Source organism: Emys orbicularis, chromosome 7 (assembly GCF_028017835.1).
Source record: "Emys orbicularis isolate rEmyOrb1 chromosome 7, rEmyOrb1.hap1, whole genome shotgun sequence".
In the NCBI taxonomy this organism is placed as follows: Eukaryota; Metazoa; Chordata; order Testudines; family Emydidae; genus Emys; species Emys orbicularis.
In genome coordinates, this window is record NC_088689.1 from 60,835,524 (window position 1) to 60,894,060 (window position 58,537).

At 43.0% G+C, this 58,537-nt stretch overlaps 1 protein-coding gene across 1 annotated transcript; it reads right to left on the bottom strand.

Annotated features, from left to right (window-relative positions):
* Positions 1 to 13,046: 13,046 nt before the first annotated feature.
* Positions 13,047 to 51,094, bottom strand: LOC135881544 (L-threonine ammonia-lyase-like). The gene is made up of 11 exons (XM_065408210.1): positions 51,033 to 51,094; positions 47,803 to 48,145; positions 40,548 to 40,664; positions 39,362 to 39,603; positions 24,215 to 24,380; positions 21,983 to 22,079; positions 20,777 to 20,852; positions 18,998 to 19,123; positions 15,691 to 15,858; positions 14,560 to 14,617; positions 13,047 to 13,109 (listed from the first exon to the last, which is right to left on the bottom strand). The coding sequence occupies exons 1-11, from the start codon at positions 51,092 to 51,094 to the stop codon at positions 13,047 to 13,049; spliced, it is 1,518 nt and encodes a 505-aa protein (XP_065264282.1).
* Between the last annotated feature and the right edge of the window lie 7,443 nt (positions 51,095 to 58,537).

Genomic DNA, 58,537 nt, shown 5'->3' on the forward strand with positions numbered 1-58,537 from the left:
ATTCAGTTCCATGTAACCACAAACTGAACTGCAGTACTGCTGACCATGCTGCAACCAGGAGTCACGCAGGTGTGCAGAGCCCCAGGGGCTAAAATAGGATGCCAGCAACAAGATTTTGTCTGTCCTTGCAGGCATGAATGAACCAGATTAAAACGTAGTAATTTCAACCACAACCATATTTAAACACGTGTGCTGGAAGTATTTTGTAATTCAGGTTCTAGGAATCGTTCCCCACCAGACTCAGCATAGCACTTTCTCCCCCTTAGGGATTGTACGTCCAGGCCTCATTTCAAACTTCAGCCCCTTTTTGCTGCTGCCGCCTTAAAAAAGTTTAATTACAGGGTTTTGGGGTGGGAGGGTAGTTACGGTTGGTAGCTTATTAAAATGGGTTTTATTTATGGTTGGTAGGTTATTAAAATAGCTTAAAGACATTTATTCAAATGTCACGTCACACACACCCAAAAAACAACAAAACAACCATCTGGGCAGAGACAAGCCTTGTCAAATGTGAATGTGACAAGGCTTGTAATGGAAACTGGCTGTGCAAATATTAATTGAGCCTGAACGATCCTAGCTGGCAGATGATATATAAATGGGCAAATGAGGTTGACTCACTTGCCACACAAATCAGTAGCAGAGCCAAGAGTCCAACCCAGGAGTCGTACGGTTTCTTGTGCTAACCACTGGACCTCATCCTTTGCTCTGTGTACCTGGTGGTAGAATTTAGCAGACATGTTCATTTACAGCATAGCTAATTTACTAAATGCATTTTGGAATAGGCGGCCATACAATTACTGTTACTCTCTCTGTAACATTCATCTCCCTTTAACAGAAATAGAAACATATGTCTGCTCACCAGTGGCACTTCTGCTCTCAATTAAAGCTAGCCCCAAATGAGGCAAGCATGGGGTGGTTGTGGGTTTTTTGTTAAATGTCTGTCTGACACATTGCTTTCTTCTCACAACTCATTTTAAAAAGAGGTTCTTTAAAAAGGAATAGCCTAGACAGCAAGAAAGCCATTCAAGGAGGCACAATGCCATTAGTATGGGAAAGTGAACTATTTATGTAACCCAGAGGTGGGCTTCTTTGGTGGTTAACTATTGGAAGGAGCGATTAAGTCCCTTTTCAAGAAATAAGAAGTCTTTGCCGGCAGGCAGAACGCCCTTTCAGACAAATTTGAGATCCAAAGCACTGCTAGGAAGGCTAGGCAGCCTGGGTCTTTGTACACAGCTCCCCTTGCTCTCTCCCAACCCAGGACTAGCCTTCTATAAACATGGGCCGCGTACTTGCCTTGGTGCCCAATGGCACTCTCACTCATGTCAACAAGTTACCCTTGTTCAGATCACAAGCAAGCATATTGTTTCCTCCTGCATATCATCAATGTAAAAAACCCAAGTGATGGGGCCTGGAAAGGAGCCAATGAAATTATCTCTTGAAGTGCAAACGTGGAATCATGTTTACTGCTGGGGAACTGCATGTTATTTTAATTCATTGATCCAGATTTGCTACTTTCACTGACAAGATCTGAAATGACTATAATTTTTGATCCAGGTTACACTTAAATCAAGACTGGCTACTGATGTGTATAACACTTATGTCATCACCTCATCCCCTCTGCAGGACAGGAGTTAAAACCTTACCCCATGTGCCTGGAGACACTTCCTCCCCATAACATAGACCTCTGAAAACCAGAAATCCGAGGGGAAGATTCCACCACTTCCTGTCCCACAAGGTGGGAACTAGGTGCATGTGCAGGAGGAATGTTTGGGGAGGAGGGGCCAGCCACCATTTTGGTTTGCCTGGCAAAGAGTACTTGGAGGCCTGGTTGTGGCAAGAAGGCCATTAATAAGCTGCAGTTTCAAGGAAAAGTTGCCAACACAAACTTTCAAATCCAGCAATCAGGTTTGATTTTAAAGGCTATCTTGCCAACAAGAAGGGCCAGAAACCTTTGGTTTGGCTGCTTGGGGTGAAAGCTGAGAGTAGCACTTACTTCTAAATGGTTTAACCGGGGCCTAGAGTCTTCTTCCATAGAATATAAGCAATGTCCATCTAAGTGAATGAGAGTCAGTCCTATCCAGCGCCAAGAGAAGACTACTCCTGAAAGATAGGTTTGGTCAGGAGTGGAGCTACTGGAGTTTAAAAGATTCCAAGTTTAATAGTGAATGGCTCTAAAGTTAACCACCTGGCTTTTCTAAGAACATGTACAGACCCTAGTTATCATGTGACAAAATTCACTCAGGTGAGGACAGCCAGCCTAGGCCCTCTGCTGCATTTATCTTCAGAGGATTGCTGAGTGGTGCAATGGGTCTGCTACTTGTAAAGCATATCCTGCATCTCCAGTGTGCTGTGAATGGGGTCTTTGTGCTAAGTCAACATGGAGGGTGGCACTGCAGGTGAGGCCATTTACCCAGATCCAGTGGCCCAATCACTCTGTGCAAATGGTAGAAGAGTCCCCTATGTCCATTCCATAGGCCCGAGAAGCAGCCCTGTCCCAGCTCTGTGTTTGGGGATGAGGTTAGATGTCCCATCCCCACCATAGTTCACTCACAAGGCTTCTGCAAATGGGCTTTAGGTGGATGAAGCGAATTTCATGTCACCCATTGAGGACACCTGAGTAAAACCAGCCTTGAATCCTGATCCAGGTGGGGTTTGAAACTAACAAACTGTTCTAGTACTAACAACACATCAGAGGGTGAATAATCTTTCACTACTAAGATGACATGTTGTGATTTTAACTTAAAAAAAAAAAGGAAATATTACTCTGATGGAATGTTTGCTTGTTTTTACAATTTGTGGAACTAACAAATTTTAATATGTTTTAACCAAAGTTCTCGTATGGTACTTAAAACAATGCATACTAAATATACTCCTTTAAATGAGAATTTAATATGTTAGACATTGCCTTGACAATCCCATTGTATTTCAGAATACAAAAAACAACTGGTTGCACAGACAGTTTATTATCCTCTCCTGTTGCGTACATTGATTTAAGTATTCAGAATGACTTTTACCTATGTACATATTTCATCTTAGCTTTAAAAGCCAACTGACTTGCAGTGAAAAAGCACTGTAGTAGCATGGAAATCAACTCTGGTAATCATTTCATTAACAGATAAGGAAAACTACCAGGATAGAAGAACTATGAGAAACATGTTAATTATTCATAGCCACTACAACAAGATAAAACCACACCAATGTTATGTGTGACTTACATTCAATAACTTGTAGACACTTGCAGACAACACTTAGACAATTTTATTTTACTTGCAGCCTTCTTCTGGAAGGCTGAGCGTCTGCAGTGCCTATTGACTTCCACTGGAGTTATGGGTGCTCAGCACCCCTGAAAATCAGGCCCATGGTGTCTCAGGTTGGCCATCCAAGCATTCAGACACACAGAATCAGTGGATGCTACTGAAAATTTTGGTTGTAGGGTCAAATTCTCTGCTCAGTTATACATGCAACTTCCACTGAAATCAAGAGGACTTTTGCCAGACTCGTTGAGGTGAAGTTAGGCTCTTATTTGTGTTTTACATCCCATGAGCCAAATTCTAGATGTGCACAAACTCTTCAGCTTCCAAGGGAAGTCATATGGGGGCATCTCCAAGGACAGAAACTGGCCTAATGGCTGTCTCTTTAAATGGTTTGAAGTCTTGTGACCAGGGAATATGGAGCTGTAGTTGATAGTTTGTGATTTACAGGATGATGTATTCAAGTGTGTAAGCACTCTGTTGCCATGTATGTATTTCTACAGCCAGCAAAAAGACAGGAACACTCTGGGGTATGTCAGTAATTTTTAGTTTTCATGTGCAAATAAATATGGTTCTAGAAAAATAACAAAACACTGAACTTTCATGTCAAACTCCAGGGGTGAGATCCTCACACCTAGTCCCACTCTTTTAGACTGGATAAAAGAGCCAAAGAAACATAAAGGAGCCCTAAAAGTCCTATATTCCCCAGCACAGACACTGCAAAAACAGCTCTACGTCTGCTCTCCAAGGACCACCTCACCAGCCCTAGAATAGAGCGCTTACAGCGGGGCAGGGCTGGAGGGCATGTCTGGGACGGGGGCACAGCATTATAGAGATTCTGGGCAGTACAGTAGTCCATAGGACAACCCTGATTAGGCTGCTGTAACTTACACAGGTCCCAAAGCTGTCAATTATGCTGTCAGTTTCCAGCTCACAGACTAGCCCACAATCATGAGGGGGCAGAGGTAGCGGTAAGTCACCAGAGCCTTCTCCCCCTAGGCTGAGAGTTCCGTGCTGCGCCTCTTAGAGACACAGCACAGAATTTTACACCCATAACAGTGTGTGAGGTAAGTGTATAGGCAAGCACAATGCTCTTCAAACAACTAGAGGGGGATAAAAATTTCAGGTCAGGTGATCCATATTTTAATTGTAATATAGAAATGTATACGGTCATTACAGGGCTTCTATTACTCCCTTCTTCTTCAGCCCCTACAAACAAAATTGGACTTATAGTGTATAAGTCCTGGGCATCTAAATAGGGGGCAATGCCCAGTGACTTCAGGGGGCTTTGGATTAGGCCCTAATACGGCACATAAACACAAAATGTCCATTTAACCTATTTAAGCCCTAACTGGAGCAGCTGGAGGCAAATATGCTCCCATTGGAATATTGGGGTAATTCTGTTTAATTTTAACCAATGGAATGATTTTGGTTGAAGCCATTATAGGTCAGCTTGACTTGAAACTCATCCAACTATAGAGGCAACTGGAATACGTAGGCTCAGTAATAGACTCCAGCTTTCTCTAACTAAAGTCTCTCCTCATCTCATGGTGCTAATTTATTAATAGCTCTCTGGTGATGGTTATGTAACAATTGGTAATCAGGGACATTCAGTTCAATGTGTTCCTTCTTAATTGCATTAGTGATTTGCTTAAGACTTATGCTTCCTCTTCTCCTGGAGCAGCCTTTGCTTATATATAAGAGAGCTAGTTAATAACTCTTAATGTTATACTTAATCTGTCACGTGAGCTGGATAGATTCTGTTTTGAGCAGATTAAGATGATCATTTGACTTCTAAACACAAAATTCAAGTGCAGAGGTTATGGAGGGGGAATATACTCTCCTTAGTAAGGTGAAATAAACATTTTATTTATTGTTTGTTGTGGTAAATTCCCATAGGATAGAAGAAACCCTTTGTTCCTGTTTGATGCACGGTCTAATCACATTAAAGCAGCCTTTTATAATCACAACATTTTTAGGAGCCTCATCCATATAAACATGATCATCTTCCCATAGGAAAAATGCAAACTTGTGTTTTCCCTTTCAACAAAGTCTCTTTAATGTGTGTCATTAGCCTTCCCCCTTCCTCCCCCTGCCCATGAAAGTGAAGGTATTTTATGCAGACATAAATTCACCTGTACAACTGCCAAGGCAGACTCAGTAGATGAAGTGCTGCCTCTGGCTTGGAAAACATAAAATGAGCATAGTAGTAACATGTGAAAAGCCAGCAGAAGGAGGGTGCATTACTTACTAAAGCAGTGGGCATCAAAATCTGAAGAGTGATGAGAGAGCTGCATTATGAACTAAAGAAAAATGTCCTCTTGCTATTTACTTATTGAACACCACAGGATTCTACACACCAGTCAAAATCCAAACAGCCACTTGATAATGAATTCCAACACAAGCAGAGGCTATCAAGCTTTCCTGAGCTAATCTAATGCTTCAAATTTTACTTGATTTCAAAAGGACCGTCACTTTATTGTGAGCAAATAAATAAATCAATTGATTCTGTAGCTATTTGCTAACTGTTCAGTTTGGAAAGATTTATGCATATTCTGTTATTAGTGTCTCAAGTTTAGCTTTCCATAATGTGTTGGTTAAAGAACCTCAGCATTTTCCATTGTGCTTTGCTCATCACCGTTCCGTCCACATCATTGTTGGGTAGCGTTCCAGGAGAGCATTTCTGAGTTGCGCCGTGTGGATTTTGTCTCTAGTCTCTATAATGCAGGTGACCTGGGAAAAGAATTAGGAACATTCTTGAAAAGATGACAACATTCTCAGACCACAATGGTATTTCCAACTAAGCCATAAAATGCATTCATAAAGGCTAGATGATCAATCTAAGGGCCGGTCTTCACTACGGGGGGGGGTCGATTTAAGATACGCAAATTCAGCTACGCGAATAGCGTAGCTGAATTCGACGTATCAGAGCTGACTTACCCCGCTGTGAGGACGGCAGCAAAATCGACCTCCGCGGCTCCCCGTCGACGGCGCTTACTCCCACCTCCGCTGGTGGAGTAAGAGCATCGATTCGGGGATCGATTATCGCGTCCCAACGAGACGCGATAATTCGATCCCCGAGAGATCGATTTCTACCCGCCGATTCAGGCGGGTAGTGTAGACCTAGCCTAAGTTAAAAGCTTCTGGACCCTGCACTCCCTATCTTATAGCAATGCTATGCTTTCTCCAGTCCTCAGAAACAGAATGCTGAAGTCCTCCCTTGGTCCCACCTGTCTCCCCAACCCATCTCCCCTTTACCTCAAAAATTTTTGACTACAGGCTACTCCACTGGAATTGACTTCCTCTCTTCTTACTCTCTCCTGGATGCCCTATAATATCATTCCTGCCCTTTCCAGTAAACTGCCATGAAATCACCCATTACCACCTTCTGGATGAATCTCTTCTCTGTTCTCATTCCCATGATTTGCCTATCAGCTTGGCTTCTTCCTCGCTCCTCTTCGATGCTTACCTCTCTAAGTTTCCATGATTCTGTGCTATCATGGCTCCAATGGCTCCTTCACTATCTCCACTGGACACCCCTTCTCCTCTCTCCTGCTTTTGTCAGCATCCTTTAGGGATCTATCCTCAACCCAATATTCTCTCTACACTACCATGGGTGACTTCACCTGCTCACATGGTTTACCACCATGTCTCCAGTCCTCCACTCAGTCCTACATCTCTTAGTATCTCTGCTGGACATTCTGCTACTAATTCAAATTAACATGGCTAAACCAAACTCCACATTTTCCCTCCCACTCTCTCCCCCCCTTCCACCAGTATATTGACAATTCTCCTATTTTCCCGGTCACCCAAGCTCACAACCTCAGTGTCATTTTCAACTCCCCTCTCACTCATCTTTTCCAGCCACTCACATCCATGCTGTCCCCAGATCCTGTCAATCCTGTACAAGCATCCTAAAATCTATTCTTTCCGCTCTAGTTTAATACTGATTTTAATTCCAACTCCTTCTAAACTTTGTGGAAGGCGAGGCTTGGATGGGAAACTGAAATCAAAACCACCGAATATAGTTCATTCTTTTGTGGCACATGCTGTCATGAAGAGCACCAAGTACCTTTTACAATGTACTGTATAGAACTAGCTTGCATAGCTTGTAAGATGCTGCACAACACTGCACAATTTAACCTAATGGAGAAGTCCTCTCACTGGACTCACATAGCAGTTTAGGGGAAAAATACACTCTGCTACTCCAGAAGAGATGTGGATAACATATGTTACATTTTGGATGTGGCCATTTTTAGAGGAACTCCAGGGGTTTATTGATTACTCTCAGTCACCACTGACTATGCAAAAAGTATGGCTGATGAGTAGGACTCTCCATTATGCTGTTTATATTACAGCTATAAGGAATAGATACTTTCAAGGAAGCAGACTAAAAACATTATTTTTCAGCCTATCATCTCAAAAATGCTCAGTGAAATTCCGAAAATCAGACCCTTCAGCATTTCATACTTCCCCAGCATAAAGTTTAAAATAAAAATAAACACTGAAAAAGCCATTTGAATGGTGAGACACCCCAAAACCCAGCTACAGTCTGTGCCAAGTAGCCCTGAGCTCATTTTTATTGATTATGGTTTCCCACTAGCCAACATGCTCTAGGCAGGGCCGGCTCCAGGCACCAGCCGAGCAAGCTGGTGCTTGGGGCGGCAGATTGAACGAGGCGTGTATAAAAGAAAACCCTTCCAAGCCAAAGCACTGCCCTGCACACACAATTCTCCCCTTGGGAAGAAGATAACAGACAGGTACAAGAGTAGACCTTGGCAGGGATGGCTTAACAATATCCAATGCATGTGGTGAATTCCACTAACTAGGGGCACAAATGTCCCCACCAGCCCATTCTCCTTCAATTGACATTGGATTTATGTACTTATAAAATGTGGCTGTAATTAACAGGCTGTGCATGATCCCACTTACCCAAGTAAACAATGTTATCGTTAAACTTTTATGATACAGAAGACACTACTGAGAGTGAAATCTATTCCATGCACATCTGTAATACTCCTCTAGTCTAGGTGCATATTTCTCCCAAATAGATATGTCATGAGTCTCATACACCATGTACTGGAGCAAAAAGGCAGTGAGTAAACAACATCAAAGTGATACAAAGCTGAAGGAAAATGTAATTTTTACTACCGGACTACTCAAGGCTTTGCTACAGATCCATAGCTTGTCAGCATATGGATGATCAGAATCCTGCTTGGCTCCAGGAAGAAAAAAAAAAAGCTTGGGCTCCTCTGGTTCCTAGTGAACACTTGTCCTTCTCACAAAAACCACAACACAAACTGACAGGACTGGCAAACTCATCAGAGCACCAGGAGTAGAAGGTCTATACTGATGGCAGTTTAGCACAGAGGGTTCTAGCAGCACTTCTTCATAGTGTCCTGAGTGCTGTTTAGTTTTCTGTCCATCCAACTTTCACGGGAATTAATTCAGCCAAACATGGAGACTAATAATAATGATAGACTATAGATGCTACTTTGCCAATCAATCTCTCTCTGCTTTTCTGGCAGCAAAATCTTAAGTCAACTGTTGCTCCCCATCATGCAGCAGGTGCTGGGAGGGATGGGGAGGAGTTGATCAGTGGGGCCTGTGGACCCCCTGGAGTGCCCTCACGGACCCCCAGAGGTTCATGGACCCCAGTTTGAGAAACGCTGCTCTAAAAAATCCCTCCATCTCCAGTTACTTGTAGGCCTGTTGTATGTTCTAAAGGGGAAAAATAATTAAGCCATCTTCAGACTGAGGCGCACAGTTGTGGGTAATAAATCATGCTTCATTTCATGGCTTTTCATAGATTCCATGGCCAGAAGGGACCATTGTGATCATCCAAAATAATTTCTAGAGCCATGGCCGGCTCTGGCTTTTTGGCCGCCCCAAGCAAAAAAAACAAAAAAACAAACAAACAAAAAACGGGGCGGCCAGAAAACGTGGGTGCAGGGGACCGGCTAGTGGGGGGGGGGGGAAGGAGCGGGCGGGAGAGAGAGAGAGAAAGGGGGCGGCCAGGGCTACAGCAGGACGCTGCCACGCGGCCCCTCCCACCGCGCTGCGCCGCACCGCACCGTTCCGCCTGCCGGGAGGGCTCCACTCCAGTCGGCGGGGAGGGAAGGACGAGGACTGCCCTGCTGGGCTTGCTGCAGGGCGCTCCCGTCGTGCACGCCGCTGCCCCCTACAGGGCGGCCGGAGCGGAACCAAAAAAAAAAAAAAAAAGCGGCTGTGCCGCCCTAGGATTGGGTTTGTATTGGAGAAGGCAGGTTAGAGAAATGCACTTAGAGTGGAATGTGGGGAGGTTCATGATGGTCCTTAGTTCCTGCGGGAGTTTGTTCCATAGACTTGGACCAGCTCCTCAGAAAGTCTGTTTCCCACACAGATGAGCTTTACCCTTATGGCAGATTTCATTGTGGCCAAGAAGCCAAGTTGTTGACCACACTCCATCTCAGAGCTTTAGGCTGTTTTTTAATATGCTGAGCCCTGGTCATCGAACATCTTGATGGTAAAGAACAAGATCTTGAGCTTGACTCAATCATATTCTCTCTTTAAGACCCCCCCCCAATCCTCTCACCCTTCATGTTTATCCCCACCACTGTAAATCACTCCCTCTGAACACTGACCCCTTCTTTGCCCTGATTGATCCATGAAGCAAGCTACTGAGGGAGAGCCACAGCCCCTCTAAAGTTCTTCACCTGCTGACTGACTTTCAGTTATGCCAAAGAAGAGAGTCTGCTCCCTGGTTGCTAGGAGATTGGAGAGGAGGTGGAGGAAGCAGCAACCAAGAAACTGCTCGATGTTGGATACTGGGGGAATAGTTGGGAGGAGAGAAACTCAGACCAGATTGCAATGCTTACCCAAACTGAATAGTAGCTTGTGCCACAAATAGTCCATTGACTTCCACAGGACTACTCTTGGTGGACAGCAGTATTCAGCATAAGGGGATCAGAATCTAGCCCTCAGTGAGTTAGACTGATTTAGAAAAGGGAGCAGCTGTGAAAAGCTACCACCAGCTGATTAGGGAAGCAGTACTTCGCCCTCTGACTAGGAGATATCTTCCAAAGCTCAGAGACACCCTCCCCCCCGTCTATAAGCCCACAGTGATGCAGGTCCATTTCTCCCCTGGGTCTGACCCAGACTTTAGCTTGCTATTGCTGATTGTCCATCTTTCTTCAATGTCAACACAAACAGGAAGGGATTGCTAGATTTTTTTAAATGATTTGGTAAGAGTATATTTTTATATACTTAGAACCTGTAAGATGTTCCCAAACTGCATCTAGTGTGAAGCAGGTCATGCCAGTACGTTAGCACCCAAAGAGATCAAACGCATTCCTTTGGAAACTGGGTGGATATTTGCCTCATTTAATCATTTCAACAGCTCACCCCACCATATCAAAAATGGAGCAATCAAAACAGCTGGAGGAAGCATGTTAATGGGTTTCACTCCTTGATGTTACTACTTCAATTTTGCTGCCTAGCACAATCGGGAGGCTTTAAGATTTTGCATTTTTCTTACTGTAGTTCTATGTTGGCACTGACCACTCTCTTCTGCCCCAGATCTCCTTTCCCAAGGTGCCACTGAATTTTATAGACCCACAGAGACACACTTTACTGTCCAATGTGGAACCTAGGCTAGGAACAGTGGGGAAAACATTCCCTTCTCCCTCTCTGAGTCCCAAAGTGGTCACCTGGACCCAGCTCCTCAAAGGCATTTAGGCACCTAACTCCCACTGAAAAATCAAACTTCCTCTCTGAAATACCCCAGAAGAGAGAGGGACTAGGATTCTCAGCCCTCAGAAGAGATCTGTGGCCTTCGTGCGTAGAAGGGAAGGAATGGCAGAGAGGGGAGAGTCTTGGGAAGGGGATAGTCTTTCAGGTCTAGAACCCATATTTGCAACCAAACTCACAAAAAATGGCTCACTACCATCCTCTATAAACAAATTCTGCAGGGTGTAAACACGAGGTGCACATAAAAACAAATCCTTCGGGGAATTGCCCGTTCCTAGTTGTTTCTAACCTGCCAAGGACTATTAACAGGTGAAAAATCTTGTCTTTCAAAACTACCAACTTCAACATGACCTGGCTCCTGGTGACACTGCTATTGCTGCCAGACCAGTGATCTGTAATCTACTGCAAGACAAAAATCTCACACTAGTAAAGACCATCTAAATCAGAGGTGCAAAACAGAAGAGCTCCAGAAGATACTCTTGCACATTCTAAAAAACACAAGCAGCCAATCCCATTGCATAGGTCACGTCGTTAAGTAATTGCTGAACCTCATGAAGCCACATCAGCAGCAGCAGCGAAAGAGTAAGGAGATTTGTTTTCCCCCTTTTCAATCCTGCTTATTTTCTTCAGCAAAAAAGTTCCTGCAAAGATTTTTCCAAAAGCAGAATGTGCAGTTGAACACACAGCTTTTTTTTTTTTTAAGCCATCACCACACAACAACTGGCTAACAACAAAGATCTTTCCACAGATATGCCCCAAATCAGTCAACCCTAGTACATCAAGGAAGGGCCGGCTCTAGGCACCAGCAAAACAAGCTGGTGCTTGGGGCGGCACATTTTTAGGGGCGGCATGGCCGGCGCCAGAATGCCGCCCCTAAAAATGTGCCCCGGCCGCCCTAGCTCACCTCCGCTGCTGCTGCTGCTCACGCGCCATGGTGCGCGAAACAGCTGATTCGCGCGCCGCTACTCGCCCTCCCTCCCAGGCTCTCAAGCCTGGGAGGGAGGGGGAGGGAGGCTTGAGAGCCTGGGAGGGAGGGGGAGAAGCGGTGCCCGCGCCGCGGCCACTCGGAGTCTCCCCCTCCCTCCCAGGCTCTCAAACCTCCCTCCCCCTCCCTCCCAGGCTGATTCGCGCGCTGCTTCTCCCCCTCCCTCCCTCCTAGGCTTGAGAGCCTGGGGGGAGGAGGCAGGGATGGGGATTTGGGGAAGGGGCGGAGTTGAGGCGGGGCTGGGGGTGGGGTAATTAAAAATCGGGGGGGGGGGGCGGCCAAAATTGTTTTTGCTTGGGGCGGCAAAAATCCTAGAGCCGGCCCTGCATCAAGGCATCCCACCAGTGAGTAAAGTCACTCCATCATCATGATAAACAGTGAGTAAAAGCCAAGTTTCTCTTACTTGGAAATGAAACAGTAAATCCTGGGCAAGATTAAGCACTGGAATGATTTAACTCTCTGAATGAGCCACTACATTCATCGTTAACTCCATAGTTCAGGCAGAGAATTCCACATCTGTATTTACAATAGTGAGTATGTATTTCAGTGCTTGTCTATGCAGGGACACTCTGGAAAGGTGATTTAACAAAAGGTGTGTATTTAAAGTGGATTAGTTAAACTGCATTAAACCCCTGTGTGGACACTCATTCAGACCTAAAGTGGCCTAATTCAATTTAGCTTAATTCACTTCCAATTTCACAGTACTCACATTGAAAAAAGTTAAATCCTTGTGGAATTTGGGATTTAAGCATACGTTTAGAGTGCTTTGCTGAAGCAGGAGCAACACAGGAAGAAAAGAAATACAAAGTATGTGCAATGTGGGTGAATTAAAGTTGCTATGAAAACCTAACTTTTACTTTTTGACTTCTGAGAATTCAGGAAAAAATCCAGAACTACTAAATTTGAGGATTAACTTTAATGCACTGGATAAAAAAAAACCTCAAAACATTTTGGGATATTTTGGTCTGGATCCCAACTTTGCAGCTCAGGTTTATCTCTAATTGTATCACAAAGGTATTCCAGCCCCTTCCAGTACTGTTAAAAATCATCATCAGGATCATTCAGTTTGTGAAACACTTCAACCTTTAGATTAGATAGCCATCCAAATCCTGTTGCAGTACAACTGAGAGTCTACTGGAACGGAAAGCCTATGAAAATAGATCATGTTTAAAAGCAGACATGAGCAATGGCACACTTTTTTTGGTCAGAGAGTATATTTGGTTTCAATATTCTGATGCACTAGCCCCATAGAAAAGATTGCAATAGACACGAAAACTATTGTAGCATTCTCTGCCAAGAAACTAGGAAAGATGATCTAGTACAACTTATTTGGCAACATAAATAAGTGGTAAGCACTATTTCATGAAAAGCTAATTGAGAAACCTCGAGTTCCAAGGGCAGCAAAATCCAGCTTTCAGTTTAAAAAATATAAAAGATAAAACTAGGAGGGGCTTTAAAGATGACTCCATATTGTCCAATTGAAGAGTAAAAAATTTCAAAAGTACCTAAGGCTCCTAGAGCTCAGATCATCAAATGTATCCCATTGATTTCAGCTACATCATTCAATTGTGCGCGACAGTGAATAATGATTGAGGCAAGGAATGAGTAAGAATGACGCAACAGCCCGGTGGTGAGAGGACTCATCTAGGATGTGGAATACCTACGGTCAAGTCCCTGCTCCAATAACTCTATTTATACAAAGTGGAATAGCTTCAACAGGAGAGATTGAGACTATCCCATAGCCCCATGGCTAGGGCGCTTTCCTGCTATGTAGGAGACTCCTTTTCAAAACCCTTCTCCCCATCAAGCAAAGGGGAAATACTGAACCCCCGTCTCCCACATCCCCTATAACCACTAGGCTAAAAAATAATAATAAGGCCAGTGGCACCATCACCACCACATTCTCTGGCCATTTTGTGCCCTTTAAAAATACCCAGAACAAAACCTTCAGGTCAAATTAAAAGTTTGACTGGAAACAGATTTTTTTCAATGGGCCCACATTTTTCACCATTTTTGGTTTGTCTAGAACAGACTCTTTCATTGATTTATTTTTCAGAACTTCCAGCAAGCCAAAAACAGAAAAATTAGTGCAGAACTGAGGTCCCACCTCTGATCAAAGATTCCATAACACTTGGCCTAAGAATAGCAGTGTTAGCCATAGAGGGGGTCTTGGCCCAAGTTTGGGTAGTTACACTCAATCTACAGATTCCTCCTGAAAGTTCAGCTGGATGCTCTTGCTCATCACTTCCAGTCCAGAAATGTTATATCCAACGTAGCGCTGCAGTACCAATAGCTGCAGTATTTCACCCAGAACTGTCTGCATTTCAATGATAGGAGAAGCTACTCATGGACTATTTATATGCCTAAGAACACAGTGATTAAGTTGTCCTATAACACAGAGTACTGCTGATTATCTAACATCCTGCTTCCAAAGTCTGTATTTTCCGCTGGGTGGCATTACAATGCCTTATCAACCCACATGATTATGTGAAGATATATGAAGGCAGAAGAGTCCTAACTTCTCTATAATTACCATTACAACCAAGTTTGTGAGAGGCCAGCATTGCTGAAGTGACAAACGGCATTTCCCCCCCTTACCTTAATAGTGAAGAGATCAGATATCACAAACATGTGTTCTTGTTTGATGTCCAACACCCTAGAACAAACCAAGCATAAATTAAAGAGCAGGGCAAATCCTTGTCATTGTCAAATGCTTTCTGTAAGTGTTTGAGCAATAAACAAATTCATGCAGGTGTCATTGGAGGAAAGAAGGGTGATATACTTCAAACCGTATTCATATGCTGAAATAAATATGGGGTCATAGCAGAGGCTGTTCACATCCCTAAAATGCTTTTAGTCCCATAGCTACTGGCCCTTCATGACATCTGCTGCACCACTGTCATCCTATTACCATTCCATTTAAATCAATGGATTGTTAGCACATATCTGGGAAATTTATAGCAGCAATCAAATGGATATGCGTAGTTGAACCAAAGTGCAACAGCTAGATGGGAGCAGCCAGGAACAGAGATAATACACTAAAATTAGACAGCATTGAAAGACCTTGTAGAAGTTTAACCCTGAAGAGTTTTTTCAATTGCATTCTCCATTGCATCTCCCAAATACTCCCCCTTGGAGTCACTTGGTTTGCAAGTTTTGTTAGCACTTCACCAATAGATATGCCTCTGCTTTTAACAACTATGTATTTTATTTATAGGGTTAAGGGCCAAACTTAGCTTTTGTATGTGTGCACAGGACTTGCATTTACATCAGAAGGCAGGATTTGCCCTGTACTCTATACTGTTTCATGCTTCTGAGAAGCATTTAATATAGAGATTAAAATGACTAGGAGAGAGACTAGCACAATATGCCTTAGAAAGCAATTCAAATTTGTTTTAATAAAAGTAGAGGCCTCACAATGACTAGAAGCAATGAAATTCTACATTTCAACATTGATGAGCCACCCAGAGCAGGAGAGTTGTAGACATATTATGGAGGGCACATACCAATGTTCCGCCTGTGACAGGGAAAGGTTTTCGACAGAGGCTACAACAGCGCTATATACATAGATTCCCTGGGTTACTTTAGTCATTTGTGTAAACCACTGGATTACTCCCTTTGCCTTCAGCTGTCACTTATAAGCATGCAATAGTCTTTAAAAACACTGAGTCCATTGTGCTATTTTCTCAACAGTGTAATACTGGCTATAAATACAGGATTCTGAATTACCTCACTTCCTCCCGAGTCAGTATCTCCAGTAGCTTTGAAATATTTCCTGGACAGTCCGAGAGAAGGAGGGAAAATTTGCAGACTCTGTTGTCAAGGGTCAGGGCACGATCTATGCACTGTCTCATCAAAGGTAGCTCCAAGTTACCACTGCATATAGTGATTGCCACTCTGAAAGACAAGAGCAAACAGGACTTCTTGTTTATGCAAAGAAATTCCTATAGAATTGTCATACTAGAGAGTAATGCAGATATGGCTGCATTTCTTTGGTGTGAGAGACGCCATGTACACGCCTTCCAAAGTAATGCGGGATGCTTCCAGATGAAAGGCATCATGTGAGTGTACATTCATTATATCCCTGCCCTGGAGGGGAGCTCGCTCAGTCTGGAGTTTTTCCACCAGTGACGTTCCACAGGTGCTCCTTTTCCTGCTCCTGTTTAAAGAATGGAGCCCACGCTCCATAGAGTACATGGGAGTAAAAATGTCTGTGCTGTGTCCACATTAGCACTTCCACTGTTACAAGCAGTTGAGCTGCACTGGTGTAAGACCAAGACAGCGAGAGGTGCTGAATATGCTCAGTGGGGATATATTTATTTCCATTTAATTTATATACAATTACACAGAGAAAGACCAAGTGACAAGAATATTATGAGCGTTGCAATGTCAAGCACTCAAAAGTTAGGAAGTGCCAGAATTAAGGTGCTTGTGCAATCTTAATTCAGCCCATTTATGTGTATGGATTATGCTACCATCTTTAATTACATGGCCACAGAAAGAACAATTTTTTCTACAAGACCCCTGCCTCATTCAGTGCACAGGATGGACAATGCTCACTCAATAAGTAGCGATTCAATATTTTGTTTTCTCCTCATTCAATGTGCAGTCCCCAAGCCCTATTTACTGCACACTATTCAAACCCTTCTCTCAAGACAGAATTACTAATTTCCTCATGGGAGTTTCTATGGTGCTCATCGCTATGGTATCACCCATCAAGCAGCAGCTCATAGTTAAATACCAATACCCACATTCATCTTGAAATCCTCTCACTGCTCTTCAAAGGTCATGGAGCTGTAGTGTACCCTGAGCCTGAGCATCTATCAGTCCAGAGCTGGGAGGGCATTCCAGAGCCCCCGGGACCCTTATGAGAACAAACGGTCGGCCACACCCCCTCTATTATATCAGTGCCTCTGCTCTGTTGACCAGACCTGGGGCAGTGTGTCATAGGGAGAGAGGTGCTCTCTCAGGCTACCTCTACACTATGAGCTAAGGGTGTGATTTCCCTGCTCACATACACATCCTCACACTAGTTCTCATCGAGCTAGCACGAGTATAAATAGCAGCGTGGCCACAGTAGCGCGGGTGGCTGCAGTGGATGCCCGGCTGAGCTGGGCTGAGTACGTAATCACCGTTTGAGGCAGGCTTGTACTAGGCATGGCTCAGCTGTGCCTCCGCTGCCACTACCCCTGCTATTGCACCTACACTGCTATTTATACCCATGCTAGCTCAATGAGAACTGGCACATGTACATCTACACGAGCAGGGGAATCACACACCTACCTCATAGCATAGATGTAGCTTGTGAGGCTCGTCCCGGGCTAGTTAAGGCTTTAGAGGCCTTAATGTTGTTACAGTTTAGAGTTCTGTTTAGTAGAATACTGGGATGATGATTTGTACTGAAGTCATGCCTAGGAGCCCCAGATACTGTCCAGGGCCTTGTTGTGCTTGGCACTGTTCAAAAAGAGAAGGCCTCTGCCCCAAAGAGCCCTTTGCAATCTAAGGAACAACAAAGAGCACAAGGTAACAATGAGACAATACTGGTACTCGTGATAGGCAGTGGTCTCAACACACCAGTTGCCTGACCATTGTCCAGTATTTTCTGTAGGCAATTGTGGGACTGAATATCCAGCCTCCCCAGATATCTGTGGGTACCATCAAAATACCAACCGATGTTGTCAAGTAAAATGAATCAATAACTATTAAGCGACCCTCATCTAGCAATTGCAAAGTAGTATTAAGCCCAGCTCAGTGGAACCACCCCTCTGAGAGTCACTGTGAGGGACTTTAGTAACAGTGAAAAAGCCCACTGAACGTTTGGGTGATGCGTTCAAGGTGCTATATAAACATTAAGTCTCATCACAATTCTGCAGACTGACCACAGAGAGGTTAAGAGCCAGATCCTCAATCATATTTAAGTGCCTACCTCTATTGAAATCTAAGTGATTTGTTTGAACTCACACATTAGTCTATGGCACTGCTAAAGAAGCAGAACCCAGATCTCCTCACTCCCAATTCCAGGCTTCTTCTCTTTCACTACAGTCTCGCTCTATTTGAGATTATTGCACTTCATCTTTTCTAGGAGCTACTCCATAACTTAATTGCCAGTATAATTCTCTTGTTGAGCCTACAAAGTGACCAAATACAGCAGTTTTGTCCAGAGGAGATCCCACACAATGAAAAAACAAAACTGAAATAACTGAAATAACCCACACACATTATGGGCTACGCCAAGAGCTTGGGCTCAGCCCTGCAAGGTGCTGAACATCCTGACCCGAATCCAAGGCGGCATTTATGCATATGCTCATTTTTAAACACATGCAGAATCCCACTGATTGACGTTGGGGCCAGAGTGCTCAACATCTTGCAGCATTGAACCCTTTGAATCAATTTGTTTCGCTCCATTGATTGTTTCGGACAGAGGTGAAAGTGGGCCGGGCCGGCCTACCGGTAAGAAATGGGCGCTGGAATGGGCCCCTATGCAGCCGACAGCGCTTTAATGTTGCTGCCCCTTTTGCCCCCCCTCTCCCTGGGCTGCGGGGGGGGGGAGGGCAAAAGGGGAGTTGCCCCAGTGCCCAGTGATTTAAAAGGGCCCAGGGCTCCCAGCTGCCACCATCGCAGCAGTGGCCAGAGCCCCGGGCCCTTTAAATCGCCACTGGAGCCCTGAGTGGCAGGGGCCCGGCCATGCTGAAGGGCTGGCTGGGAGAGGCTGACCCCCAGCCCTGCCCTGTCCACCTGAGGCCCCGCCCCTTGTGGGGGCCCGGAGCCAGGCCCCTGTACTGGTAAGACTTTTAAGTTACTTTTGCCCCTGGTTACAGAGGATTTCAGCTGAAGGTCCGACCCTTGTTCTCTCTCTATTTCAGCAAATTGTCCCTAGTGCAGCGTCCCACTGACAGTAGTGGGTGATTCAACATTCAGAATAAAGGAGAATAAGAGACCCCTTTGTGTCTGAGAAGTAGAGTGCGCACACACTCTCTTTCATGTGACTTCCTTGGTAAGCTCTGTGTTTGCAATAGCTAGTTTATAGATGCTGTACCTTTTACTCTTTAACTCTGGCAGCTTCCCAGCAACTAAGGCTGCAAGTCCAATAGCCCCTTCCGCATCCACCGTGGCTCTCTCATACTCCAGCAACCGCAGCATGGAAATTAGAATGTCCTCTTCCCTGAAGACAAAAGGAACAGTATCAAATAAACAGAGTGAACAAATACAGAGTGAATTTAAAAGAATTAATGGGACGAGACAAGATATTTATGTATTAAGGGATTTCTTTGGCCCTCTGGTGGGTTTATTTAGGACTATAGCATTATGGGAAATTGTACTGCTGGGTGTGAAAATAGGTCTTGACCGCACGGTATTTTTTGCAAGAGTAGGGGCTTTAGCCTCAGCATCCAGGCTAAATATCCAGTTGGTTATGTACATCCCACCTACCTAAATTGCCCCTGCTGTTAGCCAGTGGAAAACAACTTATCCAAGTCAGTCCTGCACTGTTGTATAGTATTGCTGTATGCTACTAAAGGGCTGTTCCTACACCATGAAGGTGACCAAATTTAACTAATGGGTGAAGTCCTTACTCACATGTGGTAGCCCTTTTGCTACCCTGGGACCAAACATGTCAATAACGATTGTAAGATAGGGCTTGTTTATAGCATCTGATATTTGGATAAAAGGTACTATGTGTACGCGCGCATTTTGCCATTTTCCCACCAATATTCTCTTTATTGTGTTATTCTTAATTATTCATGAATTTCATTAACACCTAAATCTTGGCCTTCAGATTGTTAATATTTGCAATTTATGCTATGTTGTTTATCTACAAAAGTCACTTGGCATTGTTTCTGTTTGGGTGATTATATAACCCACACAGAATTGTGTATTTTACAGTGGAATATACAATTCAAAAGTCACCTGAGCTTCGTGTTCAATTTTTGTCAATATTCACACTGCTAAAGTTGGAGGGCTTAAACGTTCATAGAAAATGAACATAAATGGTTCATGAACATGGCTGAATCTTGATTAGCTTAAACATCCAGGAATAATTTTCCCCACTATTCATCCAGCTGTCACTAAGAGAACCTGCACTATCTCAAGCTAGATAATGCAAGCATAGTTGCCCTGAAAAAGGCATAGGGGTTGATCCTCAACTGGCCAGTTTACCCCAGCTATGGATCTGGCTTACATTTGTTCCATGGGTTGATCATATATTAGGGTAAACAGCACTGCATCAGATAAACATCAGCTACAAATTCCATACAGTCAGCCACAATGCCTGTTATCTGGAAGAGCCTCCCTTTATTCCCCTGCCTGTCTCTCCCCATTTTAACCTGGAAAAGCACTTCTCTCCTTTGCTTCTGTGTCTAGATACCTCTTTCCCATTTTAAAATATATAACTGCGTAAATATTATTTATGACCCTGAAAGTACTTGGGATACAGTTGGTATGAAATACACTATATGAAATAAAGCTGAAGGCCAAATGAATGCCAAAGCAGATGGGACGATAAATGCTACTTAACATAATGTATTATTGTCACTTAGTTGGAGGTTATCTCCCCATTTAAGAGCTATAGAAAAATCAATAGAAAAACTGTTCCTGACTTCAAAGAGTTCAGTCAGGACCTCAGAGCTTGATCCTGCAGTCCCAAGCAGTTGAAACTTTAATTGAAAAATCGATAAACCATGGAATTCAATGGAAGTCAGGATTGATCAGGCCCTCAGGGAGGAGCTTACATGGCCCCCCTCTAACATACAACAGTATTTCGAATTACAAATACCCATTCAAGTCAACATCATTCACTACATTGTTCTTCTTCACCTACCTCACGGTAACAACCTTGTCTACAAGCTTCCCAGTCAACTGCAAAGAATTGGTACCAAAGCAAGGTCCACTCATATCTGCAGATTTAAGCAACACGTTAAAAGTGAAGCTGGCTATTTAGTGATGTCCAAACTTGCCTAGAGCCCTGCACTCTTCCTTTTTTTTTTTTTTTTGAAATAAAATAAACACAGCACATTGCCATTATGCAGTTTTAAAAATATATATATTTTAATTACCTGTTATTTCTGTATCCAAATAAAAGTAGTTTGCCAACATAAGAGACCAAAGACTTTACACTCTAAGGCCCCAGTCCTGCAGTAAGAACCATACAGCTGCACCCCAGCGCCTGCAAAGTCCCATTGACCCAGTGATTATGTGGTTCTCACTGTGCAACAGCACCTGAATTATATATTATAAATAAATATGAGGAGTTGAAAAGGACATCAAGTTTGTGAGCCATAGTGGCTAAGTGGGGTGGTCAACAAATGAGAGTATAGAGCGGGAGGGATTATTAACAATAATAAGAAGTTTGGTTTTGGTATCTCTAGTTCAATTAAGTGCCGGAATATCCATAAGTTGATATGAGAGCGTGCGTGAGGTGGGAGGGAGAAATTGTTAAGAAGGAGGTAGAGATTTTTCATGCTGACACAGCTGTATTTTCAGAGGTGTTGACCTCTAACTCTCATTGAGCTTAATGCAGGAGATGCTCTGAAAAAATCAGCTAAACAGGGGGTTTTGTTTGTTTTAATATGCAGGTTTCTCTGAAAATTAAATGACAAAACCCCAAAACTGAGAACCCCATTTCCAAATGCTGCTGCCTTGTTGTTTTATACATCTAAGTAAGTAATCACCATATCCTGCCACCCTTATGTTGATTAATGTCTTACTTTGCAAGCTATCCCATTGATTTCAGTGGAATAAGGTATTACTAGTTGTGATACAACTGGCAAAATGTGGCCCTAAATAAATACATTTATGTTCCTAAGTGTTCATTTGTGCATCAAAATGCGGGATCTGGAAGTTTTATTATTGCATCCATGTTGTAAAGTCCAGCTCCGTGGGTTGCTATTAGCAGCATTTATTAAACCATGACAATTCCAATGAGACACTTCACTTCAGTTAGACTTGATGTGGATCAACTGGAAAAGAAGATTCACAGATTGTAGAAATCCATAACAACATTTATTGTCTGATTTCATACTTTTACCTCCATAAAACTGATGGTTGCTACAGGCCTGGTCTTCAATAGGATGGCCTATCTTTAATGATTGTTGTAAAACAGGGAAACTCTCCGATTCAACACCCTGGGAAAGGAGGAAAAAAATCATCTTTAACTACTATGTAGATCAAGTTACAACAGGAACCACCAACACCAAGGAAACAAATTCTGTAAAAAGTGTGGGCAAAGTTTGTCATCATGATTAGCAACCATTATGAACCCCTTTTGCCAATTAAATTTTAGCTGTTCCCTCGTACTAAAGATATACTGTCTGTTTGGTAAAGGCCCACATTTTTTTTTTTTTTTTTTTTTTTTTTAAAGAAAACCTAAAGGGATGGGAATAGGTTAAAAGTAAAAGTGAACAGAAATGTTTGCATGAATTTCAAAAGGATCAAAACCATTTCCCTACATGGGGACCCAAAACACAGCAGCATTGTACTGGTACAAAACAAAATGAAATTGACTAATCTAATCCTACTGACTCAAGATGACAGACGAGTTATAATTTTGCTTTTAGTTGAATATTCGCCATTTGTTTATATTATAAAAAACCTTTCAATAGTCTAGGGCATTATTTTAACTGGATAAAGTGGTGTGTTGATTTTAATTTATGATTTTACCTTGACAGTGGTCCCTCTACAATTTCTCGTCGCTAAACTCTTCCAAATAGATCAAATTAAATCTCTCATCACTTTTGGCATGAGAGAATAAGCTCATAAAAGGAGTCTGAATTGTTCCTTTTGACTTGTCACCTGGTTATAAAAGATTCCTTTTAAATAACATCAAGTTCTATTGTAACAGGAGCAAGCAATAAATAAATAAAAATGTATGTTTAATCCAACAGTTCCTTTGTGTCATAGAAAGAAAGGACAATTAAGTCATTGGACTACTACATCCCTCCCTAAGAAGAAAACACACTGGCACCAGCTATCTTAAACAACAGGCATCACCTCATTTTCTGCAGACTTTACATCAAAATGAGGAAAAAATAAGACACATACAAAAACAGGGTGAAATTCACCCTGATGCACAGGGAGAGCACAAGGCCCATGTGCCACTTAAGTCCTCAAAATAGGTCTTAAGTAGTGCCCAAGCCTTTTGCCCAGGGATGGGGAATAATGGAATAGCATCAATATTATCATATACATTTCCAGCCTTGAGTACTATGGTCCTCTGGAGATTTCGGTCTCGTCAATGATTCATACCAGTTTCCATTATATTCAGTATAGGTTTGTTTTTCCCTTGGGCCAAGTTCAGAGTTCTCTATTCAGGTAAACTCCCAAGATTGAGTAAAAAATGACCAAAGACCTCAGGTCTTATCCCCATGTTTTTAATATATAAATCTAATTTATAATGAATAATCACCACCACCACCAATATGCAGAGATGGACTAGAGCCTAAAAATTTGGCTCTTGATTCCAATTTCTTAAAATTCAGAGGTGTTTGCATTTAAGGTTTAGTTTGGTGCCCATCTTTAGGAACCGTCCAGGTAGTAATTTTTTATAGCTATTATACATTTGTGGGTGGCTAAAGTCATTCAACCTTGCAACGTCAAGCAACCTTGCATCATCCAGAAATATGTTGTCTGTTGTATCCCACCACTTACAATTTCAACAGCTGCTAGCTGAAATTTCTACACCAAGAGCCAGAAGGGGTTATTCTGTGTATAATTTGGGATGAATGTTTTATTTTATGGACAAATTTTCACAACAATCCAAAGAGACCTCAGTTTTAACCTGAATAGGTTGCTCCTTCCAGGAGTAAAGATTAAGTAATCTCCATACTATTTTGGGGATCTATCTAGTTGAAGGTCTTTCAAATAAGAATTCTACAGTGTCCTAAAACTTGGAGGCAACTAAAGACTTTTAATAAGATCACACAGGTTTCAAACAAGCTAAATAAACACTCTTAAATCCATTAAACAGCCCCAAAACAGGTCAGTTAAAACTTTAGATGTGAAGAGTTTGGTCTTATTTGCTTTAAAAAAGGTTCCTACATAATTAACAAAAACCCAAACAATTAACCAAGAAACAAAGCAGGCTGCCCAAATTCTAAAATAGCGTTCTCATGGAAGATGACCATGGGAACCAATAACTTCGGTCTATAGTGTACACAGACTCATTCCCAGTACTTTAGTAGAATACAGAACCTTTCTGAAGCCTGTGAGATAGGAGGATAAATCTCTCAAAATACACAGTTGAAAGGTGAAAACAACTTACAATCACAGCAATGTGTGGGTTGAGATGTTTGAGGGCAGCAGCTGATCCTGCTAGCAATCCACAGTGGCCTCCTGCAGGGAAAATCACTGCATCCAGCTTTGGCACTTGTTCATATATCTCCAATCCCATGGTACCCAGTCCTGACAGGTATATAGCACTGTCCTCCCTAGGGGAAAAGAAAAAAAACAAGTCATTGCAGAATTGGGACTTGTTAACAGTTCACTATTGTAAAGCTATAGTTTATCAGGAAAACCACATATGGAAATATATAGTGTTAGAATTTCCAGGAGGCATTGCAAGTACTTACTGCTACTAATCACATCCTCATATACATTGCAGCTATAGATATTGCTGCAATGAACCTTAGCAATCCTGACACTTTCTAAAACAACATTACACTGAAAGGCAACATGGAGCAAAATAATCCCATGAGAAGAAACAGACGCAAGTTCAGCAGTTTCAGCCAGGTCAGCAAATGTTTCAAGATCTCTAAGCCACTTTACTGTGTGCAATCCATCTGAGTGTGACGGGGTGATGGATTTCATCCGGGTGAGTCAGGATTAAAGTGACAAGCGGTGCTTTGCTCGATGAATGAGCTGAACTTTCTGCCCTAGAAAGCCTATCCTGCTAGCTCTCAGGCTACTATAATTATGATCAGGTGAATTCTCTATTGGCATCGCTGGCAGATATTTAAATTGCTGGAAAGGAGAGGACTCCCATTTCTGTTGCTATCACTTCTTTAAGCTGCATGAGTTCTAATATCCTCCAGTCAAAACTGTAAGCAATAAGAAGGAATCTAGTGTAGGTACAGCGATCTCTGTTCACTTGAGTGTGATTTAGTGCTCACAATAGTGGGAATTTACAGGAAAGGGAAGCACTGTGTTTACGTAGTCACAGTAGATACAGACCAGATCAGTGGAGCACAAAACTTTCCACAATCCAGGGCCAAAATCTGATATCTTAACACCCCTTGGAAGACCTCCATGAAGGATAAGAGGAGGATTTAGTCTGCCTAAGTATTCATTGGAAAAACACTTACAGCTACAGGCAGTTTAATGAACATATTAAGAATACACACAGCCAGCAAGGTACAACACGAGACTGTTGTAACTTCAGAGCTGGCTGATTTAGAACCATTTTAATTAAACCTGCAGAATGACAAATTGATCAAAAACTGTAAGACTGTTGAGTACTTGTGTGTGTTCTACATACTCGGTCATCAATAAACCAAGCAGAATTACTGTACCAGTGATTTCATTTTTTACATTCTACCAACATATTCATCCCTTAATTTTATCTCTAGTGCAAGGGGCTGTGTTTATTCATTAATAGTAACACCTAGAGGCCCCAACAGAGCTCAGGGCCCTGGTGTGCTTGCTGCTTTACCTACACAGCGAAAGACAGTTCCCTGTCCTGAACAATCTACAATATTAATCGACAAGACAGAGGGGTGGGGGAGGGGGGAAGGAATCAATATTATCCCAGTTTTACAGATGAGGCAGAGAGATTAACCAACTTGCTCAAGGTCACACATGAAGTCTGTGGAGGAGCTGGGAACTGAACCCCAATCCAGGGCCATAACCTGAAGATGATCTCTTCCCCTTTATATAGGATTGTTTTACAAGTAAAGCAAGATAAAAATATCACTGACGCTTTGAAAAATTCGACTGGGCTATTAAGAACACTTTTCCCCCAACCAAGAATTTTTTTTTTTTTAAAGTTACCCTTGCAATCTACATGTTGAAGTTCATGAGGACTTGCAAAGGTGAATGTGGCTCTGGAAGATTCAATGTACATATAAAGCTGCTTTAAAAATGCAAAGCTGTATCAAATGCCAGTCTGCCTTTCATATGGCATGATCGACATTCCTATTAGCAGCTTGGACAGGCATTTTAGACAGTCACACGTTCCTTGCTAACATTTAGAAAGGACTCCAATCCAAGCCTCCTACATTAATGTTTAACACTTTCATTTGTGGTGAAACTAATTCATTAGGGTTTTTTTACCTTTACGTGCTTAGATATAAAGGGAAATACGAGCAGCACGTTCACTTCCCTCTTTATACATAAACAGTAATTTAATAGAACATAAATCCCACATTTGTATCCTAAAATTAGCACTTGTGATGTAAAACTAGCTATTTGATGAGTGTCTATTTACTTCCAAAATGTAGGATTCAAATGCCCTGTTAGATGCCAGTGTTTGAAAATAGGCTCCCCACCTTAGGCATTCTATTATAATTTTTGCATGGCATAGTTTTGTACATGTCCTTCAAAACTCCTGGGGCCAGATCCTCAGGGGTATTTAAGCTGCTAATTTATACGGATTTCCTTGTGCAGACATAGCTCTAGAAATATTTAACCCTGTGTAGTACTAGATGAACTTGTGACCTCAGGAAGCATATCAGATCTCAAGTGACTTAAGGTCCCATCTGGTCAGTACTTGGATGTAGTGTTATACAAGAAAACCCAGGACACGCAAGGAAGGAATGTTTGCAATTCTTCACTCTCCAATCCACAAATGAATCCATGCTTCAGCATTGTTCTGGAGTCACTGTGCTACTGTATGTGCTTTCTTTCAGGAGAAATGTAAAGCTGATGTCCTGAAGACTTGTGGCTATTAAAGATCCCCTGCCACTAGTATGGCATTAATGTGGACATCATGACTGAATTCCAACTTGGGTAATTACATACTGCTACCTAAAATTTCACAGGCAGTTCTACCTAAATATGAAGTTTTGCTTCCCCACCCAAAGTCTCTTGTGTTGGTTTTACTGACACAGAATAGCACTTCATTTGCACTCTGGAGGTGGAATAGTAGTGAGCTTGACACCAACACTTCCAACTGAGAGAGTTAGTATTTGTCAACAAGGATCATAACTTAGACTTAGAGCAGTGGTTCCCAAACTTTAACAACCTGTGAACCCCTTTTACTAAAATGTCAAGTCTCGCGAACCCCCTCCTAAAAATGAATATTTCCAGGGATTTTCTCCTTTACCTGAGTATAAATTATAAAAGCAGTGATCTTAGAAATATAAAATTTGTTTTTATAACATGCTTATTACACACTATTTATTATTAACTATTATTTATCATTACAGTATTTTTATTACATTATGAAAACGGCAACACTCTTCCAAGATCTCACTTTCCTAGCTTGTATCACTTTGAATAAGCCTGTTATAAGACAAGGCTCCTATGTTTCATAAAGGAGTATCAGATTTGAAACAGCATGAAGGTATTTAAGAAGCCAACTCAAAGAGTTCCTCCTACACAAGCATTCAGATCTTGAGTAGTCCAGGCAAACAACACATGTTACAACAAAGCTTAAACTTGTTCTTCATAATAATTTTAAAAACAATACTAGCTCCCTATTTAATTTTAAAAACAGCAAAAAATATCCACCTCCCTTTTTTGTAAGGAGTCTTGAAGTTTAAATCTCTTCAGTGTGACAGATATGCTTGCTTTGATCTGCTTAGCTCTTGGAAGTCTAGGGGCTCCAGGCTGCTGGCCCCATGCTGCCCGGGGTCCCTAGGGAACCGCTCTATCCGCCATTAGAGATTTTTTCCCCGACAACCCCCTGTAACATTCCGTGAACCCCCAGGGGTTCACGAACCCCAGTTTGGGAACCACTGACTTAGAGGATGGTCAGATGGTATCCATAGCAGAGGAGGAAGGATAGTTTGTTGATTATGTCACTGGACAGAGACTTTGGAGATCTGAGTACCTACATAACTGCCTGTCACAGCCACAGTTGTGACCGGTGTAGGCATTTGAGCTAGAGTCCTCTTGGTTAAGTGGAAGGAGACTACTGGCAGGAGACCCCTCACCTCTGAGATTTACTTGATCCTAGTCTCCTAAGGTCCAGGTATGTTAGCCTCTTTGTCACACTTTTCATATTTTTTCAGTAAAGTGTGTGGGTGATAGGGTATAACTAGTGTGTGATGAGTACATCCACATGAATGTTTTTTAATGGGATTGTAATTGCTATTTGGAAAGGCATTATTTCGATTTTTAACAGTTTGGGCTCAGAGCATCAGGCACTTCAAGTGGGTTACAAATCCAAAGTAGAAGAATCAAATCTTGAGGTTGGGGGGGGGGGGGAGTGTTGAGGTTTTTATTTTGGGTATTTTTGCACAACTGCCAACCAAAAAAAACTTCCAAACATTATAAAACATATAGCTTACAAAATCCTGAAACAAATACTCCTGGTTCTCTGTACATAGCCTAACTTTCCAAAACACAAGTTACTCCACAGGAAATAATTTGGTCTATTATGTAAAACTGGGACAGGTAGTGTTGAAACTCCTGACACACAAGAGCTCAAGAGTATGAAGCAGGGATGTCTCCTGTGAGTGTCTATTATTCAGGAATGCTGTTCAAATCTACACCCAAAAGAGTGACATCCCTTTAGGGCACGGCTCTGTGTTTTCTTTTTAGTTTGGTGTCTGAGTGATGTTTGTATGTAGAATTAGGTTTTTGATCACAGAGTAAGAGACCAGGTGCCTTTGCTTTATTATAGTTGAGTTTTGAATTAATCAAGGTGCTTAAAAGCCACCTGGTGGAAGCATCTATACATTGTAATTGATATTTATAGTAATCAATTATAATTGCAACTGCTCTAAAAATTCTCACAAGCACAACCTGGAAAGACTTAAGAACCCTCTTTGTTCCATCTATATTACCATGTTCATTCTAAAACAATAACTCCTTACATTTTTTTGCATATATTCTCCCATTTTAAACCAATGTCCCCTAGATCTGGCCTTTCCAATGCCCTCAAACAGATAATCATGCCTAATTTTATAATAATCCTTAGCTAGTTTAATACTTCAGTCATGTCACCTCTTAAATCGCCTTCTCTCAAGGCAGAGTCCCAGTTTTGTCAATCATTCCTCATATGCAAGACTCTCCATTCCATTAATCTCTCCTTGCCTTACACTGTATTCTGTCCATCGTAACCACATTTTTCTTCAAGAAAGGGACCGAAATTGAACACTACTTCATAAAATATCAGCACAGTATGCTTAGACTTATATAATATGCCCCTTGACACAAGCCAATATTTTATTAGCCTTCTACACTGGTGCACACTAGATTGAATTTAACAGATGGGTATAGCAAGATATCTAGATCTTTTTCCTCTTCCATATTAACTAATTCAATGCCACGTATATGGCACTTAGCTTTGTCTATCAAAACTCATCCCTTTGCTCTTAGGCACATTAGTTTTCATATTTCAGCTCTGACCCCATACACCGAACCAAGATCTTTCTGTAAAACAGATACATCCTTCTGACTTTTAACCATTCCCCCTCTTTCAGTATTACCTACATGTTATGGTCCCAAGTGGGGAAGTTTCTTCCTAATGCATGTCAGACAGTAGTTAGCAGGAGAGATTATACTCTTCAAAAAAAAAAGGAAAAAAAAGGGGGGGGGTCCCCACCCAAGCAGTGATCCAAGCTAGCATGGCCACTGCTTTGCATCTACCCTCACATTACAGGGTACAAGACCTGGAGTTCTACCTGCACAAGCTTCTTAGGGCTGCAGCTCCTGCCTCAACCTGCTCAGTAGGAAGCAGAGGGGTAAAGGGCATTTTTGTTAGTCGTCTCCTGCCCAGATTTCATTGGTTGGCATCTATAGCCAACCTGTTGCTGTTCCCGTCTCATACTTAAAACACTCTTCTTCTTCTGTTTGTTGTAGCACAAATTTCTCCATGGAGTGTGCAATGCAGGACCTGTTGCTGACAGCTCCTGCTGACTAGTTAACACCTGGTTGTCTCTGGCATCTCCTTGGCCTGATACCCAAGTAACTAGTTGCTCCTTTTCCTGGAATGGATGGCAGGCTGTGGTTGGAAGGCTTCTTTGCCTTGGCCTGTTGCTCCCTTGTTAGTGCTCCCAGGCCACTAGCTGTTGTTCCCTGGTTACTCTGGTCCCTGGCCCCTATGGTTACAGATAGGTGGCTACAGCATTGTCCAGCAGCTCTCTGGCCATAGGTCTGAGTCTATAGCAGGGGTCAGCAACGTTCGGCACGCGGCTCGCCAGGGTAAGCACCCTAGTGGGCCGGGCCAGTTTATTTACCTGTTGACGCGGCAGGTTCGGCCGATCGCGGCCCCCACTCGCCGCAGTTCACCGTCCCGGGCCAATGGGAAGCCGCGGCCAGCACATCCCTCGGCCAGCCCCGAACGTTGCCGACCCCGGTCTATAGCCATGGGGAGGTTCACAGATCATACTCTAAGATGTCTTCTATGGTTAGTGTCCTCCAGGCTATGTCTCTATAGACAGAGGTGCAGCCTCATGAGCTCTTGCAGCTTTCCAACTTGTAAGATTGAAGTGAGGAGCAGTGCAAAAAGTGGCCAAAAAGAGGAGTCACCTGGCCAGTCTGGGAGATTTAACAGGTCTGAAATATGGAGAGAAACCACTTAGGTTTCCCACCATTTCTAAGGACTGCTCCCATGATGAAGGATTTGCAGGATGGTGCTTTAATAGGAACTGTTCCACCATTTTAATATTAAATGGTTAGATTTGCATGACCATATACGTGCCGTCCATCTAAAATATTTCTACACAGCAGAAGGAGGAAAATAGGGGGTGAACATCACTTCAAGTTTTGCTCTGAACCAGGGCCGGCTCTAGGTTTTTTGCTGCCCCAAGCAAAATAATTTTTGGCTGCCCCCCCACCCCTCCACCCACTGCCCCCTCCTGCCCCCCCAGCCCTGGGTCACTGGTAACTCACTCCCAGGGCGGGTCATTCAGCAGGAATTTTGGATGTGCACAGAACACAGACAGGATTGGTTCCCATAAGGTTACAGAACTGCAGTAAAGTGGAACAATTTTCAGCTTGTGTGATTGAAGGCTATCTGGATGCATATTATAAGCATATTATAGCTTTCTTCGATAGGATAACGAGTCTTGTGGATAAGGGAGAAGCTGTGGATGTGGTATACCTAGACTTTAGTAAGGCATTTGATACGGTCTCGCATGATATTCTTATCGACAAACTAGGCAAATACAATTTAGATGGGGCTACTATAAGGTGGGTGCATAACTGGCTGGATAACCGTACTCAGAGAGTTGTTATTAATGGTTCCCAATCCTGCTGGAAAGGCATAACGAGTGGGGTTCCGCAGGGGTCTGTTTTGGGACCGGCTCTGTTCAATATCTTCATTAACGACTTAGATATTGGCATAGAAAGTACGCTTATTAAGTTTGCGGATGATACCAAACTGGGAGGGATTGCAACTGCTTTGGAGGACAGGGTCATAATTCAAAATGATCTGGACAAATTGGAGAAATGGTCTGAGTTAAACAGGATGAAGTTTAACAAAGACAAATGCAAAGTGCTCCACTTAGGAAGAAAAAATCAGTTTCACACATACAGAATGGGAAGAGACTGTCTAGGAAGGAGTACGGCAGAAAGGGATCTAGGGGTTATAGTGGACCACAAGCTAAAGATGAGTCAACAGTGTGATGCTGTTGCAAAAAAAGCAAACATGATTCTGGGATGTATTAACAGGTGTGTTGTGAGCAAGACACGAGAAATCATTCTTCCGCTCTACTCTGCTCTGGTTAGGCCTCAGCTGGAGTATTGTGTCCAGTTCTGGGCACCGCATTTCAAGAAAGATGTGGAGAAATTGGAAAGGGTCCAGAGAAGAGCAACAAGAATGATTAAAGGTCTTGAGAACATGACCTATGAAGGAAGGCTGAAAGAATTGGGTTTGTTTAGTTTGGAAAAGAGAAGACTGAGAGGGGACATGATAGCAGTTTTTAGGTATCTAAAAGGGTGTCATAAGGAGGAGGGAGAAAACTTGTTCACCTTAGCCTCTGAGGATAGAACAAGAAGCAATGGGCTTAAACTGCAGCAAGGGAGGTCTAGGTTGGACATTAGGAAAAAGTTCCTAACTGTCAGGGTGGTTAAACACTGGAATAAATTGCCTAGGGAGGCTGTGGAATCTCCATCTCTGGAGATATTTAAGAGTAGGTTAGATAAATGTCTATCAGGGATGGTCTAGACAGTATTTGGTCCTGCCATGCGGGCAGGGGACTGGACTCGATGACCTCTCGAGGTCCCTTCCAGTCCTAGAATCTATGAATCTATGAATCTATGACTGTCCTACATAAATGAGGAAAAGTTGAGGTGCCTTTATTATTCTTTTGTTCCATTCTTTGTTTCTATGGGGAATTTGCCAATGCAATATCACTGTCTTCCTTAAACAAATAAAACTAAAACTTATAATAATAATAATAATAATAATAAAAAAAGCAATGGCTGTTGAAAATAGCAATTCCAGTCCTAATAACCACTGGGAAGCATTTCTTGCTCAATTTATTCTACTTTTTCCTACAGCAAGTTACAGTGGATCAGTATATTTGATTTGGGAGAAATGAAGTAACAGCTGCCCAAATTGAGCTTGAGCACTCCTGAATTTTGAGGGTGTTCAAATCTGGAAGGCAGGTGCTGGATTCCCTTTCTGAATATTAGCTAAATCTGGAAAAGAAAAGTCAATTTCTGCTTCCATGGCTCAGAAGTGTAAATCCTCCTACGTGCCTGGTACTGCATCTAAAGCTGCCCAGTCTAGTAGAGCCTCCCCTCCCTTACTTTTCATTTTAAATTCTAGTGGGATCCACGTACCTGCCTTGCTAGGCTTCAGATAGAGAGGTGCAATGTCCATTTAGTCCACCCAATTCTTTCTTTGGGGGAGAGCCCAGGGCTGGGGCGGCAGGAGGTGCGGGTGCAGGGGGGGGGAAGAGCCCAGGCTGGGGCGGCAGCAGGGAGTTCGGGTGCGGGGGGGGGGAGAAGAGCCCAGGGCTGGGGTGGCAGGAGATGTGGGTGGGGGCCAGAGCTGGGGTGCGGGTGCAGGGGGGGGAGAAGAGCCCAGGGCTGGGGTGGCAGGAGATGTGGGTGGGGGGAGAGCCCAGGGCTGGGACGGCAGCAGGTGCGGGTGGGGGCCAGAGCTGGGGTGCGGGTGCAGGGGGGGGAGAAGAGCCCAGGGCTGGGGCGGCAGGGGGCGCGGGTGGGGGGAGAGCCCAGGGCTGGGGAGGCAGGGGGTGCGGGTGGGGGCCAGGGCTGGGGTGGCAGGAAATGCGGGTGGGGGGAGAACCCAGGGCTGGGGCAGCAGGGGGGTGCAGGTGGGGGCCAGAGCTGGGGCAGCAGGGGGTGTGGGCAGGGGAGAGTCCAGGACTGGGACAACACAGGGGTGCGGGGGGAGCCCAGGGCTGAGGTGGGGGGCAGCAAAAAACCTAGAGCTGGCTCTGTTCCTATCATTTACAGCAAGCTGCAGCATGAGGTTTCAGTTCTACACTCCTTCCCCCTCCCTTTCCTGTTAATTGCGGCCGAGGGAATGCTGGGAAATGTAGTTCTTTCCCTGCTCCAGGGCTGGCTCTATAGGCAGGGAGCTAACCAAGGAACTTTAGCTCCCAGGGCTCCCTGTTGATTCCCAGCTCTCATGCTGGATTCTTGTAGGGTTACCATATTTCAGCAAGCAAAAAAGAGAACGGGAGGAGCCCCGCCCTAGCCCCGCCCCCGTCCTGCCTAGCCCCGCCCCTGCCCCTTCCACTCCCTCCCACTTCCCACCCCCCTCAGAACCCCCAACCCTCCCCCCACTCCTTGTCCCCTGACTGCCCCCTCCTGGGACCCCTGCTCTTAACTGCCCTCCAGAACCCCACCCCCTATTTATGTACAGGCGTGACTACCTGCCCTTTCCTGGTTATTATACGCGGCCAGTCCGCATCCACATCCAGTAATTAAAAAAAAAAAATAAACTAATAATTTAAATTGGAATTTCATCCATTAATAAGTATTTATTATATAATTAAAACCATTCTATTGAAGGACAGATATTAAATAACACTAAATAAATTAATGTTCAAAAAAATATTAAAAATTTGAAAATTTAGAGCATGGAAACCAAAATAGCTAAAATTTAGTTTTGGCAAGATACACGGAATGGAAACTCCGGGATCTTTACCTGTCACTGAATATAGCCATCATACCAATAGTGGTATATAAAACAAGTCTACATAAACTCTCCTTAAAATTTTTACTTCTGTCCATTCCCAATAATTGTAACAAATCATTATTACCTTCACTCCACTTGCCACGCGCCCCAAGCACAAAACCAAAGAAGTGAATATTTTTACCTCCCGTTAAGTTTTTAATTTCTTCCTCTAACTCAAGATAATAAGCCACCTTCTCACTGTGGGCTTGTTCCAAACTTCCGGCATTATCCTCCCATCGCACTGTAACATCAACCACCACTGCTGTATCTCCTTTTATAAATATAATATCCGGCTTTCTTAACTCACCCTTACTATTTCTCAAATGGGGCTCTATCATTGCCTTCCACCCTAATTTACCAACCTTATCTACAACTGCAGACACTACTCTATTATGCCTTTTTATCCTAGCATTCTTAGTCTTATAACATTGTCCTGAGATATGGGGAACAGTCTCTCGCACTTTACCGCACCATCTACAAAGAGCATTCACACCTCCTCTTCCTCTTGCTAATGTCTCCCTAGTAGGATAAATATTTGCCCTAAGCTGCAATGCTGCGATATACGCTGACGATTTAACTTTACTAGAGTTTCTAAAAATCGAATTACTAATTAAATCATTTTTAAAATATTTTATCCCTATTCCCTGACATCTCAGTTCCGACCATCTTAAAAATTCCTCTTCCCTCCATTTCTTGGGATGAGATGTTACTGCACTAAATGACAATATTTTATCCACAAGATTTTCTCCTGCATATAGATAAGATAGGTCCATCCAATCATCTCTTGAGACAATATGTCTCCTCCATTTACGAATTAACATATTTGGGATTTGCACACTAAACTTAGTGAGAGCTAAACCACCATCCCTACCTCTAGAATAAAATATCCCATCTGTGGTACACTGAGGTAAATGTAAAATCTCTTTAACTATTTTTCTAACTAACACATCAAGATCGTTTAAAAGATTAAAAGGGGGTTCTATTAAAAGAAGATTATAAAATAGCTTTGGTAAAATATATGTCTGTAAAATTAATATTTTTTGGGCCGGTTTTAATGGGGCCTTAATTAAATTCTCACTCCAATCTTTCAATTTTTCTTTAAGTACCGGTCCCCCTACACCTATCCAGGGATCTATTCTAGCTCCTAAATATTTTTCAAAATCCCCTGGTTGAACATATTCAATCTCCTCTGACCCTATCTGCCAATTATCCTTAGGATTAACTACATAGGTTTTATGCTTAGTTAAAATATGAAAGCCTTTCGTTTTCTTCACATTAACAGAGAGATTAGTATTTTTACAAAACTCCTCTAAGATACCCAAATTTTTAATCATTCCTTTATATGAGCTGCTTAAAATTGCCACATCATCGGCAAAAGCCAATGACGTGACACCGTTGCCCTTAACATAAAAACCACTTCCTTCTACTTCTAATCTAGTTAAAAGGGGATCCATAGCAATATTAAACAAAATTGGGGACAACGGGTCACCCTGCTTGACCCCCCTCCTAATTAAAATAGACTCAGTAACTTCATCACCCACCCATACCCTAGTTGTGCAATTATCATAAAGGTCCCTAATAATATCTATAAAATGTTCATCTATACCAAATCTTCTCAACCCGGCTATTATATGTCCGTGTCCCACAGAATCAAAAGCTTTAGCCAGATCTACGAACACTATTGCAATTTCATTCCCATTTCGTTTAGCCCCTTTAATCAAATTATCTAATATAGCAATATTTTCCTCACACCCAGGGGCGGATATAAACCCTTTTTGTCTACTACATATCTTAACTGTTTCCACCAGTCTTTTTGCTAATATTTTGGTATAGATTCTAATCCAAACTGACCCAATTGTCAATGGTCTCCAAGATGTTAACTTCTTCATTTCCTCCTCATCTTGTGTCTTTGGTATTAAAATCGTTCTATTTTTCTTAAATTCATCTGGTACCTGTCTATTTAGAAACCATATATTAAAATTTTTTGTAAGTATTAAGGAGTCTAAATTAAAAATATCCCACAAATTGCTCACTTTTACTTTATCTGGGCCAGGAGCACTATCTTTTCTTATTTCTCTTAAAGCTATTCTAATCTCATCCACAGAGATCGGACTCATTAATATATCATTATCCGCATTCTCTGTGGATGATGGCCACCCTATCATATTACCATGTCCAATTGTTCCCAAAATATTCACATAGTATTCCTCAATTTCTTTCATAGGGATAGCACACTTAGCCTTATCTGGCTCTCCCATTATAATGCGAGTCAATCTTCTTCTATCCTTATCAAATAATTGTTGATAGAATTTATACTTAGCTTTCTTTGTAGCATATCTCCTAATTGCATTAAATTGCTTCCTTCTCCCCTCCTTTCTCATCTTCCCTTTTCCTTTATTCCTCAACTCTATTTGACTTTCATTTCTAGGGTCCTTTCCCTAATGAATAACATAATTTTTCCAACATTGCCCATCCGAGAGCTTTTGTTAAATCCTCCTTTAATAATCCTTCAATTTCCCCTAAACTATTTATTATTTCTCTTCCCTCCCTACTTTGTTTTCCCCGTTTACATATTTTCTCCACTAAATCCACTTCTGGATGTCCTTTTAGTGGGAAAATCCTCTCTCTTGGGGGCGGAATTTCTAATATATCTACTCTAATGTCCTCTACCTCAGTCACTTCCTCCCTATCTCCTGTTACCACTAACTTCTTCTTTGCTAATTCTCGTCTTTTATCTGATATTTGTTTATTCGTTTTGGTCCTCATCTCGCTCTCAATACATTTATTTATATTCCTTTTCCCAATATATTTCCTTTCCAACTGTATAAGCTGCGCAACCTCATCTTTGGTCCATATACGAGATCTAGTCGATCCCTCTTTGATCTTACTTTTAGCAGCCATATCTTCTTTTCTTTGCTCATTCCTCACAGCAGGGTGTCTATGTCTACAGTGTTGGCTCAATCCAGATCTAGTATGAAAACCAAGCCCACAGACCGAGCACGTATGGCTCTTCATTGGGGTATCCGCCTTCTTGGGTATGCACTTGGGGTAGTGGCAAGCTATATTATGATATTGAGAAGATTTTCCACATTTACTACATACAACTCGTATGGCTTTACTTTTATGAACCACATTAATGTGTTTGGCCCATTTACCAAATGTTGGTAATATCTGGGGACATATTGGACAATTAAAACTATCAACGGGATACTCTAAATAAAAAACCCCATCCTTCCACGAACTACTTTCTAATATATTTATATTACTACCAGTACTGTTAAGATCCTTATTACGATCCCTATTAAAATCAGTACTTGGTCTAAAACTATTTAATAAACTAGACCCATTAACTAAATGAGCATTAAGATATCCCGATTCGCTAACATATGGATCATCAAATGTACTTAAATACTTAAAATCTGGATTAAAACTTTCCATAGTTAAATCATTAAAAGTGTCCCTTGTAAAAACCATCGGTAAGATAGATAAAATCTCCTCACCATGATCATCACAAACAGTCTCCTCTACCTCCTCTCCATGCTCCACTGGGAGGACTTGATTCTCACTCTCATGCTCATGAGACTTCATTATAGTCCACACCATTTTATCCATTGGTCCAGCGACCCTAATCACACCCCTAATATATTTAACACTGTCAGCCGGGGCATCAAAGCCAACAGCGGGGGCGTTATTAACCCGGTCCAGCGCCAATCCGGTATAAAAATATAAATTACTTTTTTCCATAGCTAAAAGATTTACCCTTCTCAGGGGGAAACTAACCCTTTCCAGGGGGAAACTAACCCGTACCTGGGGGAAACTTACCCTTTCCAGGGGGAAACTAACCCGTGCCTGGGGGAGACTACCCTTACCAGGGGGAATCTAACCCTTACCAGGGGGAGTCAACCCGTACCTGGGGGAGGCTACCCTTACCAGGGGGGCATCCATGTGACACCATATGGGGCTGCCCAACCCCGTCCCACACTCCACTGAATGTGGGATGTGGGTTCGTCCTCCGCAATCCGCCTGGCTATCCAAGCCAGTTACCGACTCTCACCACGAGGAGGTAGCGGTTGGACTTGCAATCCAGAGGCTTTCCTCAAAGAGGGGTCCCAAACAGCATAATGTCGAGCTCTAACGGGCGTGTGAGAAAAGGCTCAGATCTTGGTAGGGGTTGCCCCTATTGACCGGGCTCACGCCCACCCCCACCTCACCGATAGCCCATTCTCTCACTACCCTCAGGCAATGTTTCCGTCCAAGCCCGACAGCTGAGAGGGTCCAGAGACGCATGGAGAGCCATTCCTGTTCTTTGTCCCCTAACTGCCCCCTCCTGAGACCCTACCCTCTACCTGTACCCTGACTGCCCAAAACCTTATCCACACCCCCACCCCCAGAAAGCCCCCCCCGAACTCCCGACCCCCCCCGTCTCTTGACTGCCCCCTCCAGAACCTCCCTGCCCCTTCTCCGACCCCCTGGCCCCCTTACCCTGCCGCTCAGACCAGCGTGCCGGGGAGGAGGAGCAGGGGGTGGAGCTCCAGACTGCCGGTGCGAACGGCCGGCTGGTGATCTGCGAGGGAGGGAGGGAGTGCTCTCAGCTGCAGGGGAGAGGAGGGAGAAGCGGAGGAGGGGCTCTCTCTGGCTGTCGGAGCCCCATGAAAGTGGCACCATCCGGCTGGCTGCCCTGTCAGCCGTGCTCACTCTGCATGGGGGGGAAGTCCGGACATTTACAGATTCCCCCCGGACGCTATTTTTAACTCTAAAAGCCGGACATGTCCGGGGGAATCCGGACGAATGGTAACCCTAGATTCTTGTGCCCCTGCAAATTTGCCTCCCCAAGCACCTGCTTGCTTTGTTGGTGCCTAGAGCCTGCCCTGCTCTGAACCAATACAAAAGCTCAATGCAAATTCCAACCAAAGCCACCAAATTTGCCTCATTTGGAGAGGAAACCATGCAAGAGTGCCAGTGATCATGGGCTCATCAGAAAAATGAAAAATGTCAGTCCAGACTCTCAGGAAGTCTGTCCCAGGCTCATAGGAAACTCAGTGAAACTTTTGGTGAGCAAGGGTCAAGATTTGCGGTTGTAATAAAATACGACAACAAATGGGCTTTGCAGAGCTGAAGATTCTGAATAATTATCTGATAAAACTTACTTACTCTTCGAGGTATAGATAGCCATTCTCTTGGGCCAGCCTCCTTGCATGGATCTGGGAATCCTTGGCTGTAGTGCCATAGGAGATCACCATGGCACCATACTCACGGCACATTTTCACTCTGGCTGGCGAAGTGCTGGTAGACATGATGACAAATACTGGAATGCGGAGTTCTGAGGAATGGTATGCTACTGCCATGGAAAAGTTACTGTCAGAAGCCACTATCACACCCTTTTTCTGCTGCTCCTGCAAAACACATTTGCTTCTAGATCACACAGTATCACAGAAAATGGCAGCTTAGTCATATAAGCATGCAAAGATTAATGGTGGATGATTTCAACTGTTTTGTGCTAGCCTTTTTTAAGTCTTCTTCCCCAGTGTTACATTATCAAGGTATGGCACAGATATACAGTATATGCATCATCGTGTGATCTTAAAACACAGGACTAGGAATCAGGAACTTTTGAGTTTGAATCCCAGCTCTAACATTCCCTGGCCCAATCCTTCTCCCTTTGAAATCACAGCCAAACTCAGAGTGATTTTAATAGATACAAGATCAGGTCCCCATCTCTGCCCTGGGGAAAATTACTTGACCTTTCTGCCTCACTTTCCCCCTCTATAACATAATAATGCAGTGTGGCTGTAAAAATCAATACTTCTAAAGTGCCCTATCTAAGCTAAATATTATTTCTTCTACAGATAGGTAACACATCTTATACAACAAGGGGGATAAAACCAGTATTCAAACTGCTGGAATTCTCCCCCAAACCATTCACTAATCGAGGTTCTTCTCTCAGAATCCACACACAATTTGGGATTTCAACATTTTTTTGTCAGTCTAGTAGTATATAATATGCATCAGGATCAACTCATTCAAACACCATGAATAAGCTCTAAAATCTACATGCTACCAACTTTTCCTTCAATTATTCCCATAAGATGTCATTTAAAAAATCCTGTTGATTTGTCAAAGATATAAGTACTATGTTTTAATTAATTTATTCACAGGCATGTCTAGGCTGCTCAACCCAGCAGTATCTGAATACTTAAATGAGAAAACACAGCAAGCCAGGGAGGGTTTACAGATAATAGGATCACCTTTAATTTTGCAGCACGAAGTTGCACATAGATTAAGCATGTTTAATTTTTTGTTGTTATTGTTCTTTATAGGCTTGGATAATTTGTCATACCTGCTGTAGAGATGTTAGCAGGTAAAGCACACCTCGCTCCTTTACAGATCCTGTGTACTGAAGGAACTCTTTCTTTAGATAGATATCCATTCCATATTGCTTTGAAAGTCTAGAATACTAAAGCACAGGAAAACTATTATTATGTTGCTGCGGTATTTTACATGCCTACATTCCAAGACAGTCTTTCACTCGTTTTACCACAGCACAATCATTAGTCAGTTCCAGCAAAATATAAGTATTACATATTTCCATTAAGAAAGAATACATGATGGTCTGGTGTAATTTCCAAGATTCTTGGGAGTTATGAAGATCATGCCAAACAACTGTCCATAAAACATTTACACCGCACCATTATGTATCTGTATATGCCACATATTTTACAGCAAAAGATAATTCAGATATTTTTAGAGTAATACTTAAAAGAAGGTTATAAGTTTTATTTTTGACTTCCTTCCTTGTATGGAGCCACCTTACCTTAATACCACACGTGCATCATTTCCACATGGATACGGATACCACATGCAAGTTTGCATTTTTTTAATATTACTTTATTATATACATGAACAAAACCATTTCACTTGCCACCAAAATACAGTCCTCTGGTACGAATGTGACTGTTATATAAACAGCATACAACTTTATGAAACAGGGACTTGATTTCCACCAACTTAAGATGGGCGTAAGGACTATGGTTTGCAGGATCAGGCCCTAATTTAGGACAGTGAATGAAGAGAGGTTGTGTTATTTTAAATATACAGCTGGACGATATATATTAAATCTCTCTATATGTATATATTGCAATATGTCATACCATATTAATTATGACAACTGAACAGTTTTGGAAAGATATTTTATGAATTGTTGGACTTTTAAAGTGCAATGCATTTTATAGAAAGCAGAAATAGACATATATTTTCTTAGAAGTTAATTCAGTTAAGCTATTTTCAGGTGCTTAACTAACTCAGGCTACATCTATACTATGTGTTAGGGACATTTTAACTAGCAGGCCACCCTCTTCAAATTTCTCCTTACATTCTTCCACGAGGCCTATGTATACTGTAACTATTATACTCATAGTAACAATAGCTGTCTATTCCCAGATCTGCCCCAACCTGCTGTATGCCTAGGTTTGCCAACCCTCCTGGTTAAGTCCTGGAGACTCCAGATTAATCTTTAATTAAAGATTACGTCATTTGATGAAACCTCCAGGAATATGTCCAGTCAGAATTGGCAACCCTATGTGCAATGGGGCCCTGTTCTCAGCTAGGGCCTCCAGTTGCTACTGTAACACAACAGCATGCACATCAAGAACCAAAACAATCACACAAACTTATTGCTACATCCCTTTACATTTGCATGCACACCCACTTTCAAAGTTGGTATCTTTATGGAAGATGTTGCAATTGACTGGAGAGATGCTGAAGCATGCTATATTCTATGATTCATATCATATTATGCTTAAAAAGCCTCAACAATTTCCCTTGGGGCCTGAGGTAGAAAATATAGTTCTAATGACCTCTCCACAAGTGGTACTTTGGAGAAGACATTCATTGGTGTATAACATTATGGGTTTGCCTTTTTCAATTTGGCCCAGAAAACATGTTTAAAACACATTGCAGGCAATTAGATGGCCCTTTGGATTGGTAATGAAATGCAGAACCTTTCACTTTTGTGTTGCTGGCTCCAGTCTATCCAATGCTAGCAATGATGAAGTCACTGCCACCTGGAAGCTGGCAGATGAGTTGTAATGAGACCACTACCCCTGCTCCCAAGTTCATGCACCAGTACACTTCCTTGTGCACAGGTATCCACATCACGTGGAACACTATCACACTGGCAGTGTCTGTGGAGAGGCAAAGGATGAGGGAAGACTCCAATTTACAGATGATCTCACTAGGTGACGGCAGTCTCTTGATAGCATAGTGAAGCTTGCACCACAGTCACTTTTGCTGAATCTGTCTGGTTCCTCACGGCTTCACACCCTTTTGGAGTCTGAGTAGGGTGACCATATTTCTGTAAGGGAAAATGGGATATCGCGTGGGGCTAGCCTGAGCCACTCACCTGAGCCCCACTCCCCGTGAAGGGCTGGCCAGAGCCGCTCGTCCGGCACAGGGCTTGTGTCGCTGCTTGCCCAGCTCCTGCCTACCCCCCACCTGAGCCCTGCCCCCGCAAGGGGTCAGCGTCGCTGCTTGCCAGAGCCCTGCCTACCCCCGGCCCAAGCCCTGCTTCCCCACCCTGCGAGGGGCTGGCATTGCCGCTCCCCCTCCTCCCCACACACACATGTTCCTCCACACCCCACTTTGACAGAAGTGGGCATTTGTCCCATTTGCTCTTGCCAACTGATCAAAAAGGGACTGTCCCAGCCAAAATGGAACGTATGGTCTCCCTAAGTCTGAGCAGTAGCATTTTACACAGAAGTAAATGATTGTGTCAGGTGCATGGAAGTGAGGGCCCAGGCTATCAGTGTACAAGGAGTCAGTGCAGCATTTCTGCTCTCCACATTTAAATAGAACTTGCCATTTAATATATTCTTCTACAGTTTTACTTTATTAGTCACTGGTGTCTTTTTCGTTCTTTTTTCTCTCCTAACCCCCATCAGATATGCTCATGTCTGGACTTTATAAAGAATGGTGCTTACATAAAACCTGTAGCTTGCCAGAACTTTTAAGGCATGTGTGTTCTGTGGATTCCTGTGACTTAAGATGTATTTTGGAGAGGTTATATTAAGCAAAATAAATGTTAAAAACCACAGAAATTTTTATAGATAGCCAAAATCAGAGAGGAAATGGTAAATTATTTACATGTTACATATCCAGCACACAGAAAAAGTTTACTCAGTTCTGGTTTTCTTTCCTTAATGCAGTTTTAAATCTGACAAATAAATACCAACTCAAGTTGTTGAGCATAATGAAACTTACAGAATCCATACACCCAAGTCATTGGCTCCAATACAGATGCTTATCTACTCTTCCTGGAATATTCACTGCACATAAACAAAAACTTGATGTATCAGCACCAGTTTTCGGTTAGGCACAGAATCTAAGTGGCACAGTCAGAGAAAATGGAATAGAGTTCTCAACAGTACAGATAGGGAGTACCATGTAAATCAACCAGTTTGCCTCTACCTTACACCATTCCAGCTAATATGATCTACCCAGTTGTTCGTACCTCTGCAGAGATGATGTCTCCCTCACATCCATTGAGCCTACTCCGGACCGTCCTTAGGATTTATGGGGCCCTATCAGGGAGGGTGCAAGGATGTTTCGCACCCTAGGCGAAACTTCCACCTTTCGCCCCCCGCCCCCCTGAGCCCTGTGGCAGTTCTCCGCACTAAGGCGCTCCCTCCGCGGCAGCTCCCCACCCCCCCGCCCTGAGGCACCCCCCCCATGGCAGCTCCCCCACTCCGCCCTGAGGCGCCCCCCCCCCCCCGCAGCAGCTCCCCCCGGCCCGGGGAGCCGTGCGGCAGCTCCCCGCCCCAGCTCACCTCTGCTCCGCCTCCTCCCTGAGCACGCCGTCGCTGCTCTAATTCTCCTCCCCTCCCAGGCTTGCGGTGCCAATCAGCTGTTTGGTGCCGCAAGCCTGGGAGGGAGAGAAGCAGAGCGGGGCAGCGTGCTCAGGGGAGGAGGCGGAGCAGAGGTGAGCTGGGGCGGGGAGCGGTTCCCCTGCGTGCCGCCCCCCCCTTTACTTGCTGCAGGCGGCCCTCCCCATGTCCCCCTGCCCCAGCTCCCTCCGCCTAAATGCTGACGACAATGACCGGGGTGGCTGAAGATCTGGCCGCCGCCGAAGGACCCGAAATGCCTAGGGCGCCAAAAAGCGGTGCCCCCAATTTTTTTTTTACAGAGTTCCTACGCCCCCTCCGCGAGCACGCGGTTGCCGCTCCACTTCTCCCGCCTCCCAGGCTTGCAGTGCCAATCAGCTGTTTGGTGCCGCAAGCCTGGGAGGGGAGGAGAATTAGAGTGGGGGCGGTGTGCTCGGGGAGGAGGCGGAGCAGAGGTGAGCTGGGGTGGGGAGCTGCCGCATGGCTCCCCAGGCCGGGGGGGTGGGGAGCTGCCGTGGGGGTGCCTCAGGGCGGGGGGGAGGAGCTGCCGCAGGGCTCTCCACCCCAGCTCACCTCTGCTACGCCCCCTCCCTGAGCACGCCGTCGCTGCTCCACTTCTCCCGCCTCCCAGGCTTGTGGCGTCAATCAGCTGTTTGGCGCCAAAAGCCTGGAAGGGGAGGAGAATTAGAACGGGGGCGGCGTGCTTGGGGAGGAGGCGGAGCAGAGGTGAGCTGGGGTGGGGAGCTGCCGCAGGGGGGGCACCTCAGGGCAGGGGGGGGAGCTGCCGTGGGGGGGGTGCCTCAGGGCGGAGGGGGGGGCGGGGAGCTGCCGCAGGGCTGGGGTGGGGGGCGCAAGGTGGAAGTTTCGCCCTGGGCGCGAAACTTCCTTGCACCGGCCCTGGGCATAACACAGGATTTTATATTTTACTAACGTACTGATTTTACTGGTTCTCTTAAAATTAGTTCATCAAATAGTCAGAAGTAAAGAAAGGGAAACTCATTTGTCCAGCTATTTGGCAGGAAAGATGTGTTGTCCCTTTAAGGGCTCTCTTCAACAGCGGGGAGAAAGGTATGGACAGAAAGGACGGGAAGACTTTGGAACAGGGCCGGCTTTAGCAAGAGCGGGGCCCGATTCCTGGGGGCGGGGCTTGCTGCAAGCCCCGCCCCCAGGAATCGAGCCGCGCTCCGGCCGGGGTTGCCGGGCGTGGGTCCGGCCCGGAGCCGCGCCATGCCGCGGGGGCCGCGCCGGGCCAGGCCGGGCCGGCGCCGCGCCGCGGGGGCTGGGCCGGAGCCGCGCCGTGGGGGCTGGGCCGGGCCGGAGCCGCGCCGCGCTGTGGGGGCCGCACTGGGCCGGAGCCACGCCGGACCCGAGCCGCGCCACGGGACCCGAGCCGGGCCGGACCCGAGCCGCGCCGCGGGGGCCGGGCCGGACCCAAGCCGCGCCGGGCCGCGGGGGCCGGGCCAGACCCGAGCTGCGCCGCGGGGGCCGGGCTGGAGCCAAGCCGGGCCAGAGCCGCTGGGGCCTGCGTGCTCAGCCAGAACCGGGGCCGGACTGGGCCGTGCCTCCCTGGAGCCCTTCTCGCACCCCCCGCCACCCCAGCTTACCTGGTGCTGCCTGCCCGCCCCTGCTTCTTTTCAGACTTCCCGCGAACCTCTGATTCGCGGGAAGCAAGGGAGGGGGAGGAGCAGGGGGAGGAGCGTTCAGGGGAGGGGAGGAGGGGGAAGTGAGCTGAGGGCAGGGTGGAGAGCTGCGGCGCGGGGCCCTCTTAGCGCGGGGCCCAATTCAGCTGAATCGGCTGAATCAGCCTAAAGCCGGCCCTGCTTTGGAAGCAAGTTTTTTATACTATAGTAATTAAAATTAAAATGTGTATTTTAGATAAGGGTGGTCCTTTAAAGGATTTATTTAAAAAACTATGTGTGAAGATCCAAGCATTTAAGGCTAAAGATGAATACTCAGATTGTGCATCTAAAAATCTATGCAAGGATTTTTTAGAGATGTGATTTTATTATCTTCAGCAACACACTAATGAAATATTTTTAAAGCAAATTTTAAACTAAGGTCCTGTAGACTAACTTGTTCTGAATAAATATTACAGTAATGCACAACTGTTTTTGACAGTAAATTCAGAAACTGACAGTATATACCTGGGGGTTGGCAAATGCCTCTTAAGTGGCTTCATTACCACTTGAATGGCTCTTTAATGGTTTCAATGTGGTGCTAATAGGTCTGGCAGGCTGGAAGGCTTTTTCATTTTTAAGTTACTAGATCCCCTCCAGAGGAAGACTCACCAGGCTGCAGCAGCTGGCTGTGGGAGCCTGCAGGAAGGCTCAGAACAGGAATAGGAAGAGGCAAGAGGGTGGACGCTAAGACCCAGGGGTGCCCTACGCAGCTGCGTATGCCTAAGGACAGCCCTGAGCCTACTCCACTTAGGATGACCAGATGTCCCGATTTTATAGGGACAGTCCCAATTTTGGGGGCTTTTTCTTATATAGGCACCTATTACCCCCCATCCCCGTCCCGATTTTTTACTCTTGCCATCTGGTCACCCTAACTCCACTGCCCGCTTGAATATAAAGTGATAGGAAACCTTAGCTATGGGCATCACGCCACTGCTGTGTCTAAAACAGACTGACTAGACAGGACACAATGGGAGACTCAGAGAAAGATGGTGGCTTAAAAAATTTCTCTGTTTTAAAAAAATAAATCTATTTTTCCTACTATCTTTCTCTTCCCCTTGAGGCAGTGTGGAATGGTTAGGGAGAAAAATAAGGGGCTGAATTGTGTTCTCTCCTGTTATTTTATTCATTGGACATAGTGACGAAAGACCTGATTCTTACTTCATTGTGGCTTAAATGTCTGAGGAAAAAATCCAACCAAGACAGAAAACACATGAAAAACAGATAGCTAGCAAACCTGAGCTATGCGTGCTTATTCAAGTTTACCTAGATAGCAAGATATTTGGGCTCCTAAAGACCCAATATACACAACCCTATGGAAAAGGCATATGCAGCTTGTGCTCCATACTTCCCCTGCTCACTGCATGCTACATACAGAATTTAACTCTGGATGTTTAGAGTCACTTTTGTTTTACAGATCCCATGACGTTCAGTCCCCATTTAGATCGTTGTCTCCAACATAGTGCATGCTGGGTTATTACGCTGGAGCCATCACCTCAACCCCAGAACACTGACTTTTGCTCCAGCAATATAATGGGTCAGATAAGTGCTTTATAAAGGATGCAGCAAAGTTTTACATAATTTCCATTGGGATGTTGGTTCTTAATAATTTTATTTTTTAAGTGGATTACACAGTCATCTGCCACCAAATTTAAATCTGAGGCCCTGCTGAAAAATGTCTGCCTGTTGTGAAGTGAAGGGTTTATATGCTGGAAGTGCTGCCAAAGCCTTCAGTATAACATTGTTGAAAGGGACACAACAATACACAGTTTACTGCTACATAAGCAAGAAGATACAGTACTTGTGGCAAGTGTTTTTAACTGGGTGCATAATGCAATAGTATTCTTCATTCTACAGGTCACTGTAAGCAATTGAGAATTTAGGATAGTGAAAAAACAGAAGAAAAATTTTAACATTGGTGGAAGGATTATCATCCTATAGAGACGCATCTGCTGCTATTAATGCACGTTCCCTGGTCATTTCTGACTAACTCCCATAAGATGAGAGAGATTCAGAGAACAAAACATTGTAAATACCATACCATGCAGGGGGTTTTCTGGACACCACTCTGGATTTTGAAAGCTGCAGCACTAATATCTTCAAATCGAATCAGCTTGTTATAGGTTGGCTGGCTGCTTCTACTGTTTGGCTGAGTGACTGGGTCAAGGGCATCTCTGAGCAATTCCTCATTACGGCTCACTATCTTCATTTCCCAAGTCTTCACGTCCCCATTCAGGTAGTCCTCCTCCCCAAAATCTTTCAGTCTCTCGGGGTTGATGGATGGTGGCCGCTGCCCAACATGGCCATTTCTAATCGGCCCCTCCTTACAGCAATGACGTTCACAAGGTGTTGGGGCATCTTGTTTTTTCACTTTCCGGTCACTCCTAAGGAAGAATGAAATAATATTGTTAGCAATGAAAAGCAATGAAAGTCTGGATGATTAAAAGATTGACATCTACTGTTTAAGAAAGACACCATGCCTCATCTTCTCTTTCACTTGCATGCCTCAGACAGATAAATTAAGTTATTAATGGACTATCATGTTCCATGTGCATAGTGAGCTCACGCAGCTAGCCAGCTGGCACAGTAGCAGCAGATAACTGGGCACATGAACAAACCAAGGAATTATCATTCCCTTGCTAATAAGGATGTACCTGTGCACCATATGGAGCTAGATTTTCATGAGTGTTCAGCACCAATAGCTCTAATTTGTTCAAAGGTTGCTGAAAAATCCGGCCCTGTGTTCACAGCACTACTGAAGTCTGGAAAAAGACAAATGGCTGTGACACAGCACTCCCTTAAAGCTAATAATAGCAGTAGCAGGTGTGATTATATCATATGTATCAGGTGGCTGCTTCTCTGCTCTTAGATACTTGCAAAGTACGCTGTTAGCAGCCATTACCTGGCATGTGATGGGGATGGGCTGACTGCAACAAGGGCTAATAATGATGTCCTACAATGAAGCTAAAGGGTGACGGCTCCTAAGCCCCAATTTAAAACATTCTGTACCTGGATAACACACTTGAAAAGTGGGGAGAAATAAAGGGAATTCATCCTTTGGGGCCTATCAGGAAAAAAAAATAAAAATAAAAAGGATGACAACTTAAAAAATGCTAACACCATACATAGGCATAGGTTGTGCCAGTGGATCTCCAGTCTCTTATTAGTTTCTCTAAGAGATATGCACATAATGCACAAGTGTAGCTACCTGAATTCATTCATTCCTAAATATTTTTTAAAAAATAAGTAAATTAGCAAGTCATCAAATCAGTCTGACAAGCAGTTAACCAAGCCACCAAACAACCTATGCCCATGTGTAGAGCCAAATTCAGCATTCATTTTCACCAGTAATACCCACTGATTTCAAAGGGTTTCATGAGCAGAATCTGACTTAGTCCCAGGATAGGAACTATACTTTATTACTAACGTTAAAATAAAACCCTCACTTAAAAATATGAGGGAGAAAACATATACATTAAAAAATTAATTAGTTGCCTAGGTATCAGTGATCATGATCTGGTTACATTTATTTTGTGCAAAGAGAATATGGCATCAATCAGTAATAGGGCCATTTTTCCAAAACTTAAAGCAATTGTCAGCATAACTGACCAAGAACATAAATTTAAAAAGTGGGAAGTTTTAACAAAAATTAATGAATGTCCAAAACCCCCACAATTCCACAGACATAAAAAAAAAAGGTATACTGGGCAAAAAGTTATCCTAGTTAAAAGATGTGGAAATGGCAATAAAATTAAGAATTTATATATAAAGAGGGGAATTAAACAGCAATGAATAAGTGAAAAAATATAGGCAACTGATAAGGGAAGCTAAAAGAATAAGTGAAATATTGGTGGCCAATAGGTTTAAGATAATAAAGGAGCATGTTTTAAACATTAGGGGAATAAACCCAAACTTTAGCTCAGGTATAGGTCCATTGCTAGATACAGATGGTATAACTGTAAATAATAATGTAGAAAAGGCAGAAATGTTTAATAAATATTTTTGTTCTGCATTTGGAACAAAGCAGAAGGCTATATCCATCCTATATGATGCTGTGGATGGAATAGAAAGGAACAAAGGAAGCTGTGAAGCAGCATCTGCTAAAATTAAACATTTTCAAATCAACAGGCCTGGATAACTTACACCCAAGAGTTTAAAGGATTTAGCAGAGCTCTTAACCACTAATATTAATGTGTAACAAGTCTTGAAAAATCAAATTCCAAAGGATTGGAGGATTGCCAACACAGTTTCAACACATCAGTCCCAGGTACAATAATGCAATGGTTAATTTGAGACCATCAACAAAGACTTGGAGGCTAAAATTAAAATTGATGACTGTTGGCATGGTGTCATGGAAGGTAGGTCAGATGATGACAAAAATATTTGCGGGTAAAGTTTACAGTTAAAGATTGGTGGGGAAGTAAATAATAAGAGGACAGGTTACTGTTGTAAAGTAATCTGAACTGCCTAGTTAAATGGTCACAATCCAACAAAAAATGCTTTTTAATACAACCAAATGCAAGGTAATACAGCTGGGAACACAGAATGCAAACTATGCCTATAGGACGAAAGACTCTTGGAAAACAAGCGTCTCAGAAGGACTTAGGGTGGTCGTTGTAGATAATCACCTCAGCATGAGCTCTCAGTGCAATGCTGTGGCAAAAATGGCTAAATATAAAAAGTGTTATATCAAGTTGAAAGTGAACTCGCTTCTGTACACAGCATTGGTAAGACTGATGCTCAAGTACAGCATCCACTTCTGAAGTCTGCTCATCAAGAAGGATGTGGAAATATTAGGAAGAGTTCAAGGGAGGACCCCAAACATTATCCAGGGGCTAGAAAACATATCTTAAAATGTGAGGCTTAAGGAGCTCAATCTAAAAGTTTATCAAAAAGAAGGTTGAGAGGTGACTCAATCACTATGTATACATATTTACACACGGAGAAGAGATCTGATGGCAGGGTAGCTTTCAACCTTGCTGACAAAGGAACAACAAGATCCAATGGCTAGAAGTTGAATTTAGACAGGTTCAACCTTGAAATAAGATTCAGTGTCCTACCAGTGAGGGTTATTCAATATTGAAACAGCTCACCTGGGGTGAGTCCTCCATCTCCATCACTTGGAGTCTTTAAAAGGAGATTTGGTGTCTTTCTAAAGGATTTTCTTTAATCCAGCCTCTGGGATAAATGCTGTGCCCCTCCCTCCCCCATGTGCTGGATGGTGGTTGGGGTCTCTTCTGGCCTTGGAATCTGTAAATCTATTAATCCTACTGTTTGTTCTCAGCCTTCATGGGCCATGGAGAGAACAGGAAGCTCTGCATTGCCTTTGCCATTCTCATAATAGTTGCAGCTCTACATTATGACAATGACTCTAATCAAATCTCATGCTTCAAGACTTCAGCTGGTTGCATGCAGGGTCCCAGGAAGGAATATTTCCCCCTGCTGCACAAGTGACCAGATGTATTATGGACCTCCTCCACCCCCCTTCCTCTCAGGGACTGGCCACAGCTGGCAACCAGACACCAGATGGAGTAGGCCACTGCTCTGACATGGTACAAAGAATCCTCTTTCCTTGGCTAATCTGTATTGCTCAAGGTCTAACCAATTGCCAGATTTGGAGCCATAAAGACGTTTCCCCCAGACTGATGGGCAGGGACCTTGGGTTTTTTTTTGCCTTTCCTCTGAGCCTGTGATGTGGTTTGCCTGCTGGGACCAGCCAGGCATCTCTCACGCCACCAACTCCCTATCATTAAAGGGGCCTTGGGCACAGGTGGCACCTTGGTCTCTCCTGTTCTCAGCCTGTCTCACACAGCTGTTCAGTCTCCTGAGGACTGAAATGCTTTAATCGAACTCAAGAGGTTGGGCTCAGTGTAGGGGTATCTGATCATGATTTAATGGATTCTGATATATAGGAGACAGTGCTTAATTTGTAATGAAAGAGGGGCCAGGGCTCAAGCAATTATTTTACATTCAGAACGGATGCAGGAAGCCCACATGTGCCGGGGCTATGAACTGCCAAGCCTAGAGGTGCTGGGGCTCAACCCTGGCACAAATTAAGCACTGATAGGAGGTCAGACTAGATGCTCTAATGGTCCCTTTTGGTTTTAAACTCTTTCAGTTCATAGTTTGATGAAGTACTCAGAGATACTGCAGTCTAGTAGATTGAGCACTAAACTGGAAGTCAAGAGACCTGGGTTCTATTCCTGGTTCTACTATCCTACTGTGTGAACTGCTAGGTCATATTAGCAAGGCTAGTTTTATCCTCTCTTCTTGGAATTTTTTTTTTTTTAAGTGGAACAAGACTAGCATTCCAAATCATCTTTACAAGTTATTCGTTGGAGATTATAATGTGTAGTCCTGTGCATGAATTCTCATGTACTGCAGTCTCTCTGAAAAGATAAAGGCCAAACTTCCAAAAACTCTTGGAATTTAGGAAGCGACTTCTAGAGGGAAAGAGACATAAAACAGAACAGCACAATTGGAAAGATAGGGGATAACTCCCTTGCTCATACTTCTTGGTCATACTTCTGTGGTTAAAAAAAAAAAATCTAATAAAAGCCAAACTTTGTTGTACTGTAATAGCTCAAAGAAAGAACAGGAGTACTTGTGGCACCTTAGAGACTAACAAATTTATTTGAGCATAAGCTTTCGTGGGCTAGAGCCCACTTCTTCGGATGCTGTAGCCCACGAAAGCTTATGCTCAAATAAATTTGTTAGTCTCTAAGGTGCCACAAGTACTCCTGTTCTTTTTGCGGATACAGACTAACACGGCTGCTACTCTGAAACCTGTAATAGCTCAGTGTCACTCTAATACAAAACAACATTTGCCAGATTTTTTTAAAATATATTTTCAATATGAGATTTTAGCATCCTTGCCAACAAAATCTATGAGTTGTGGTTATTTTCTATGGTCCTGGAAGATTCCCAAGTGATTTAGGAGGCCATTCATCCATGGAGATGGTGACTGGAATGGCCCTCTAATTTTACATTTTTGATCACCATGGTGCTGCACATTCCAATCACTTTCAACAAGACCTTTATGGTGCATTTAGAAGGAAATGTTCCCTGGACAAATCCTCCCTTTTCCAGAGCTGCAAACCCTGTGCTGAAGAACTGCCATCAATGCTCCTACATGGACTCCTGAAGCATGTCAGAGGCTCTACTTCCCAATACATTCTTGTTTGTTCCACTACGTGTCTTGGAGGAGGAATGTTTAGGGCAGCTAAGAAAAGGGTTTTGTTATTTTGGATGCAGTCCTGTATTAGCCTCATCAATTGTTTTGCAAATGTAACCTTATAAGAGTATTTTTGTGAGAGAGAAGGAAAGAAGACTATTTCCCACAAAAACTTTCCTGTCTCTTCAAAATTCCTCATTAGAAAAAAAGCAACATTATTCCATCACTATTCTAAGCAAGATTAGATAAAACATCAGTGTCTTGAACAAGGTCTCTATTCCCAGGCTTCTAATTTAGCTGGGTTGAAGTTTGTGTTTTAAAGATTCTTCTCAGGAACACATCTGAAAATTGCCATACTGTCAGAGCACAGACTGTGGTTTTAAATTAAACTCTTTCATCCATTAGCCTATAGCTAATGGATTTCTACAGTTAAGTTATTTTGGAGTTGGGAGTTAGTTCTCCTGCATGGTGTCTAGCACAACACATTAGACCAAAATGGCTCCTACAGGAGTTGTTACAACATATTGCAAGATTCCATGACCTAAATAGGCCTAATGCAATCACGATCTAGCAGACTAACATCTCAGTTCAGCAGTTCATTGACCAGCAAACAAAACATTTTCTATAACCCAGTAGACCATAATTACTCTAAAGGACAAGGACAAGAACACACATGCTCATAACAACTTCCTAAATGCACAGTTGCCTAGTTCAGAAATTAGTAGAAACATATCAGGTTTCTTACCTGGGTGATGGATAAAAAGGATAAGTTATTAGGTAGATACAGAAATAGGGATTTTATTTTCAATTCAAAAGGACTGATTGATTTGTAAGAAAGATACAGATACTAGACACACTCCTATTTTTCTATTGCTATTAAAAAAAAAAACCACAAAAACTCTATTAATTAGCTTAGACTGATGTAGATCTGAGGCTATGATGTGATACTCCCATCATGCATTCATGCAATCAAATGTTTTTCTCTACAAGAGAAGAGGCCAAAATGGCAGACTGGGGGTTTTGGCCTTATTCCTGGATTTCCTTGTTTTGGCCCAGGAAAGGGGTGAAGAGAGGTGGAAGGGGAATAAATCAGACTCTTAGACTTTGTCTAGTCTACGGTTTTGATGGCTACAGGAACGCTGGGCCAAGTTTGTTTACTTTGCTTAACTTGCTTCTTCATGTGTTTCTTTAGCAGAGAGACTTACTTACAGTTAATGCATGTATAAAAACATGCGAACAACAGTCTGGGCAATGACTGAAAGTAGAAGCATGACTTGTCATGCACCGTAACAATAAGTGGTATATGATTTAGTGATCAGAACTAGAGCTGAGCAAATAATTGATTTTTCACTTCAGTGGCCCAGCCAGAAAACCAAAAAATAAAATAAAAATAATGGTTTGTTTTGAACTGAAACTGAATGGTTTTGTTTTTTCTCAACAAAACATAAAACTGAAAAAAATGTGTTCAGGTCAAATGCAACATTTTAAATGTCAATTAAGAATGGTTTCAAAAATCAAATGTAAATTTTAAGTGACATTTCAAAATGAAATATCAGTTCAAGTCAAAATTTAGTTTAAAAATGTCATTTTGAATTAACATTTCATTTTGAACACATCTAGAAAAAAAAGTCAACATTTTCGTAACAAAAACGGTTGTGACTTTTCCAAAATTTTTGTTTTCAAGGTTTTTTTGGCCAGACTATTCCCAATTCAGGTAAAATTCTCAGTGCCTTGGAAAAATGTCTCTCTCAGTGAATTTGTTATTCATTGGGGGGGAAAATATGTGCCCAGCTCATAAATATATTCCTCACACAATATAAATCATAGCTGTTTCCAAATGAATCAGCTGTGCTTTTCAATAGATTCTCCTAGAAAAGCTCAGTGAATGAGCTTCTTTATTTCCATGTGACTCTCCAGCACATACATTAAACAAATATCCAGCTATCAAAGTTTTATTGCATGCATATAATTCGTGCCATTTCACCTTCAGTGTGGTTAGTAAAAACAACCATGCAAACATGGCTTATAAACCTACTTTTCTGTGAACAGTTGCTCAGCATAGCTGGCGGTGGGGGCGGGGGCAGGGGCGGGGGAATCCATATGGAGACATTCCAAAGAGAATGAAGGAACTGTAGGAAATTATTTACTTATACAGACAGTCTTACCTAATGCAAAGTCTCAATGCAGCTGCATGGTCATTGTTTTGAAATATGCTCTTAAAATGATAAAAAGCTTGGAATAAGTTTTGTCTTTTGGTTTGTCTACTTTCAAAACTCTCAGCATTGTAAATTAAGTGAAGTAGTATTGGGGGCGGGGGGAAATTCTGCACACTTTATTTGAACCACAAAATTGCCTTTTTTGTTTCAAGGAGGAAAGAAATACACACTTATAGTTATCTTGCAGTAGCTCGTCAACTGGCTAAACTCCACACTCAGATGCAACATAACTGCTAAGTGAAACCAATGGGCATTGGACACATATCAGAGGACAAAATCTGATCCATTTGTCAGTCTTTCCATCTATTGCAAAATGAGTATTCATGGGCAGAGACGGCAGAAATATGGACATCCATACAAGAAGTCACTATACTGCTTATATTAGCCGTAAGATGATACAGGAATGTAGCAATGGCTGGATGTTAAAATGCCAGAGGCCTCCCAGCCTTCCCTCCCACCCCAAAAAATCTTCAATTTAAAAGATGATAAAATGTTTAGGATAACTTGAGAACATTCTAACTGGACATTTATAATTTCGATCCATGCTGATACAGCTAATTTCACTAACTCTTCACATTGGGCTTTAAAATATGTTGTATTACTTCTGGGAACACCCACTTAGTAAAGAACTGCTATAGTAAGAATAGGTATACTATCCTGATGCCACATTGATAGGTCAAATTCAAGACCAAAATGGAAATTTAAGGAAATTTTAAGATGATGACCTTATATAGCAAACCTCCCACTCCTAGAAGAAATAATTTGCATTTTGCTGTTCAAACAAGCAAATCTTGTGGATTCTGACAGCTGGTACTAATGAGTAAATAGTAATTAATTGCACAAGATTTTGTGGTGCCAGGGGACGGTCAAAGCCAAGTACTACTTATTAAAAGATAGAAGGGTACCTGTTGCTCTTGTAAATAGATTTTACTTACTTGTGTAAGTACTGTTTAAACAAAGATGATTACAACATTTTCCAAAGAGCGTTACTCAAATCAACATGCTCAATAAATCCCCATGACATCAGAAGCTGTAAAGGTTTAAATGACTTGCACACCCTGTCCCTTTGAAAATTTAATATGCTGACAATCTAGTGGAAAGTGATTAAAATGACTGGCTATTTCAGCCATTTTTAATACTACAGTGTGGTTTTTGTGTGTGTGAAATACTGTATTTGGTTATCTACTTTCATATAAGATATTATGGACTCTAGTACAGTTTAAGAAAAATTTGTTTATCTATATCCAAGATCATACTTCATTTATCTGTTCTTATGTGGTCATTAGACTACTGGAAAACATACTGGCTTATTTAGAGATTACAACTGCCCATAGTTCACAAGAATTTTTGCTATCATTGTATGAGAAGTAAAAGATATTCCATGGAAATAGTTGCAGTATATATATAACGTAACTGTGAACACATTAACAAGCCTTTATTTATACAGACTGTCACAGAACATTTCCTGTCTAAGTATATTGAATTATCAACAGTATGGAAACAATATTGGAAAGGGGATATATTTTATTTCAGTTATAAGACAATAGGTCAAATTCTGACCTTAGATACACTAAGGGGACCACTCTGATTTTATTGTGTTTCACTAATATAATTAAAAGAAAGGATTTGATTCAATGGGCCAAATTCAGCCTTGTGCAAGTGGGTGAAACTCAACTGATGTTAATAGAATTGCACCTGCTTGTGTGGGCCAAATTAGATTCACTGGACAAAGCTTTCCTAATTTAGGCACCTAACTTCAGGCACTTGAGTGCGCTAAGGTCAATGGGAGTGGTGGTGCTTACTTTAGGTACCCAAGTTATGCACGTTTTGGGCAGTGAATCGAATGTGGCCCCCCAGATAAGCAGGTGCAATTCCACTGGTAACAACCATTCCACGATGCTATTTCCCCGTAAGGGCATGACTGAATATTTAGTCTCCTTATGTGTGTAAAAGATGGTGTTATGCAAGTGTTATTTGTAAACTACAAGAGATACCTCCAAGTCCATTAAAAAGCATCAAGCTTTCCATGTTATTATAGGGTGCCTGCTTCACCAACTACCACTCAGCCATGAAGAAACTCCTGAACATGCTAGGACATAGCCACCCCAGCCCTGCCTAATTTCTGACCACCAAACCAGACAAACACTGTCCTGCTCTAGAACACTGTAGAATGTAGCCAACTGACAGGATCTGAGAACTATGAATTATCCTGGTTACACTTGATTGCTCCCTCCCAGAGAGGGGTTTCCTTTCATGGAAGAGACTCATTTATATGAGCTTGTGTATTGCTCTTGAATATTTACAAGAGAGGTCACAGTTAGGAGTCAGAATGTTCATTTTCTTAGCTGTAGCACAGTCAGAAGAGCCAAGATTGCAGCTGTCTTCTGAGGTACTGGAATTGCTATCACTTTTCTCCATTTCCACAGGAAGTCTACTTGGGCATGCCTTGGAGCCCAGCCCTATATGGTAGGCTGTTTGCTTGCTATATATCTGTTTGAGTAGAAAGCCCAGAGGGCATTAGAGTCCAACTGCCTTTGTTCTGAGGTTATCTAAACCCAACAAGTGAGGCCTTTCTCAGAATGGGGTCTGTTTGTTTATGGCAAAGGAGGCAAAGGAGCCTCTCATGGTTTGTGATGATGGCTGGATTCCAGGTCCCCAGAATTATATAAGGTTGCCTTGTGGAGGCAAAATGGCCTCAATTGATCACCCAGCCTTTGTTTGTTACAAGGACCCAAACTAGAACTCAAGTGGTATAAGGGAAGCCTTCTCTTATTAGAAGGTCCATTTTCTAGACTTGACCCCTCCAGTATTTCTGGAGCCAGAGGCCTCAAAGTCAGGCTGGATATTTTCTTGTGAGCTAAAGAGGTAAGTGGAATGTGGGGCTTATCTGATGTCCCACTCATTATGAAGTAGTTGGATAATTGTAAATATATAAGCACTCCTTAGGGCACTCATGCCCGTGAACTAATAGACAACAGACCAAGTGGTGTTTTATGTGACTAGGCTATGGGGAACCAGGTCCGCATGGATGGCCAGTCTGAAAAAAAAAGCAAGTTTTTTCATAACAAGAGCTGCAGTCTAGATGCACAGCACATTCCGGGCATAAAGAAAGTGATAACTGATGGGTTGTACCAGGGCAAAGGTCCAGGTCCAGAGAGATTTCTTCACCTGTGTCACACAATGTCCAAAGCTGGGCTTGTTCATCAGTTCTGAAACACCCACAATTCTTTAGAGGAAAAATGTGTTCTTGATGCCCTTGACAGGACCCACTGGCTTTCTTACACCACACTCCAAGTAGTGCTGGCAAAATTAATGAAGGATTGGCCAGAGAAGCATCTGAACTTTCCCATTGAACTTCCAGGCCTCCATTTATCAGTGTTACCATT

What these genes read in the sequence shown, in the direction of transcription:
- LOC135881544 (XM_065408210.1), bottom strand. Translation starts at nt 51,094, where the DNA reads ATGGCAAAGGCAATGCAGAGCTTCCTGTTCTCTCCATGGCCCATGAAG. An exon ending in TCCAGAAAACCCCCTGCATG is followed by an intron (nt 40,665 to 47,802) that starts GTATGGTATTTA and finishes CCTGTGCTTTAG; the next exon opens with TATTCTAGACTTTCAAAGCA. An exon ending in CCAGAGTTAAAGAGTAAAAG is followed by an intron (nt 15,859 to 18,997) that starts GTACAGCATCTA and finishes CTTGTCTTTCAG; the next exon opens with AGTGGCAATCACTATATGCA.